Source organism: Hirundo rustica, chromosome 8, assembly GCF_015227805.2.
Source record: "Hirundo rustica isolate bHirRus1 chromosome 8, bHirRus1.pri.v3, whole genome shotgun sequence".
Lineage (NCBI taxonomy): Eukaryota > Metazoa > Chordata > Aves > Passeriformes > Hirundinidae > Hirundo > Hirundo rustica.
The window spans coordinates 7879091-7951179 of NC_053457.1; the positions used below are offsets into that span (position 1 = coordinate 7879091).

The following is a 72089-nucleotide window of genomic DNA, read 5'->3' on the forward strand; positions in this document are numbered from 1 at the left end:
AAAAAAAAAAAAGCACGCTCCAGATGTGTGTTTGTCAATTAATCAGCAAATATCTCAAAAGCCAGGAATTCATTGTTTATGTGCAAATACAGAAATGCTGAGAAAAAAAATCAAGAGATTGTTTAGCAACACCTCACAACAGGTTCAGCTCCAGTCAGTGGATTTCGTGTTCTTGTGTGTAGGAGAAGGGAATACAGGTGACCTCTTCCCAGAGAAGTAACAGCTGTGTTAATTACCCAATTCAGCCTCGTCCCTGGTGAGTCACAGCTGTATCCAATAAAGAGAAGTGTGATAAAAGGGAGTGGGTTAGCTGGCAAGGGGGCATTATGAAAGAGGAGTCCTGCAGAAGAGGGAATGAGAGGATCATAAAGAAAAAGAAGAAAGATCCTGAGGAGAGAGAATCACTGTTGTGAGGTCAGTCTGGGTGTGCAATCAGAACCTGTTGTTGGAACCTGCAGTCACAATCTGCAAACTGATACCAGAGCTTAGCAATACCCAGCAGTCAGAGGCTGCCAGGGAAACCTACAGTAGGAGCTTGTTGTGGTTGTCAGTGAATGGTTGGAGTCAGGATGGCTGAGTTGTAAAGTTGAGCTGTAAAGAGGAATAAACCAGGCCCCTTTTCATGCTGTGATAAATAAGAAGTCTGTGTCTTGGCTCATTTCTATTCTCTGACAAGAGGGCTGTTGCAATGCTTATGATCTGTTTTGTTGTCAACATGTGAATCTGATGCTGAATTTTTTGGCTATTATTCCACAGAAATCTGCTGTGTGAGCAGTGTGAAGGGGGCCATATGGGTGTGCAGGCTGCTGAGTGTGTGCAGCAGTTTTATTATTAAGGAGAGATTTGTGTGGCTGCAGTGACACAATTCTAACCAGCTCCTGGCTGATTCCACAGTCCTGTTCCCATGGTGCCTGAAGGATACAGTGGGATTCTGGAGTCTCACAGAACAATTGTGGTCATTTCTTTCCTTTCCCCTCATTCATGCTGCAACTTTTATCAAGCACCAGAGAGATCTCTGATGAGCAGAGGAACTCCAGAGGTCCTTACAGAGATAATTCAGATCCATATCCTGTGCCTGAGTTCATTCTGGATCTGGTTTTCCGGTCTGAATGCTGCATGGATGAGTGAAAAGTATCTTTCTAGAACCCAGTTTACGCAAGCGAAATCTGAGATAATGCTGTTCTCCTCCAGGAGGCAACTTGAGAAAAAGAAAACAACCAACCAAATTGCAGTCTTATAATAAGATGATTTTTTTTCTTAATATCTTGATTTGCCGTTCCTTCTTTTTCCATCTTTTTGTTGAACTCTTTATAAAACACACATATATTCATTTAAAGTTATCAATCTGTCTGCTAATGTCTTTGCAAGAATGAGAATTATCATTATAGATGCTGCTCAGTGGCATAATATCTCAAACTCAGTAGTTTTGTCTTTTTGACTGAACATATCTTCTGACTCAAGGCTATGTGTAGCAGCAGTTGAAAAAGCAAACAGGAAATGAGATTGAGCTGATTTTTTTTAATGTAACTGCTAGAAATCAAGGGAAAAGCTTTAATTTTCTTCAGAGATACAGAAATCAGATACAAAGAATGAAAAGGTACTTTTCAGCTTTAAATGTGTTTTTTCTGTTCTGATGTGTCACTTGACATATGTCAAAATAATGTAACTGCAGTGAAATCTAAAATCAAGGAGCCACTGAGTGGTTTGGTATAGCAGTAATTGTTTCCTTTTCAAGTTCTCGTGGATAATTATCATGAGTGACAGCAATAACTTTTAGCTGAGCTACAAGTTGCCAGAAGGACTATATCATGACCCTCATTAGTGATGATGTTGGGCTGGTGACGTTCCGTTCAAAATAATACAGTGTAATTTCTGTTTATCCCAATGGCTGTGCAGGAGAACAAATCTGGTATAAAATGCTGATGAGAAAAAGGGTTTTTTTGAGCTCATGTTCTGTTTAAAAGAAAGATTGCTTAGAACAAGAATCCACAGGCTCCTGGATCAAGCTCAGTGCTGAGTAGAATAACATCTCAATTGAAAACTAGGATTTCAGTTTTCAACCATATGCCAATCATTGCATTTTAGAACCAATTCCACCCCAAAAATTCCTTAGATTGAGCTTTTCCTCTGAGAGAATTACAGTGAATTGAGACAGATTACTCTGTTGCTGAGGAGATCTGTGATTAGGGCCTAAGGCAATACATTGGGATTATTACTGTGTTTTTAAGAAATATGCCTTCTGCCACACTTCATGCCTGGCTCCATGCACAAATATTAAGCTTGCACTGGGGAGAGTGCAGCACTACCACAGCAGGTGCAATCAGTTCTCTTGACTATGTGAGTTATTAGGAACCTGCTGGTTCTTTTGGGTGAAAGCTCAGGGTGGAGGGGAAACAGCTGCAACTCGTCAAGTAATTGGTAGATGATGACTGGGGCAGGAGATAAAAAGCCAGCAGAGCTCCATCCTGAGGATAGGCATTGGCAGCTGACTGGGAAAGCCTGGGCACTTTTTTGGGAGACTTCTTGGAGTTTTTTTCTATGGGTTTTTTGTTTGTTTGCTTTTTCAGTAATGCCTAACCTATAGGCTGGAGATATTTACCAAGTGTAAAGTATCGCTGTGAGGGGGTTGAGAGCCTAGGGCTTATTTTTCTTTCCTCTGTGGAGAACGCTTTCTCCTCCCATAATTTGAGGAGATAAATGCTGCTGGGTTGGCTTGCTGGGATCCGTAGGAAGGGAGTCAGCCTGCTTTCAGGAAGGCCTGGGAGCCTTTGTTTTGCCTTTTTACAGTGAGAAGTTGCAAATTAGTTTTCTGTCTGCAGCTTCTTTGTGCTGAGAAGTTGTGGTCCTCCCTCCTCTTCCATGGTATCTATTCTTTTCCCACGGGAGTTATCCCAATCAGCAGTGACTGTGCCAGGTCTCTCAGCCCTAAGCCACTGCCATTTCCGGGGCTCTGGGATGAGAGAAAAGAGAATCAGTGCCTGCTGTGATCCTGTGAGCCATTCTTTGCTGCATTTCTTAGTACACTTCAGGCTTCTGCTTGTGTTTGAGAACATATTTTGGCAGACTTCTGTGGGGAGCAGGGGTTGCCTCAGTAGATGGAAAACATTGCCCATTTGGTGCTCTGCATCACTGCCTTCCCAAGCATCCTGGACTGCTAACACACTGACAGGATTCCATATGAGTGTAGCTTTTCTGCATGGAGATTTAGGAAGCATAGCATGGGAGATAATTAGAAGAGGTTAAGAAGCAAGATACAAGGAAATTGGTGTTTTTATCTAATAGAAATACAATTGTTCAGATTAAACTGAAGAACTGAATGGGTTGTCACTAATTTATTACTCTGAGAGGAAAATAAGCTCCCAAATTGCATATAGCGCAGTATTTGGCTTGCTGAGCACTTTCGAATAATGACTCATTTGTAATATTCTCCAAGTGCAAGGAGGGGAGAGGGGGGACAATGTTCCTAACTAGACATGGTCTATCATTTCCTGTATTGGCAATTGTACTGTAACTCATAAACCGCAGATGAAGGACTTGAAGTACTCTACAGCTTTGTGATAAAAGGGGGAAATGCAATGCTTTTATGAAAATAACCTTGGAGGTAAAAGGAAACCTACATCCATCCAGGTGTAGGTCCATTAAATGTTCCCTTGGTACACATCACAATAGGAACATTTAAGCAGGCAGTGTGGCAAAAATTGAAAGAAATATTAAATGTCTGAAGTCACTGTATCAACTCACTTTTTGCAGGACTATTTTTGTGTCAAGTAGGTGGATTTTCATGGTTTTAGTTGCTCTCTTGACAGTGAAGCAGTAGTCCTGTCTTGTCCTGTGGTCAGGTGGAAAAAATACATCTTCTGCGATACGGGGCTTTTTCTATGTAGGAATATTTAATTTCAACTTTATAAATATGTGTGCCATTGCTTAACTATGAGCACTTCAAGCGTTTCCCTGTACTGCATCAATTGCTTTACCTATTGTTATTTTGGAAAGGCAGATCTGACCTTCTGGGCTTTTTCTTTTTAGGTGATTTATTTGCAACCAGAGGAGATTTTAAGAAAGTATAAGGGAGGCAGGCAATGGGAGAAGAAGGAACAAGAAGCCAATAATGTGGAACTCGGAGGTGTTTTGGGTGTGGGCCCTTTCTATGACTCTTAGTGGTGAGAGGTGTGTGTGTGTATATATATATATACACATATCTGTATGTTTGCCTTATGCCTTAACATTCCTTAGGCAGCTATGATGTGAAGTAGTCTAACTCAGGTAGGTAATAACTGCATTTAATCGTGCTAGAATGGGAAACTTGGAGCCTGAAGGTAGATATGGAGAAGTCAGTTCAAGTTTCTACCTCAGTCCTGAGAAGGTGTCCTGTCCCTGATGTAGAGGACAGGGGACTTGCACAGTAATTCAACAAGGCCTTCAAGGACAGAGGTAGGGGGAAGACGAAGCTGCATTCCTGCTCTCTGAACACTGAGGGGAATCACTGCCAGGTCAACATTGATTGTGGCTTTGTGGAGAGAGAAGGGTTGATGACTTAGCAGCTTGGTGTACCATCCTGGTCCTGTATTAGCTCCTTCTCTCAGGTGACACAGATGTGAACTAAAGAAGGAAAGGGCATAGGAAAGGGTCACTCCAAAAGGAGGTGCAATCTTTTACCTTTCATCCTACAGTAGTCTCTCTAGAAAGGACACTTTTTGTGTTTGTATGTGTGTTATCCCTACTAAGTTAAACTTTCCAAAGCCTATGGACAGATGCTTAGACACGAGCATTTAATAGAATCATAGAGTGCTTTGTGTTGGAAGGGACCTTAAAAATCACCTGGTTACAACCCTGCTGCCATGGGGGAAAGATGAAAACCTTCTAAAAAACAGCCTGACACAGTGTGCTCTTGGCATTGGGAATACCTTTGCTGACTGCTGTTTCTCTCCTCATTAAGAAGAAAACCCCACAAATCTCCAAAACTTGATTAAAAATTGCTACTGCCCAACAGAAGCTGAAGGCAGATCTGCCTGTCCAAAAGAACACTAGGTATTGCAATTGAAGCAGTACAGGGAAACGTTTTAAATGCTGGTATTTAAGTAATGGCACACATAGCTATAAAGTTGAAAATAAGTAAAAGTTACGACTGGCACAAAAAGATATCACTTTAAGGTTGAATAATAATGAAGTGACTGACTTTTGCGTGAGTGGTGGTAACAATACAATATTACTCATGATTCCATGGCAGAGTCAAGAGACATTTCCATATATTTTTACTAGGAATATCAAGGCATCTTCTATGAAAATAAAATGAATAGAGGAAATTACAAGACAAAACTGATAACATATGCATTAGAAGATTTGATGTGCTATTAAGTCAATGTCTCCTCCCACAAACTAGTACTGCACAGAAATAATATATATGAAAATAATGAACTTTCCCTTTCTTTTCCTTCTTCTGCTAAGCTCTTGGGGAATGAAAAGTGAAAAGAGTTTTCATTGATACGTTTGGAGATTTTGAAGCACCTGTAAGGGCTTAAGATGGGTTGTTCAGAGTTTAAATGTTGCTGAGTGCCCATATATTCCTGTAAAAGGACATAGCCTTAACACTGGAAGATGTGGTCCCAGTAACAGAGATGAATGTTAGCAGTAAAAGTTAATTTTGTCAGCATTCAATTTTTATGTCTCATTGATAATATTTTACTGATAGTAAATTCCCTAATAGGAAAAATGATGAGATTTAGTACCTACCAGCAGCCAATGCTCTGTGGCCATCATTGAAATGGCCATGTTAGTAATAATACTAGGAAATTTTTAGAAGAAAGAAATGCAGTGGAGGATGAGATTTTGGTGTAGATTTACTCTGGTAATCATTCAAACGTTTTTGGCTCTTCTCCGTTCCTTGGTATCAGGACATTTGGACTAAAGTTGTGGGAAATGGATTGGTAGGGAATTCTCAAAGCCTGACAGAAGGCTCACATAATCTAGTATACCTGTATGCAGACTTTGAGATAAAAAATGCTGACTTAGAAATGCCATGGGATAGGACAGGCATTGTTGAGATAGAAATGGAACTAGAAACAAGTCTCAAAGGATTGCCTTGCAAATAGAGTAGATACACTGGAGAAATAGAACTATGAAAGAGGTATAGTAGTAGGACCCATGAGGGGTAATTTTAGATGGTTGGCTTTAAGGCATTTACAGCATTGTGTGGCAAAAGCTGATGGGCCAAGAAATGCTTATAATGGATTGTTGGAATAGGAAATTGTTGGCTTCTGATTGTGATGGCGTGAATTGTAACATCTGTATTGTCACACCCTTCACATGAGACTGAAAATGGAATAAAAGTTTTAAAAATTGCCCCATCTCTGGGTCATAAAAAGGCATAATCCAACAAAAACTGATTTCTAGGGGCTTCTGATAATGTCTGGTCATCATGCTGTCAGGATCTCTGTTACTGCCTTGGCAGATTCTCACAGAACCGGGCACACTTCTGATTTCACTTGTGTGGGGTGGGGAAATGCACTCAGGCAGAGTGAGACATTAAACTACATTCCTGGGTAAAAGCTTGAGATGCTGATGCCTAGTTGTAGTACTTGGGGTGTAATTTTCATGAAGTTCTTATTTTAAAATAAATCAGACACTCATTTTTCTTAGAGAGACATAGCACTTATTGCCTTTTCTCTGTGTTTCCTTTCCTCAAGTGCTTGTTAAATTCTGTAGAATTTTAATGGAAGCACTTATACTACTTTCTTTCCAGTACTATACTCAAAAGTAAGATGAAGTTCTGTGACTTAAGCTCAGGATTAAATGGTGGTTCTTAACAAGAATAAAATATGAGCTTGGGTGCAACCCAGGCCAAGTATTTGCTTCCCAAAAAGTCCACCATGTAAAAATGTAAGGATACATAACAGCAGCAGATAGCAAAAATCTGCATTTAAATAGATTAATGATGGGGCAGATTAAATCTGCTTTCATCTGTGTGAAGTTTGATGTTAGTTTTGTTTTTTCATAGCTTAACTCTGAAGTTTTGTGATGGAGGGTTAGTGGATAGCTGCAGGAATTGGGATGATTTTTTTGGTTAAGTTGTGCATGTTGTATCGCTGAGGGAGAGCGACAGGACCAAGAAAGGGTACTGTCCTAAAGCCCTGGAATGAAATCAAAAATAGTTCCCAAGTTCTTTTTGTTGAGAACATCCTAAGCAAAGGGGATTGACAGTTTTCATCAGACCACATGTGTATAGAGCTCTGAATTAGATGGTGTTTTGAGGTACTTTTTTTAGTGCTGTCTGTATATATTTGGTTTATGTAATTAGGATTGAAGTGGGTGTACTTGCTGACAGCACACTCTCCAAACAGCAGCACTGTTTTGGGACCCTGATAGAAATGAATCAAGAGTAAGGAATTTTCCTAAACTCTGCTTAAAATCAGGAGAGAGAAGGGAAACAGAAGGAAAGTCGGTGCTTTGTGGGGTCTAAAAGCAGACAAAATAAAACCACATTTTTTTTAAACTGGTCTTGCTTGGGAGCAGAACCTGCTGCTTGGGTCAGCTCATGTCTGTGGCCAGGGCCACCTCCTGACTTGTCTGTCCCTGTGTGGCTGTGGGGGCAGAAGTGCCACCATCTTGTGCCACAGCAGCTCCTGCCAGTGTCACCTCTCTGAGGGGTGCTGGGAACCTGCATGCAAGTGGAGCTGGGCAGGAAGGGGAAGAAGGGAGTGTGTGTGTGGTTTGGGTTTTTTTGCAGTGCAGAGGGTGCCAGGGCTCCCTGTGGGCTCTGGGAGCAGCTGGCTTTGTGGGTTTGTGGAACCGTGTGCCAGGGCTCTGTGGGGGCACTTAGAGCAGGGCATGGGGGGATGGAGCCCTGAGATAGAGCTGTCCCTGCCTGTGGGATCCAAGAGTGCTGCATTGGGAGTCCTGGGGATGGCTCTGGGGTGTTATTCCACTGTTTTCTTCACAGAAAGGGTGGTCAAGCACGGGGACAGGTTGCACAGAGAAGCAGTAAAATCATCATCCCTGGAAGTGTTCAAAGAAGTGTGGTTGTGGTGCTTAGGGAAATGGTTCAGTGGGGGACCCGGCAGTCTTAGTTTAATGATGGAACTTGGTCTTAGAGGGGTTTTCCAAACTGAATGATCCAGTGAGGTGAGTGTGTGCTGTGGGGCAGCAGGGCCAGGGCAGGTGGCCTTTGAGTCCTGCTGCAGAGTGCAGCTGCTTTCGAACCTGAACTGGTTCAAGCAGTTCCTTTCATTATCCCCTCAGCTGACATTTACTTACAGGCCTCCTCAGATGCTGCAGAGGAAGTCAGTCACGATGAACTGCTACAAGGCACAGGAATGGTACAAAATATCAGGAAATAAGTTCCTGTGACAGGATTGGAACATGAAGCTCTGAAAATATAAAAGGGTGGCATGAAGTGTCAGAAATAATACTGCTTTGAACTTTACAGCCCTAGAAATTCCTCTTCCATAATTCAGGCTCCTTAGGATCATAAACAGTTATTCTCAGTACTGAGAAACCACTGTGACACTCGCATCATCATTTTGATGTTTGATGTCTGTCATGCATCAGAAGGCAAGCACAATTACATATCAGGAATATCTCAGAGCTGTTTAAGAAGTCAAGGTTAGTCACAGGATGCTTTTGATGCTCCTCTTCTCCCTCATGACTGTAGAGTTTTAAGTGTAGTGAGGATGTTCTAGTTAAGGTTTGAGAGATGGTTGTTGGAGAAACAGGGCAGACACTTCAACTTACATTTCTAACAAATGACACTCAGTGATCTCTTGTCAAACTGTGGGGAGATGATCAGTAGTACTGTGGGCTCTGGGAATCTAAGGTGGAAAGGTAACATTTCATTCTGGAAGAAGTGGAGTTTTTTTAAATGTGCCTTGCATTGTTTAGGTCATGTTTCTCAGCAACCATTCATCAAAACACCCTGGTTTGGATTCCGGACCAGTAATGCAGCCAAGTGCAAGAGCTGCTTTGCCTCAGTAATTCTGTGGTTTGAAAGAAGACGGTGTTAAAGCTTCTCCCATGCATGCTCACCTACCTGTGCTGATGTAAGACAGAGCCAAAACTGCCCTTTCATCTCGGCTAAGAGTGTGTGTGCAACACGTGCACCATGTTGTACTCAGTCTATTTTAAAATACGGTGGCAGAAAAGGCAAGGACAGTATTAAGTCTGTTTTTATTATCAAGCCACAGTTGTTTCTAAGGGCCTTTTGAGAGCCTGAATGCATTGAAAATCCTTGAAAAGTCTACAGGAAATCCTTGTCAGATTTCTGTGTGCCTCTCTTCCCCACACCCTTCAAAACAAGGTCCTGCATCTTGGTGTTGAGATCGTCAGCGCTGCTGCTGCTGTTGTTGCTGCTGTGTTATTCTCTGGGTTTGTTTCATCCGTGTGTAAAGTCAGGCCACTATCTTCCAAATGTTTTCTGCTCCTTCTTTTTGTGCACAAGAGTCCCTTCAAAGACAATAGAATGGCTTGGCAAGTGCAGTGCAGCACATGTGTAAGCACTTACAGAATGAGCACTTCAGTCTCATTAATATGCAAGATGGAAAAGCAGATTTTGACAGTGAAAGCTCAGTGTGGCCAGAGCAATGCAAGAAGAAATATATTTATATGAAGAAATATTTTGTACATAGGAAGATATGTTGCAGAGAAACAGGCGATGCTCTAGCAGTGGGGCTTCAGAAGTGAAACTGGCAGATATTTGGAGAAACAACTAATCCATAGCAGCTCTACAAAAAAAAGAAAATTTCATTAGCAATGTTGTGTTTTCAAATTGTGCAGTGGATCATTTAAGGTTTGGCAAACTCCTTTTATTTGTGAGCAAGCTGGAGTTGTAAGGATTGGTCTGGATCTTTGCTGTTCTCTTGGGCTTAGAGCTGTGCACAGAGGAGAGAAAGAATAACGAACCAGGTGCTAAAAAATCTAACGCTGAGGGTGAGTTTTGGGAGGAGTTTGAAGCAGGAAGTCAGAAGATTTATTCAGGTAAAAGTGAAGTATCAAATAACGTGAGAAAGCTGCGTGCAGTCCTCCAGAGGAACTTCCAGAAGAGGAAAAGGAGGAGGATTGTGGTTGGAATACTAGGTTATGACCATTGGATATAATCAGATCTTCCTGATTTGCCTTTGATAGGCTACTTCTCGCACCTGTAGTTATCGCCTTCCTTCATGTTACCACTTTTATTTTTACTTTCTCTTTGATGTGGAAGACTTTTTTTTTTTTTAATTGGCAGTGGTCCAAGGAATGAACCACGTCTTTGTCAGGGAAGTGTGGAATTCACTTTGGTCTTTAGTACTTTCCTCTAAAAAGGTTGTAACAACTCCAGTATTTTGAGATTAGATTCAATAACAAAGAATCAGTGTATCATGATGCATTCCTGAGAAGGAAGTAATAATAATGGTTTCTGTTGGAAACCTGGGAATGCCACTTTATGCCAGTGTGCTGACATGGTACCTACACTTGCTGTGTGGCTGTAACATTACTCATGTATGTAGCAATAAATGAAGCTTTTTTCCCTGCTGTGAAGTCCGTGTTCACAAGCACAATACAATAATGCAGGTGACTGATAGTTAGGGCACAGCTTCTGTTGGCTGTTACTAAAAACAAACAAGCAAACAAAAAAAAAAAAAAAAAAAAAAAAACCAACAAAAAAACCCACAAAAACACAAAACTGAGAGCTCAGTTGGATTCAGATTCTTTCTCTCATGGCTGGTACAGGCTATGAACTCTTTATGCCACCAGTTAGCAAGTTTTCTGGCCAACCACAGAAAGGGAGAAATCAGCTCCAGCCAGATTCCCTCATGACTGACAAAAATCAGAGGTTTTTCACCCAGCAGCAGGTTATAAGATGGGCAGATGCAAGTTTGGCTGTTCCACCAAACACAGGTGTTGGGGAATGGGGTGAGGAAGCTTCCTTCTTTTCGCCATTAGATCCCCCAGTTGTTAGTGACTGCCTAGAAATAAAGGCTGATTACAACCCAAATCCTGTTAAACTTGGAAATTTCACCTCACCAATGTTGGGCTTTTGTTGAAAAAGGAAAAAATAATGCATACAGAAAAATATTGTGTGTTGAGGCAGTATTTTTATCTGGAATGATACATGAAATATAGGAGGTAAAGATGTAAAATATTAATCAGTGTGCTGTGGACACCGCTGATAAAGCAGCTCTGCTATCAGCAGAGCTAAAGTCAGATTTCCATATTGAATATATATTGTGGTTTGAGTTTTCTAGTAGCAAGTAAAATATTTTTGTTTGGAGTTTGACTAATGGCCCCCATTTGCATGGACTCAAAGATCTGCCTGTCATGAACTGAGCTCACATTACTGCCTTTCAGGAAGTAATTATTAGGAATTACCTCCTTTGTTGGCTGTAGTTCCATTAAATGCTTAAGTATTTAACCTTGTCAGACCTTGTTGTCAGATTTAACTGAAATTAGTCATTGGATTCAGGGGATATCCTGTCCCTTGGTCTTGCTATGGAGTGGCTGAAAACCCCTGATAGATCTTTTGTTTGTTTGTTTCTATGGCTAGCTAAATGGCTTATTCACAGCAATATCCTGCAACAGGTGACTTGGTGCCAAAAAAGTCAGACTCCATTTTAACCAAAATTTTCAGTAACCCCTACTAAGCCCTGCTTATGGAGGGAAGTATATAGTAAGGTGTAGCTTATTGTTCCCAGCAGAATCCTTACATGCTATTTTATTCTGGTACAATTTAACAGTTTTTGGTTTTGTCTGCTGGGAGAGCTTACTGAGATACTTTTGGTTTTTGTGATGATCTCAGGATATGGCAGCTGTATGCTGTCACTTGTCATACTTAGGCATAATGAAATGCTGTCTGGAGTGCTGCAGTGGCGAGGGCAGAGCAGCCTGCTGCATTGTCTGTTCCTGTCTGGAAGGGCCATTCCGGTCTGTGTCCTGCTTCTCCTTCCATAGAAGTGGAAGCTACAGTTGTAAAAGCAGCCAGGTTCTTCCAGAGTGCAGCCTGCTTCTCCTAGGGTGGGGTGCACATCTTCTGTCCTGCAGAGATAGCTGCTGCTGGCATGTCCTGGGTGGTCGGGGGGAAAAGAAAAGTGGATTTCCTTTGTTTTTGTTTTCAAAATACTTAGAATGAAACAAACCCAAACAAAACCCCCAAATCAAACTGCAGAGACCAAACCCTCTCCACCCAACAACCAGCCCCTTCAGCTGTTTCCCGGACCATTTGTTTTCTGGCAGTTCCACACAGCATTGTGAGAAGTGAGCATATACATTGGGCGACATTAACGAGCTGGAGGAAATCCAGATGTGCTGCCCAGCTGAATAGGGACACAAACCTGTTTTACACTGCAGAGGCCTGTGGTGTCGAGCCGTGGCAATTTGTCCAGTCCCGAGTCTGAAAAGCTGCAGGCACTCCTGCCTTTTGTGTGCTGTGTCCCATGGGATTGTCTGCTTTGTGCCACCAGATGGTGAATTTCTGTTGTGAATGAGTGTGGGGAAAGGAAGATTCAGTTCCACACAAGCACCCCTTCACAGCTATCTCGCTGCCAAATGTGTGCCAAGGAAGGGTGAGGGACTGGAAGGTAAAGTCTACAGAGGGAGGGAGATGGGGGATTGCAGTACAACCTGAGAGAGGGGCCTCTCTTTGGCAAACAAAAGTTTCCTTAATGCTGATTTCCTCTTGGGACTTCTCTGCTAGTTGAAGATATGCTGAAGGGGTTTGATGGACCATGGAGCTGATAAAGCTGTGATGTACTCAAAGTGAAACTTGGTGTTGGTGTTCCTCCTTCCCTGTGATGGGACTCAACTGTTGTCAGTGTGGCTTTAGAAAAAAGGGAAGAAAAGCCCTAAATATTTTTGATAGTAGAGTAAGGCTCTTTTTGTTTATGAAACATTTAGTGCTAGGTCTAGCATTTCATAACCATCTTCAAGCCACCCCCAGGGCCTCATGAAGCAGCTCAATGGTGTGTTTAGGCAACAAAGAGAATGGCAACTCAGTTGTCCTGATTATAGACATGGTGGGTGAGAATCTAGGCTTGAATCTATGGTGGCTACTTGCTTTTAAAAGGGAAGCTGAGTCTTCATAACCTAGATATTTCCTGTTAACCCCATTAAGTATACAGGAACCAAACCCACTTGTTATAACAATTTATGTGTTATTTAAATCTAGTGTACAAAAAAAAAAAAATTGCTTTTATTGTTTCAGATAAATCACACAGATTTAAGTAGAAGTGTCAGAAATTAATTAGCCTAATTAACAGGGAGATATGCATAGACTGTTTTAAAGAACTTCGGTTTTGGCCTCCAGCAAAATCTTTCAGTCTTTTAATCTGAGAAATGTTCTCCCTTTGGGTCTGAAGGACTCTGAGTGACAAGAAAATTCGTCAGCTTTTCACCTTAAGTCACTGGTTCAAGTATGGCTCAGGTTAGTGGTAAGTGAAAGTCATATTTCCTAATGCATGCTCAGTGTTTTGAAACAGGGTTCTGAGGACCAGAGGCAGCTGAGGTGTCCACAAACAGGGCTTGCTGGTCTAGGCTTTAAGCACTTGGCTCTCAGAGGAGAGATGAGGTCTCTGTGACTCCTAGGACAGGATCTGGGGAGAGCTGAGTCGTTAACACATGTCTCTGTGGCCCATTTGGAGAGGTGGGTGTGCACAGACTTGCTAAGAAATGAGAACCCACCATCAACGGTAGAATATGTTGGTGAGGATGATGTTACTGGAATTTTGTCCTGTTTGACGGGTCTGCTGCTTGACTTCACTGTCAGCTATTTGTTGATAATAACTAAAATGAGGCACTTCCTTCTATTGGTGAGTGCTCTGAGTAGTTTTTTACATGTCTTGGGTCTCCTGTCACTCAGGTTACCCAATTCTTTCCTGGGATGGTTTCAACAGGAAGCAAATCTGCTCAGTTGCTCCAGTTTAGCTCATCTGCCAGACACTTGTTCTGGGATTAACAGAAGCCTGCTGCGAGATGGGTTTGCAGTCCCTCAGGCAGGGTGGAGGACTGAACCAGGGTCTGCTTTCTCCAAATGGAGCTCTCCAGCAGCTACGAACGCTGCTATAGATAGAGGGGATATAGTTCATGCTTGCTCTCTTGCCCTCTGCCTGGGCAGTTAATACAAAATGTTAATGCTGCATTTAGATTTTTAGAGTTAGTCAGGAATTTCTATAGCAGAGCTGAGCTGTTAAGGAGCCATCACAGCACTATTTGAATTTCCTGCTTGTGAGAAGCAGCTCGGACATGAGAACATTCTTTGGATCTTAGTTTCCCATTTGTTTTCATTCAGATTTTGTACAAAAGAGACTTCAGCCTGCACATTTGTGTCAAGTGAGTTCATGTTCACCAATCACATTGGTAGCAACCGTATGCCAAAATACATTCAGTCAAAAATGTATGTTTCATCCCCCTTTTAAGGGTTGGTAATGAGCTCTTTGTGTGTGGAAACCAAAGAAATTTGCTTTGTTGCATTTAGTCCATCTGTGTGGTCCTGGGTGTTTGCTTTGGCATTGCTAGAGACACCTTTTGGGCCTTTAGGGTCAGTTGTGATTGGTGAGGGAACTGGTCTCTGTTCAGCTGTTTCAGTTGACTTGTGGAGTCATTTATCAAAGAGCCTGTGGTGCTCACTGCTTTCCTTCAAATCTCCCAATAGCTCTGAAAGTCCCCTTCTCAATTAAAGTTCCAGCCTGTAGAAGAAGTAGTGACTGCTGCCTCCGTGGCTGTAGTAATTTCATGATTGCTTGAGGAAATAGGTGGCCAGCTGGGATGAGGATAAATCAACCATTTGTTCTCCTGTCTTTCAAGTAAATGGTCCATTGATCACCTCCTAATAGTCTTGTTGGACTAAGTCAAGGATCTGAACTGTAGTGCTCTACTAAAATGGCAATTCATCCTGTGGCTATTCAGGTGCTATTAATGATACCAAGTAGGAAAGGATATGAGAAAACAGAAATTTAATTTATTATTGTTATTATTAAGGCAGAAAGGGAATGCATCCTTGAGAAAGCAGTTTGGCCACAAGATTTTTCTCCACGGAAAAACCTCGGACACAGAATTACTCGGCCCTGCAAGGAGGTATAAAAATGCATGTCCTACTGTTTCCTAGTCAAAATAGTAAGCTTTTTAATTCAAAGGTGTTACGATTTTCTTTCCCCTTCCCTTTCATTCTAAGTCCTTTTTTTGATTGTGTATTTTTCAAACCATTTCAGCTGTGAAGCAGGAGAAGTTACTCTGGGTTGCTACTTGGACACTTGAGTCTTGAAGGTGCAGGAAGACTTCTTCAAAATTGAGAGCTGTTAAACCTTTCTCCTCCTAGACAACTCCATCTATTCATCTGAACAAGCTCTTCCAAAAAGATGCAGGATGCACTTCAAAGTAGACTCTATTCTCTGGAGGAGAGGGGCTTGCACAAAGTTTGCTTTTATGACTTAAATGTAGGACAAGTTACAGCAATTGCACCTAAGGCCCTCTCAGTGCAGATCCTCATACCTGTTCTTTCACTTTGTGTTTGGAATTTCCATTAAATTAGATCAATACTTGGCCTCTTTCCTAATGTCCTATCACAGTCTGCTGAAGGTATTTTCTGTGATCCATAATGAGCCTTGCTGCTATTCCAATACTATCACTGCTAAATATTAGCCAGGTTACAGAAAACACGAGGAGCTAGGTTGAGCTGAGAGAAATCTGAGCCTGAGGAGTATGTCCCAAGTCCTTATGGCTTCATATCTTATATTCAAGACTATAGATCTGTGTGGTGGGGAAGGAGTTACTGGGGTTTCTTAAAAAAAACCAAACTCACAAAACAACCAAAATATTGTATTCAGTAGCTTCATTTTACTTTCATTTCGTTTTGTTGTAGATGCAAAATCGTATATGCTGAGAAGTTAGTGGGGAGGAGGGAGACATTGTGAAAGAATAGTAAATAACTCTGGCTGAGGTATTTCATCCCGGGTAGGGAAGAGACAGCTTTCCCTTAGGGGGCTTTTTCCTTGTTCCTCTTGATACCATGACATTGTTGGGAAGTTGGTTTATTTTTTTTTTTTTTTCATTCCTTCATGACAAAATTTCTCTCCTTTATTTCTTCATATTTACACTGAAAGCAGGTGCTGCACACTTGCACAACTTTTGTCTTTTTATTTACACCCTTTTCTTATTTGGGAAGGAAATTGTCAGCCAAAGCCAACCATTGTATATATTTCATGTCAGTTCCATTTCCTAAAGCGTAAAGTAGAAGATTTTAAAGCAAACTCATGTTGTTTGTTATTTACAACAATCATTTTATAAGTGGCTTGCTTAGATATGTGTTAAAGAATTTATTAACAATTAAATATTGATGTCTAAAAGCTACTGAGATAAAGGAGACAGATATGGTCGGCAGAGTGTTATCTCAAATGCTGCCGAAATGTTGAGCACACAATTACCATCTTATTAGGGTAACAGTGTTGAAAGAATTGTTCAGACATTTAATTGGTATCAAACATGTGATTGTCTGTTGATTAGATATCAATTGCAACGAGGCACAAGCTGACATTTGATAAACAATGGTGAGTGATAGCTTGCTTTTGTTACGTCAATTAAATGTCTAAATAGAATTACAAATCATTAGGAAATCGCTAACATGTTTGGCAGCTCGTCAAGTGATCCATAAACATGAGGGGTTCTGCTTGTGTGGGGGAACTTGGACATTTTCTCACAGGCTGGGACTATTTAGCACAGACACTTTGGATAATCAAATACCCAATTCCATGAAGTTACAGTGTTCCTCACTAGCAAATTAATTTGTTGAAATGGAGGTATAAATACTTACTGAATTGGGTTAAACACAAGCAAACCAGATAATTCACAAGCTCTTCTTACCCAATTTTGCCAGCAGACATCCTGTCTGAAAGTTGTTCCTTGTCATGGTTTAATCTATGTATATCTATATACATATCTGCCTACACCTTGATTTACATTTCTCCATGTAAATTAAGATTTCTTCCTTTGTTAAGTTGACTAGAGCTTTAAGACTGAGTACAACCGAAAGTCTTGGAGGAGAGAATGTGATTTTCTCTTGCCATGGAAGCAGAATGATATTTTCCCATATTTTCTGTAGAACAAGGATTTTGTTTCAACCTTGAAACAAAGTCCTTTTCTGTACTCAGTGCATGTTATAACAGTGACAAGAGCTTAATATGAAAAGTAAATTAATGAACATGTAGGAAAGGGAACTTCTGAGGGAAGGAGAGAAATCCATGGGCATAACCCCTGATAAGGCTCCTCATTAAGTTGAATAAATGAACATATTCCAGGAGTTAGGCTTCAGCCCAGGGCTTATTTGGTTCAGTCATGCTCTCATGCTGCAGCACTGCAAGGCAGGGGATGTGTGTTCCTGGAAAACTCCTCAGAAGCTACAGTGTTTTGCTCTCTCTGTAGTTATGTTCACAAACACACCCAGCAGACCTTTCCTGTTCTGAAAGAAACTCTGAAAGAAAAAGGGCAGAAAAAGAATATTTCCAGTCAAGTTCCAGTACAGATTTCTTCTGGCTGCCCCATGCTGTTGCACTGAACGCAGACAGTGAACGCTCTCGGTCTTGTGACTGGCACTTGGCAGCTTTTCTTCTGTGTTGAGCTGGATGATGGTGGACAAGAGGGAGGTGCCAGTGATCCAGAGGGACCAGTTTTCCTTTTCCTCTTCTCTGTCCAGAGCTCATTTCTTACTGCCTGGGGTTTCCTGAGACAGCTGATTACTGATTTGGGTGCCTCTCCCCTTTCATATTTGCTGTCCTGCCATGGCTCTGGCTTTTTGGTCTTTGCACCCACACTAAAGAATATACACAGCTTATAATATTTTTTTTCTGAGTTAACTCAGAAGGAATAAAGGAAGCCTTTCTGTCAAATGACAGATGATGGTGGCGTTTGTCTGAATTCAGTTTCCGTGCATGTGCAGCTGTGTAGAACTATATTTCAAAACACCGCCTTATTAAATTCTCAGGCTCTTGAAGGTTGTGTCCTATGGCATATTTGCTCAGACAATCAATGCATCTTGCATAGAGCACTGAGAATAGCTGTGCTGGTAGTGTTTTGGTGGGTTTTTTTTCCTGTATGAAATGAAATTCTATCTATTGCCTATGAAAAAAATGAATTCATCACAATGCAAGAAGGCTTGTAGCTGAAATGTTGTAAATGTCAACAAGTGTTTTTATCATTATGTAATGTCAAAATTAACTTAAAATTGCTCCATTACATGCAAATGAAATATTTCTTTGGGAAATGATCCATTCTGTGTCAACTTCATTACCTAAACTGTCTTTGATTACTTTGATGTATAACATCTTTCTGTAATTCAAATACCTTAAATGAGTGCTCTGTAATCATCACGGTGCTTTCAGCAGAGAGAAGATGGATAATTGAGTGCTGCAACCTGTACAGAAGAGAGGTGTAGCTCTTGTCTATTGTTTGCTCAGCTGGGTTATTGCCATTTGTTTAAAACAATCTCGCTGTCCCATTGGCTGGGAGGATGGGTAGAGGTGTACTTTTGAATAAGTCAGGAGTTTTTTGAAAAGTTGTCACTAAAAGAGTTGCTGATAACTTTGAAATATTCTGAGTGCTATTGAAGCCAGTAACAATCCCGCTTTTTGTTAGAGTATTGAACAGGAAGGTTTTTCCTTTTCTGTTTCAGACGCTAAATATGCAATCTTCAGCTCTTCTGTGCAAAATGTTGCTGCTGGGGAGAGGAATGTACCAGATGGAGCATTACAAAGTAGTTGTGTTTGATGGTGTGTTTTGTTTTGTGTAGTTTGTTGAGTTTCTTGGTGGTGTGGAGTTTTTGTTTCGTTGGGTTTTGTGTGTTTGTTTTTTGGTTAGGTTTTGTGGGTTTTTGTTGCTGATTATTCCCTGTGGTTTAAGGAAAGAAAGAAGTCCAGACAGACAGGAAATCTATGAGTTGTTTTTCTGTTAGAGAAACTTGCATGGAATCTGGGCTCAGTCTGTGCAGACCTGTCTACAGTGAAATGCATTATGTGAAATTGTGGTGATTCACTGGTATATCATTATAGAAGAGAAAAAATAAAACCAATATGATGTTGGAACATTCTATTTCAATGTTTCCCAAATGGTGTTTTATTTTCTTTTGGCTGTGATCTGAATGTTTTGTCTTTTAGATGTATTGGTACAGGCTGGAGAAGTAAAAATCAAAATAAGATTTTACAATTCCCCTACAAAAATGTTTTGACTAGTCAAAAATGAATAGAAATAATCCCTCCTTGCCTTCCCACTTACAATTTGTCTTCAAAATATTTAAACTTTAAGGGGTTTTTTTCTATATTAGATGAAGCAAGAGAGTTGAAACGGAACTTCTGTTGCCTTACTGCTGCTTTCTGCATTGCCTCAGCTGTGCTTCTCTGAAGTCTGCCTTTTCATATTGAGCACTTCATGCTTCACAAATATATTCACAAATATGCATAGAATAAACACATAATTGCTGTCAATTTTACAACTGAATACAGCACGTACTGTGAGAGAGTCACAGAAGTGTGTTGCTTTGTCAGCTGACTGCTCTGCAGTAGGTAAGAAGCTCTTCATTTCTCCCTCTACTCCTCTTGCAGACCACATTTTCAAGGAGTCACCCAAAATGAGGTAAAATTGTCACAGCTTCTCACTGTCTCCTCACTATCCTAGGGGAAAAAATCTTCCCCTCAGAAAACCTTGGAGAAGCACTCTTGCTTGCAGCAAATGCTTAATTTCTTCAGTTAATTAGCTTAATTGTAGCTTTGAGCAATCAATCTCATGCTTGCATTGTTGGGGTAACTTCTGTGCCTACCAGAGAATCTCAAGTTCTGCCTGTGGCTTGGTAGGCAGGGATGGCTGGGGAGGGGAGAAATCCTGTTGTGAGCTGCTGGAGCTAATTAAAATGCTGATGAGGGTGGTAATTCTCCAGCTAGAGAGGGGAGATGGTGTTAAGGGTGAATTCCTGGGCCCATTCAGGTCACATTTGGTGGCAGTGTGATGCTGGAGGGGAGGTGGCAGAGGCAAGTGCCATCTCCCATCGCCTGCTGCCTGCCAGACGAGCCAGCCTCACAGCAGGCACTGCGCTCACACGCTCTCCTCTGATGTGAAGGGGGGAAGAGAACTAACAGGGCTTTAAAGAGCCTTCCACTTCATCATCCACATCAGGAAAGGAGCCCTTTTTCCATTGCACTAGCTGAGATGGACAGAGCTGGATTCTGTTGGCATCTTGGATTTTCTGTTGTTTCCATCTGTTTCCTAAAGTGCTCTCTTTCCATGAGGAACTTGTACAGAAATGCAATTTGCCAGTGAGTGAGTTTGTGCTCTCAGTTAGCTTTTTCCCTTATAGTACGTGATAATTGACAATGAAATAGCAGCGTAGTTCTCAAAATCACTAAAACTGAGCTGTTCTGGGATGGGGAAAGAGCTCTTAAGTAGCTCAACTGATGATCATTTTGCTTTATCAGATCTCACTTGTTGAGAATTTAAGGAGTGTTGCCACCTGGATGTCTGCTCTGCTCTAGCTGCACTGTAATTGGCTGTGTAGGACATAGTGCTTTAAAAGAAGTGCATTTACTGATGTAAAGCATGGAGTGGAGATGGTGTGATGGCATTAGGAGCCCCCAGCTTCTCAGCTTGTACTTTGAGGGACGTGTGAAGCTTGTGTTCCTCCTCTCAGTAGGACAGATGTGACCCTCCTCCCATTACAGATGACTTATCCTCAGCCTAAATGCCCTTTCTTCCTGGCAGGGGTTTCAAACACTTCCTTTTCCCTGGTCAAGGAGAGCTTTCACAAGAAGGAGGCTGCTGGTGCATTGCACAGGGGAAACAAAGAGCCGCCAACAGAGAAAAGCAAACCTGCACCTTTCAGAGTGTGTGTGGGACTGTGGACTCCTATTGACTTCTGTGGCTCTTGGATCACAGGTGAAACGCTGTGTTCATGTTCTTTCAGCTCACTACTAGCAGCAATGACTCAAAAATAACATAGGAAGAAAAGATGTGGTGATGTTATGCCGTGGCACGCTGTTAGAGTGCTCTGTCTTAACAAAGAGTGCTCACTAGAAAACTCAAATTAAATCTAACAAGCTGAGGTGCTGAAAACTACCCACCAGGAAAGATCTTTCTTTTTACCCAAGCTTCTTAAAATCAGAGAGAGGCTGAGAAACTCAGAGGATAGAGGAACAAGTAGGGAGATAGGCCCATTAATCTTCTTTGGATCTTAAAAATAAAGGTGGAAATACCATTTACTTACCTAGGATTTGTTTGAATGGTATGGACTAACACTATAAAACACATTACACAGATCTGCCAGGAGGGAAAATAAAAACACTTCAGTAAGAGATGGATCGGATTCTTTTACCTGAAAGCAACATTTTCAAGTTTGTTGGTTTTTTTCCCCCGCTTCAAAAACTGCTGCCCAAAGAGCAAATTTCATCAAAACTATCCAATAGTTTAGGACACCTGTGTGTCACCTTACAGAGCAAACAAAACTTCACTTCCAGAATTGCCATGCTTCTTGTTGCCATAATTGTACTGAAGTTGAGTAGAATTAGCTAGTTTGCATCTGTTTAGCAGAGCATTATATTCTGATAAGAATGTAAGAAGCATCTCTCCAACACCATCAATTTTGTTGTTTTCCTAGAGCAAAGCAGCTCAGGTGCTTGTCTTGCTTCCTGGGCAGTATATATTCCAGCCCAGGAATAAATGGCTGTACAGAGCCAGAGGAGAGGATCAGAAACCTTGCCATCTGAAAAGTGTATCTGAATAATGAATGATCCTTTTTCTTTTTTTTTAAATCAGTTGTCTCAAACCCAGTCAGCAGCAGTCTGTTTAAAGAAGCTTGCCCTTGAGCTGAGAGTAAGGATGATGAATTGCATAAAGGAGAGCTTTTCAGTTTGAAGCATTTGAAGGTAAACTTGTGAAAAAATTAGTAAAGTGTAAATTCCTGAAAACAAACCAGCAAAAAGTAGACAATCTTCTGTGCCAACAATCAAAGCTCTAGGACAGAAGATGAGCTGACTGTTCTCTGTGCTCTGTTGTAGTTCACTGATTACAGGCAAGTGGATTGAACTTGTTGTCCTGAAGAACTCTGGCCCACAAGCACTTGGATCTACTGTTTGTGTTCCCTCACCTTTTCCTGGGGAGGTGAAGTGCATGTGGCTGCATTATAATTATAGACAAGGATTGCTTGAAGAAACTGAAACATCAGCTTTCAAATAAAACCTGGAAACCACAATCTAGAAGCAGCCACAAAAACTGGATCCCCAGTAGCTTTCAGAGGGTAGTACTATTGGAAAAGATTTATGAAGTCTTGCTTTTTCACATTGACTCATGTGATTTTGTTGCATTTATTTCAGTGCACAATGGGGACCCAGTTGAATACCTCGTGACTTCCATGTGATCCCACTGCTGGATCTTCCTTTGGGCTCCATGGTATTGGGTATTGGTCTGGGTGAGGAAGGGGAAAGCTGGTGCAAAGATCTTTTCTTTACCTGACATATGATGATACCTAAGCAAGAAGCTGTATTAAAAAATTTAGCTACAATCCTTGAGGTAAAGCTGCTTTAAAAGTTCAGCCTGAGCTGGAGTGTGCGGTGTCTGGGGTTTATCTTTGCTGACTGCATATTAATGATTTTAGTTCTGTTCTGAAAACATCTATATCTTTTAGTGTAGTCCTAATAGGCATCATCATTCCACAGAAAAAATCTTTACCTTGTTGAAGCTAATAGCAAAACACCTACTATTTTATTGGGTCATGATAGATTGCCAGCTTATTCTGCATTTTACTGACACCAGGTGGCATTTGTAGCTCTCATACTAGCTGGAAATGGTCCATTGTCTAGGAATTATTTCCTGCAGTAGTCCCAGTTTCCTATGTGGTCCCGTCTCCTGTGCCTCTTTTGCTAATGGAAATTGAATTCCACACATCAGATTGTTTGTTATTTAGTGCTACTTGCTGAAATCCAGATGCATTTTCTCTGCTTTCATTCCTCCTCACGATCCTATATATTGTGAAAATCTTCACTTGCTATGTCCTTTGCATACAGAGAGTTCTCCATTCATTCAGTGGTTGTTAGACAGTTGTAATCCCTCACTGCCATTACAAGTGGGTTTTTTTGAGTCCAAACCTGTTCCCATTGTGGAAGTGGAGTGTTACACGGACAATTCTCACCTCTGTTAACCAAGAGAGTGAGGCTGCCGGGGTAGGTGGGAAATGGAGCTTATGTGTAAATTTATTAGGCTTATATTTACTATTTCTAGGCCTTGGCTTTTCATTTGAGACACTATTCCTTCCTCTGCTGTGCTTTGGAAGGTGTCCTCTGTTCAGCTGATTTGTCTCTTTCCTTGACTGTCTGCCTCCAGTCTGATGTGAGAAGCGCACTTGGTCTGCAAAACTTCTGTTCAAACTTGAGTCTTTTTTACCAGAGAAGGTCCCTAAGGCAGGTGTTTATATTTCTTCAAGATTAGTCATGGTGAAGTGGAAGGCTAGAGAAAGGTGGAGGCTCTCTGCAGATTTGCACCTTCCGATATTCCTCATTACAAAGTGAGGAGTTTGTGAATGCACGTCTCCCTCACAAATGTTTCCAAGTCACAGGTACCTCCTCAGACCCTACAACAGCCTGTGTTCTCACAGCCTCTCTGCCCCAATTCCCAGCTTCCATAGCTACTTGCACTACCTGGTTATTTTAATAATACAAGACAAATAATGACTTGCACTACCTGGTTATTTTAATAATACAAGACAAATAATGTAACAATGTCAAATGAGAAAGCAGGGGGAACACTGATTTTTTTTCTGTTCTAGCTGTACTTTGGTTCATTGAGGTGTTGATAGTCCCAGGATGAAGGTACCTGGGCAGAATACCCAAAGTTTCTGCAGTGCTGAGACCTGTTTATGGAGGGCACCACTTTGCTTTGCAAAGCCTGAGTCAGTTTCTCACAAGGCTTTCTGTGTCTTGCACTGCAGTCTTACCCTCAAAGTGAGTATCTCCTACTCCACTTTGGGTTCTGAGGCCGTGAAGGAGGATGTGTTACTCACTGTGTCATGTAACCTCCTCCTCTTGTCACAGCCTGACATTTGAGCCACCCCCGCAGCCTTGAGTTTAATTCACATTAACACTTCTGAGGTGTGCTGGCTCCATTTAACAGAAGGAAAAAAGGTCCAAGGCCAAAGGTCCAGGCTCCTCTGAGGCCACAGTCAAGTCTGCAGCTCAGCTGAGGGCCCGTGCTGCCTGCTGACCGTGTCTTGTCTCTAGTTCCACTCAGAGTATTTTCCACCTGTGGTGCTGATGGGGTGCTGAGCAGCCTCCTGTTCCCCCATTTACTTGAGTTGCTTTTGTGCATTCAGGTCATGGAAATATCTTCACTAGGGGCTCTGAAGGAATTCAGATGCTCAGACACTAAAGTGTGTCAGGCAGCTGTGTACCAGACTTACTGAATTCCTAAATTTCGTAAGAAGTGAGGGTGCTTCTGTGTCGCTGATGAATGCAAGGAACCAAAGGTTGAATTGCAGCCTAGAACTTCAATCTTCCATCCATGTGCCTAAATATATACAAATTGCTTACATAACTATTTACCAATATAATGAAGTTTGCAGCGACGGTCTCAAGCTGGATTTGATATTTAAAGATAGAAATTTGCTTCTGACACGAGTGGGAGATTACATTGTTTGTGTGACTTGGGAAGAAAAGGATTACCGTAATCTTTTCTTGTTTTACAGCTCTATGTAGGAGGAGAAAGATTACAGCATGCTTCCATAGGAACATGGAAATGATGGGGGAATTATCTGCAACACTTTGAATAGCGACCTGGAGCACATTGTAATATTGCCACACTACGTTTTGCCACGTAACCAAGTCCCTTGTGAGCCACTAGCACAGCTCTTGGAAGGGAGGAGAATTATCTCTTATTTGCTTGTGAGTGTAGACAGCAGCAGTCTGAGTAAAATCAGGCATTTCAGTGGCATGAAGGAAAAGGCCTGGCTATTTAACAGAAATGCAGATTTTGAATGAACTGACAAAGACATCCTATTACTTGAATGTGTACATTCCTTGTTTTTTCTCCCCCTTACAGAGCTCAGTCAGGAAACAGGGACACATTAGCATTATAAATGGAATTGGCAAGGAAGGGAAAGGGCTAGAATGATTTATTTTTGACTTTATATTCAGTGAAAAGCTGTAGATACCTTTTTTCCTCTTCTTTTCTTGATATTTGGTGTTGTTTTACCGGGGGTTTCAAGTGAAAAGTGTGAGGCCTTTGATCAAAGGATTATAAAAGAGTGTTTGGTTGCAGAGAAGGAAATAATATTTTTTTTTATTTTTTTTTAATATATATATATATATATATTTTTTTTTTTTTTTTTTTTCCCTGCATGGAAGGCTCCTTTGTGAGCTCTGATAGCAGCACTTGTCAGGGGATCTCCCAGACTTTGCTGCAATTACATTAACAAAACCAATACAAAGCTGAGAGTCTCCTCCAATCCTTCAGGATTGTTTCCTCGCCAGTGTCTGAGGTTTCTTTGAGCAAAAACTCCCCTCCTTCTTTTGCTCCCACCCAAAGGCAGGGAAGGAAGGAATACCCTTGGGTCACAGGGTGCTGTCTTGCACACCTAAGGCACTTTGAACACGATTGTTTACTAGAGCCAAAACATGAATTTTCTAGAGGGTTTGGGTGTGTTTTCTTTCTTCTTTCCTATTGGTAGATATGCTTTGGAAAGAATGTAAAATTCAGCCAAGTGGCAGGAGTCTGGGGTGGTGGGTGCCCATGGAGGTTTTGGTGGTAGCTTGGTCTGGAGCTGATTCTCCTGACCTGGCGCTGTTTCAGCAGATCTTTGGGCAGGGAGGGGTTTTGTTGGGCTGCAGTTACCTTGAGGCGGGTTCCTCAGGAGATGGGAGGACAACTGTGATCGTAGCATTGGGGTCTGGCTTCCTCAACCATCAAGCAATGTGGGCGTTGCTACCTCTGCCTTTGAAGCTGGATAGAGAATCCCTTATGGAAAAACTCTTAGCTGCACCTCTGGGATTCTTGTATTAACACTGTAAATCATCAGAGACTTTTGCTGGGTGGGTGATACAATTTTTCATGCCTTTTTTTTTTTTTTTTTTCCCTTCCTCTTCTGTTTGGTATTTATAAAAAAATAATATTTGCTACAGGAGAAAAAATGGAAATAGGAGTGTCAGTGAGAAATCCAAGAGACTGACAGCAGGAATGGAAAGCAGACTGTAACAACTGGTGTAACAAAACTGTGAATATTAAAGAATCTTGTTACCTTGGCAATTTAGCAACAGTGGGCAGCAGTGCAGGGATGGGAATAAAAGGAGCTTGTAAATATGAAAGGTCAAATCTGGAGCTAGAGAAACTTGTCCATAAATGTGGTGTACCCCCGGAGAGTGTTAAAACCTCTGCTGGGAGAACAGTTAATAAAACTCCTGGGCAGCACAGCTCCAGGACTGACATGATACATAAGTTTCCTGCCTGTAGCTACAACACCGTGTCTGCTGCAGGAGGGCTCATTACACACAAGAGGTGCCTGGTGCTGCCCAGTTTGCAGCCCGATGTTTGCCCACGGTGGGTTTCCCTTTTATGCCAAGGACCTTTGGACCTTCAGGTGTCACAGGTTTCAGCTCGGCTATTGGGCTCCTTTCATAGATAGCCATAAGGTCTTTGCTATTTCAGGGTACAAAAGGAATTCTTCCTGTTCTTCTGTTCTTTATTTTCCACATTACGTCCTTACTTCTGATCCCTTCTCAGCATCTTGCAGCAGAGGTAAATTAGTATTGTGAATCCTAGTGAAGGTCCAGTTCAGACACTCAGGAATGTGAGAACCTCAATATTCTCTTGGAGCTGAAGTCTTCCACGGAAAAATCATTAATTGCATTCAGGAAATGGGACTGTTTATGCGGATTCTTACCTGGCAAAGACACCACAAGCAGTGAATCCAGTCAGAAGTGTTTTTCTTTCTCTGTTCTGTTTTTGCTGTTGCATTGTGTTCTGCTTCTATCAGCAATAAACTAATCTGTGACTGAGCCATTCTATTATCAGAAGCAATAGTTTCTCACTAGAATTAGGGACATTTTGTGGTAGTTTCACGAAGAAATGTGGAAAAAAAAGTGATTCTTATTTTTTCCTTGATGGATGTTTTTCTGCAGGTTTTTAATAGTGTCTATGACTGCCTCTTTCTTCCAGTTGTTTCAACCTGTTTTAGAAAAAAAACCAGACACCTCTGAACTGCAGAAGGTTCTGGGCTGACAGAATTTTCCTGTCACTGCAATGTCTATCAGGACAGGCAGCACTGAGGAAGCTGCTGCTTCTCTTGTGTCTTACCCTACACACACATATCTCAGAAACTTTCCTTGTGGTGTAGTGGCTTTTTAATTTTTTTTTTCTTAATGTATTTGTTAAGAGGAGGCTATTTTTTTACAAAAGATCCTAAAAAATATTCTCTGAAATATTCCTTCAACTTCACAGAACTTTCCGTGATTGAAATCTGTTTTAATCAAGTCCCTGTGGAGAGATTTTCCTCTACTGAAGAGGACAGGAAGATCAATGTCCCACTTCCATTCTTACAGCCTAAAGACACAGAGTTGATTAAAGCTGCTTTGAACACCCTGCTGAAGCTGAAGAAAAGCGGTGTCTCCTTTTAATTCAGAGTTGCCAGAGACTCTATCATATGGGGTGGACAAAGAATGGTCTGGGAAGCTCTGATTGCAAAATCTGTGATTTACATAATTGCATTCGTGTTTACTTTTGCCCTTCAAAATCCCAAGAACAACAAGAAAAAGGTGCCCCAAAGATACCAGTTAAGAGTTGCAAAACATAATCTATCGTTTAAGTCATTAATGGGCATCTCCATTATGTTGTTGATTTTTATTGATTTTTCCATAGTATAACCATTTTATTCACAACACTTGCTGGATGGATGCAGTAGTCAGCAAATTTTAAAATCCCCTCATATGACCCATTTTTATCAGCTTAAGCCAGTTGTATGACAATGAGATTCTACATTGTCAGAAATGAAAATGAGAGGAGGAGTGGGCAGAAATAATTGGTAGAACGTGTCGTCGTTTTTCCCTCACACTGAAGAAGCATGTGTGAGCCAAGCCCTACCAAAAAGCCTCCATGGTATTTCTATTTCTTTACAATTGCTTAATTTTCTCAACAGCCCGTATCATCTGGCATTCTATCCCACAGAAATGGCCACTACCACATGCATCAGAGGATAATTCAAAATCAGTGATGGAGATAATCAGCTAACATTGAGAAGCAGGATTTTTTTAGTCCTACAGGCTGAATGTGAAATGCAGCCTGGAAAAGGCAAGAGCTGTTTTACCTACAAGTTTGTGGGGTTACCACTGGCTGAATGCCTTGTAGGGTTTGACCCCAAGATTTACCCCATTCTTGCTCCATATCATCAAAAAAAAAAAAAAAACCCCGAAATCTTTGGGAAATATTTGAAGAGCTGGAATTTTCTGCCCTTTAAAAAAATTATTTATTTTTGTTTTGAAAGTGTTAGTACAACAGTTTTTTTCTCCACTGGCCAGGATAGCTTGCAGTGTTTCATGTATGTCTGCATGCACACAAATGTGCAGACTGGTTTTATGGATTGTTGGCTCAAAGCAAGCTTCTGTTCACTTTTGGAAACCTTAGGCTAATGAGAAAATGTGGGTTTGGTATCTAAAATGATACTGGGGAAGCTGTGCAATAGGATTTAATGCTTATGAGAAATAAAACCTGTTAATAAAATTGACAAATTCCCATCACCACAACTCGTGGTGGGGCAATTATCCTCTGTGAAGTTTCAACAGCCCTTGCTTTATTGCTCCCACAAGCCTCCTGACAGAACATGGGGCTTTGTGGAAATAAAACTTGCTCTGCCTTGCCTGTGTCCTTCAACGCTCTTTAATCAAAGGGATGAAGGGACTGGAGGAGTTTGCCAGTCCGGGATTTGTTCTGTTTTCTCTGGTGTGGTGGGGCTGTGGCTGAGCGTGCCCCCTGCCCTCTGAGGAGCCAGCACAGCGAGTGCAGTCCAGGATTGCTGGCTGTGTGACTCCTCATGTAACTGTCCTGCACGCTGACTTTTGATGCATATCCCTCGTAAAATTTTCAGACAGGTCCTCTGGGGATCAAAGTAACCTCAACATAGAAGCAGAGGAGTAAAGTGCTGCCAGGGCAGAGGTCAAAGCCCCTTCCTCTTTCCTTCTTCCATGCGTATAGGGCAAGTGCATGCTTTTTTACGTTCTTTGAAATCTTAAATTCTCTCCTAGGCAGACAGTGCAGCACTATCCTTGTGGGGTTTTACCTCCAGAAGCTGTCACTGAAGACAAATCTGCAGGCTATGAAGGAAGACCGCACAGGATCAGCCATTTGCTGTCCTTGGGGAATGACAAATATTTTTTGCCGCGGAGGAGGTGGAGGACAGAGATTGCCAGAAAGGCCTTTTTTATGGTAACTGAAGTAATGAACTGAAATGAAAGGAATAAAGTAGAGGCTTAGAGTGGAAGTGCCATTTCTGTTTTAACTACAGTGTTGCTACTGCAAAGCTATAAATTAGAGCAGGGTAGTTAGGTAGAATGAAATAAAGGAAGAAAGGCAGGGTCCTTGGTAATGGGAAACTCCGAGGAGCCCAATCTCTGGTAATTGCTGTACATCCCCCACTGGCATGGTCTTCTCCCAGCTGGTAATTAGCAGGGTTGGCAGAAAGATGCAAAGAACAACTCGCACAGGAGGGCGTGTGATTCCCTAGCTGGGCAGGAAACTTGGTTTTGCTGGTGATTAAGTGCCTGGTTTTCCAGTCTTGGACCAGAGATTTGTAGCTGATTACCACAGAGTGTTTTTCTGACAGTGTACTTAGAGATACCTGCAGGCCACTGGGCAGTGTTGTCTCCCATCAATATTCCTCATATTTTTTTACATTCAGCTAATCCAGACCTCTATGCCCAACTTCATCACCCAAAGTTGTTGAGACCCTGAAATTCTGCCATCTTTCTCTGCCCAGGCAGGGAGAAGTCTGTGGAACTCTTTGGCCTAATCAATTTCAATATCACCTCTTTTTCCCCTTCTGCTTTATTTTCTTGTGAGTAGAGACTCCTTTCTAAGAGGTCATGGAAAGCTGGGGCAGGGGGATGTGCTGGATTAGGAGAATGGGGAAAACACAGAAACTCTTCTTAAAGACCAAAAAAGACTCAGAAAATATTAATGTGGGTCAATTGGTAGTTAATAATGCCTTGCAGACAAAGAATAAACAATTTGCAAGTCTCACAGAACACATAGAGGGCCTATTTCTTTTGATGTTGTTGCAGCAGATGGAACTGCAAGAGGTTCAAATGCAACCTGCCAGACTTTTTGCTGCTCTGTAGTTTACCACTGCTTCACTGCTGCCACTGTGGCTGAGAGGGTACCTATAAACCTTAAAAAGGAGATGAGTTAAGGAGCTGCTAAGTCCCAGGGAATAAAGGGTATCGCTAGTTTAGAGCTTGCTGTGCTCTAGCAGGTAAGAAAATGCTTTATTTTCCGTAGAAGCCACCTTTCATTTCCAGGAACCCTCCTGTATTTCAACTGCTTTGGAGGCTCTAGGCCAGGTTTCCAGCTCGCCTGCATTCGCAGGAGCTCTCAAATGAGACTGCCATGCCAATTTACACCTGTGAGAATGTGTGCCTGTGCATGGAGTACCAGCTGGATGTTGTCCTACAACTGTCTTGTGTCTGGTACACAATGAAGGGAAGAATGGTAGTGGAGCAAACAGTGATAACCAGTCATATCTGCATAATTATATAATTATAAATAATGTCTGAATATCTGAATAATTTTACCTGTGGGTAAAATTCAATGAGCTGAACTTGGCCAGTTTCTGGATGCTTTGTCAGGTAGCTGAAAGCCTCATGCATATGTGGATGAATGTCTGCCAGAGCTGCTTCCTTCCTGTGGCAAAACAGAAATGCTTCTGTAATTCCATTGTCACAAACGTGTGTGCTGCTCAAGGTGAAGTTGTTCTTGTCACACAACGCTGCTGGGTGTCTTGTGAGGGGTGTTCCTGGAGAATCGACTTCAGGTAACTTCCTACAACCTCTTTATTGTGAAAAGCGCTGAGTCACTTAGCAGACAGAGGTCTAAACTTTTTGAAAGAGTGATGAGATGACGTCAGTGAGTCTCTGGCTAAAAATGTCATCTGCTGCTGCGTGATTCAAGCAGGATGTCTCCGAATGACTTGTAGTCACCTCATAATACAACTCTTACTTTCCTTGCAGGGGAATGGTTACAGCACTGCTCTGAGTTAGGTGACTAAGCATTAGTTCTCAGCACAGCTTGATCTCTACCTCTTTTCCAAGTTGCAAAATGGAGTGTGCCCAAAAAAATTTGTAATTTAAATTAGACTTTTTTCCCTGTTCCTCACCCCAACATGCTGTAGTGCCCATGCCTAGTAATTCTGCGTAATTATGACCTGAGATTTATTCACCTGAGTCATAGTAGCTATTCAGCCATATCCTGCAACACAGTAAGCAGGAAACTTTATTGAAATGAATGTTTTTCTTAGGCAGAACTTCTCTTCTGGAATTTGAGTAGGACAGAGGTTTATATCCTGAAATTCATGGAGACTATAGGTGTCAACAACTTCCACCTCTTTGTAAATCTACTCCATCTTGCACTTATTTGCTCAGCACATCTCCATCTGCCGTGTCATCCCCGTGCAGTGAAGAGAGATGGTTTAAAGCCCCACAGGCAGCCGGCTGTAGGGCCTCTATCCTGCCTTTCTGAGATCTAATGCGATCACAGCCTGGGGTCACAAGGCTGCGGTAAATCAATAGTCACAGATCTGCGCTCATAAATCTCTGTGTGCAGAGGAGCTCTGTGCACAGGGGCCTCTGTGCAGGGCCTTACAGATAGATCTCATTCATCCAAGACTTTGCCTTGTTACTGTGGTACAGGTTCCTGTTTTGACAGAATAACAGTGCTGTGGTGAGCAGCCTTTACCAAGCTGTGCTGGAGATGAAGTGCACCTGCCTGTCACCGCCACAACCAGCTCTCTTCAATTTTGTCTTTATGTCAGTTCTCAGACAGTAAAACTGAAGGGAGTGGGAGGGAACACCCCATCAATCATCACAGTGGAAGCAATTTCTAGGAAAAGTGAGATAATAGGGGGTTTTTTGGCTGGTCTCCTTGAAAAATTTTGATAGTCATGTGGGAATTATTTCAAGGGACAAATATCTCACCTGTGGATGCTTCCTTGTGGAGCCTCATCTTTTATGTCAGGGGAGTAATTTTACAGGGGCAAGTCACACATGGATTAGATTCATTCTTAGAAGTAAGCAAATATCTTGGGTTCAGATGTTAGGTGTGTCTTCGCATCTCATCCAGTCCTCTTAACTCTTGTGGGGAGATATTCATAAAATTCAGAGACTACTTTCAAAGTTTTGGGTAAGGTTCAAGCCTGATGTATTCTCTGCTGCTGGAAAGCAAGCAGCCAATGTTCCTGCCAGGCTTGGTGTATCTCATGTCAAAGCTTTCCTCGTTGTACTGCGCTGCCAGCTTTATTTCCCTGGGGGTTTGGCTGGTCCAGTTCTCTGCCCTGCAGACAGCCAGGAATAGCAGGAGCACTTATTGTCCCCTCTGTGTCAGAGGATACTCCTGTAGCCCAGGAGAACTCTTCATGGAGATGTAGCTCATTGCTGAGAGCAGGCATAACAACCCTGGGGTGACCAAGCACAGGTCAGGGTTGCTCGGGGCCCTGCTGTAACAGCTTGCAGGAGCACACTGCAGTAGATCATCCTTTCCTGTCTGCTCCATTTTTCTTGAGGAAATAAATCACCTGGTTGTAGGTGAGGAGCCATGTGGCTTTGACATATATTCACTTTTCTGCTTAAAGGGAAAAGGACCGTGCTTATGAAGAGATGGGACAATGCTGTGCCCTTGATTTGCTATTGAATGTGGAAGTGCTTTAAAATAGGATAAAAAATACACTGGGAAATGTGCAAACTGCAAAGCATAAATTGATGTACTTTAAAACTGGAATTATACACAGGGCATGGTTTGATTTTGAGCCCTGGAACTGGGTCCCTTTGCAATGCATTTACCAGAGAACATGCATGAAAAGTAAATATTTTTTTACCTGTAACTTTTTGTTCAAGAGACAAAAATCTATTAAGACACAGAAAATCAAACTTCAATTCGGTTTCTGATTTGTGTTTTAATTTTTGTATGAGCGCAACTTTTGGACTAGCAGAAGTCTACCTCTTGCTGATTTTAATATTTAGCTCCTGGCCTGGATTTCTCCAAGGACTCGAGCTGAGACCATTTAGGAACCTCAGGTCCAGTACCTGGTGAGCACTAGATGACTAGAGGCCAGAGCCTCTAAAAGAGTTGGCACTGTAGTCAAAGCTGTACTGATAAACCAACAACAGATAAAGGAGAGTGAAAGAGAAAATATATGATTATCACTGATGTTCCTGATAAATGCAGGGGGTTTTATAATCTGCAATGCAATCTTTATACTCCCAAATTGGGGGTGTTTTTTTATTTCCCCTCTATTGAAAGGACTTTTACAACATGGTGAGAGTACCTGTTTACTGCTAATTGTCTGAGTCTGAGCAGCCTCTCTTGCCCAGCCTTTCACTACTTGAGATTTTCTTGTGTTTCCAGCATATACAATATGGGATTGCATTGCCTTGAGCTGGGTTTCGTTTTTGAATTGAGCATTGCACGCACAGGTTCTGTAATATACCACAACCATCAGGTTTCTATGATTAATTTTTTTATTATTTTGTTTTTGGTTTTTTTCCCCCCCCAGACTCTTACAGGAGTTGTGCTTTCATGCCACAGTAGCTCAAGTGACCCTCATCTGATCAGAGTTTCATTGCCTGAAAACTGCTTACAGATAGTTTTGTTTCTTGAGTTAGCATTTCTTCTCGTCAATGTTTTTGTTTTGACAGTTTAAATCATGTCATTTACAAGTACAGAAATCCCTTCTTGTGCTCTTTTCTTTGGCATAAAATACTGTTTGGAACAGAACTCTGTATTTTACCTCTCGAGATAATAACTTTTTCCCACGTGTGCCTTTAGGCGCATGAAGAGTTTGCCTGCAGCGGCTCTAGAGCAGCAGGAGTTCTTGTCCTATGGAACTTATTACTCTTCCTTGATTAAGCATGAGCTCATGGCAAATAACTAAAACAGCAAGGGGGAGTTAAGGGTGAGAATTGGAGAGGTTTGGCACTGCAGGGGCTGGTGCTGAGTGATCCCATCGAAACCAGGAACCTTGATCTCAGCCGGCGTTCCCTGAGGGTGAATTGGAGCATATCCCTGGAGTCAGGAGCAGAGCCATGTTTTAGAAGGAAGGGCAATGGCCTGGGTATAAATAGTGCTTTGTTTCTGACAAATATCTAAAGATGAGTCCATGTGATTTGGCTTTTTCTGTTTTTAGACGGAACATTCTCTGGAAAGCTGTGTGACCTCTGTTTTAACTGCAAAACCTGACAGACCTGGATAACAATTCTCATTTCAAATTTGCTTTCCTATTTAACTGTGTCTTATTTGTGAGATTTCACTACGCCTGTGCTTAGGCTTTGGAGTTAAATTACTTTGCCTCTGTTTTTATCACCGTGACAGTGTGTCAATGAGTTGGAGTGTGCACCAGCTTATGAGATCCCTGTTTCTGACTCCATTCACCATTTCAGTTGTGTTTGTAACAGGTGAACAAAAAAACAGGAGGTGTGAAATTGTTAAAACTGTTAAAACTTCAGAAGCTACAGTAGGGATGGGGAGAGAAAGGATGCTTGTACTTGAGGCAGTGCAAATTTTACGTTGGTGTCTTTGCATATATGCAATGCTTGGAACTGCTTTGTGTTTATCTTACATCCTTCTTAGGTTATTTATAACTCTTGTATGTCTATTACTGTCTTTGCACTTAGGAATAATTTAGGTTAAATAAATTTTACTCTTCCTCGTTACTTTAGAATGCTAAAGAGACTTAGGTGTATTTTAAAGGACCAAAGAGCCAAGATGTTTCACTAGGCAGACAAATATTTTTTATTATTATTAGAGAGATAGGAGTCAATAAGTAGATGAATGCTTTTGCAAAAATTCATTTATTAATGGACAGAGCTATGAAATCAATCAGCTAAAGTGCTAGTGACAGACATTCTGTCTTAAAATTCACTCTGTGTTGGCTGACTTATGCTTGGAAATGTTGCAGCTTTGCTTGAGATAGTATAATTTAGTCAAGAATATCAAATGGTTAAGTAGATTTCTTTTTTTTTTTTTACCGTGTTTTAATTTGTCTTGGGAAATTTCACTGTGATTTGTCTTGGGAAATAGTTGTTTTATGATGTTCTGGTACTGGGAGTCCCTTAATACAGCCAAAATCTGATCCTCCTTTTGAGTTATCCTGTAGCTGTCATAAATGTGTCCAGCTTCTTTTAATCCTGCAAATTGCTGTGGGGGTTTTTATCATTTTCACTGTTTTCCTCTGAACTCATAATTGTGGCTATCTTTGTAGTCATGCTCCTGGGCATTAACTCACTAATAAACATGTGGCTTCACTGCTCGAGCCTGGAAATTTACCTGAGCTCAGACACAAACTGGCACGTGTGGCACAAACTCAGGGATGAAGTTTAGCCTGTATTACAAATCTGATTGCACAACATCACTTTCCTTTGACACTGAAGGCAAACAAAATATTAAATAAAGTTTTGGAAAATTTCAGAATGCTTTCTTGAAAATGGTCATGTTTTTCTATCAGGAAGCAGCAGTTTACTGATAGTCCCATGAGGTTCCTTGTATTCAGAGAATTTCTGCCTGTGTCTGGTCCGTACATGCATATACACATTATGTCTCTCTATGTAGGCATAGATTCATATATAAATACATACTGTTTAATTACATTATCAAGTTCCAGCTTTCCTTGCTACAGAAGATGTGTAGACCAGCTCTTTGGATCATTTTGTTCCAGATGTTTTAGTTTATGACTTTGCAAATTGCATTTTGATGGTAATTTCTGCTCATGTTTCTAATCCCTCTAATCTGGAGTTTTCATTACTGTGCTGTTTACTCTCTTCCTGACCATTGCTGGAAGTACTAAATAGGACCAGGAATGATGCCTCCAAACCTGAATCATTTGTCATTTAATATTATCTTTTGTTTGCACAACTTAAGCTCTCTTGTGTTTTGTAGGGTAGATCTCACCTCCAAGATGAAAAGAACTAATTGAGAGGAAATTTATACAAAGCAGTTTTGAATCTCTAAAAGCCACATCTTTTAAATCTGCTAATGACCTCCATCTACTAATCTTGTTTTGTCAATAAAAATAGTAATGCAGTCAGCTCAGCTCAAGGAATCTGCCTGTTGTAAACTCATCTAGTTTCTTCTAGGATCTGAGAGTTGAGGCTGCTGCTGGTTCAAAGATGGCTGAATCTTTTTGCTCAAATTAAAAAAGTGAAGCTGTGTCTCTCTTCTGCACGAACGGAATTCTGGTGTCAGAAAAATGTATTACATGTTCTAAAGCTACTCTGCAATTATTAGCTGTGCCAGAGTATAAAATAGTGTGTTGGCAGGTCTCTGGACTTGTCAGGGGAGTTACACAAAGAGGATGGAAATCTCCACAAGGAATGCAGCAATTTGAAAGTCTTCACTTCTGGTGAAAAAAATGAAGCTTGTTTTCATAGTATTCTTTCCAAAGCAGCAAATTAATTTCAGCAGGAGTTGCAGGTGGCTAAGAACAATGTGAGATGCTTGAATACTTTTACAAAAAGGTCATAGTGAAAATCATACTCCTGTTTTTGAGGACTGACACCCCTTCTCCCAGCTGTGTTTGCCAAAAACTGTCTCTATTACTGGTTTGTGAAGATCCGACTTACAGAAGGCTGGTTTTTGGTTTTGGGTCTCCTTGCTGATGGTCCAAGCAATTATTTATTCTCAGTTCATGCAGTGGATGTCTTGTGTCCTTTGGCTCCTCCAGTAGGAGCTGAATTTCAGAACTGGTCTGTGTGACCACACTGGTTGGCGATTCAGTTTTTCCTGCCTGCTTGCCGAAGACATTGCTGTGATAGAGCTGTCTGCTCCCTAGAAAAATGCTGCAGAGAAATATGGTTTCTTTTTTTTTTCCCACTGTAATGGTTAGGTTTTTGAATTCTGGATAAACTGAAAAATCAATTCTGCCTTTCACTGAAAAGCATCAGCATTGCTGTAAGACCACATTTCTCAGGGCAAGGATTTCATCAATAGCACCCACCATAGGGCAGAGGATGATGGTCTTCTCTGTTCTCCATTTTCTAGCCAGGTTATAGTGAGTTAATGGAGGGTTTTGTCTCCTTTTCCAAAAGGGAATGTCTCCAGTAATGCTGGATCAGCCAGACACCTAGAAGCAGCCAGTCAGGACAAGCACAGTTATCTTCTTCGTTAGGGTCACTCTATTTTGGCTACTCGCTTCTCAGGCCCATTCATCTCCTCCCAATCACAGCACCTACTACTGAGCTGGAGGGGAAATGTGGATATTCTTTAGTAGCAATGTTCCCCATTGAACAGCCATGGCAGGAGCAAGACGTCTGTAATTAGTCCCTAAAACCAAGGAGAGCATTACGCAGTGTGGGATGACAGAGAGACAGTGCTGAAGGCAATCTTGCCCCTGACACATTGCAGCTGTGTTAGTTACCAAGGAGTGGGAACAGCCTTGCCCTCCCAGCTGTGGGTGTGATAGAGTGAGTTCTCTGGACGGGGTTCAGATGGAGCCTGCTGGCCGAGCTGGGAGGAGGGAGAGACAGAAAGGGTGAAATGTCATACGAGGGACAGACAGGGTTGGGTGGCTGTGCTGGGGACAGAAGGGAGCGAGCTGGAACTGAAGAAGGAAGAGAGGAAATTCCAGAGACAGAGCCAGAGCTGTGTGGAACTGCCCGTGGGAGGTACATGGAAAAGGTATGAGAGACTCTCAGATAACAAGGTGCTGATGCTTGAAGACTTCTTCGGTGTGAATCGTACCTCCTCTGTCAATGCAGATGTAACCTTCCAAAGGATTTGACCAAAATAGATATAAAATAGTCTCCCAGAACTTTCCAAATTGCAGTTTTAGGCCTTTCCTTTCAGATTATCTGGTACTTAGGAAAGGCTAGAGAAGAAATAGGGAAAGGAAGGAAAGAACTGATCTAGTCTATTGCTTCTCTCTGCAAACTACAGCTTAAATCTCATCAGGAGCACAATCTGTCATCAGTGTTTCTGTTCCTCTTCCTTTGTTTTTCTCTGACTGTCTGTGTTTAGACATTTCACCTTATTTAGAGACTCTGGGTCCAGGTGTTTTCTTGTGTAAGTTTGGAGAAGAGGTGAGCTTTTGGAATAATCAGTGTGTTGCCCCATTGCAAAGTTAAGATGAGGTGCATTTTGTTCATCTCTGTAGATTGGTCCAGTTGGTGCTACTTAGAGAAAATCTAGTTTCATTAAAGTTAGTTGTGACAATAACAAGCAGTTAGTTACTGACCTTTTGGGACAGCAGCTATTTCAGATGAGAACAGATTAATTTTTAAAGAGCTTCTGATACCCTCCAGTACAAAAAATTTATTTTGGGCTATACATCTGCCTGGTTTTGCTCCTGGTTTTGTCATCACAATTAAAATGCTGTGCTCAAATAAAGAGTTCTGCTTCTCTAGCTGGTGTTGTAGCATATCCCTAAATCCTTCTGGACAGGAAAGGAATAGCAATGTATGCTCACACTGTTTTAGAAGTACTTTGTGCAAGGCTTTTTAAACTTTCCCTTTCCTGAGACTGTTCGCCGGCAAAATTTTCCCGGGTTTCTTTCACTCTTGCTTTATTTGCAACTTTTAAAATATAGATATTGGTGTTCTCAACAATTCAAAAATTATGGGGGAAGAAAAAAATTAGTGTGTTTCCTAATGTTAGCTAAGCATATTTCTGGCAGTCCTTGGGGGAGATGCTTTTAAAGAATTGAGGAGGTTTTTTGATAGGTGAAAAGAAAGCAGTCAACCAGAGACAGACTTCACCTCAAAAAACATATTGCTTTGTGACTTACATGAGTTAGAGTCATAGAAGAAGACAGTTTTTTACGATAAAACACTTTGTTACTGTTTTTGACATTCTGCTGGGTTTTGAGTGTTTGGAAATGTTTGTATTTTTTCCTTGCCTTTTCACTGTGCCTTGCGAATTCAGTGAGACTCCTGTTTATTGTTAAATCTTTACATTAGGAAGATGCCTGACTAAAAGGTAAATGTTCCACTAATGAACACAAGAAGGCAGGTTGCAGATATTTATAAAAGCACAGGATGTAAATTTTTCCTGCAGATATCGAGGTTCTACAGTGTGTGGGATAATAGATAAAATACTATTTTGTCATGGTGCAGTGGAAACATCGAAATGCCCCAGAATCTCCTCAGTTCAAAGGAACTTGAGTCACAAACATATTGTCTCACACCAAGAACTTTATCAGTGCTACATTAATTTCACTTTGTTCATACTTGGAAGCATGACTGTATAAATGTTTGTATAGTACCAGGATAATTTGTTACAATTGCAGGGTTTTGAGTCCTGCTTTAACTTGCTGAATTGAAAGCACCACTAGAAGGATGCAGAATGCCATGGGGGTGGCAGCAGGAGCCAGAATGCTGGTGACTTGCTAAAGCCGTAAGGTAGCCTTTGAAATATGTGTACCCTCTCCCTGGCTTTGTCTGTATTCATCCCCAGGACTTTCCCGGGCTCGGTAGGTTTCAAGCATGGTTTAGGTTTTGAGGTCCAAAATTCAGCCTCTTCAAACTTTAAATTCATCTTCAATTCTAGTGAACCTGATAATATGACAAAATATTTCTGCACCTTTTGTCATTTTGGTTTTTTTCACTTGATTTTGGGTAGTACAGGCTTGAAGAAGATCTTAATTTACACTGACCTTGTCTGCAGGTAGATAAAGAAAAGACTGCAACTCAGAGTGGGTGTGGAGGGAGGCTTAATTTAATTCACTCTGTGGTGGTTAGAACAAGTACAGTGCTGCTGGGAGTTGAAAAAGAAAATACAAAAATCATGGTAGATATTCCTTTTATACTCTATTCCAAAACTGAGATGCAAATCTGCAGGCACAGTCCAGAGTAATAATCAGTGGATGTATTTCCTTATTCCATTATTCATCTCTTTCAGAAGATTCTTTTGTTTCTGAATACCAAAGGCTCCCTATGTCTTCCCTACAAAATAGGATATTAAGATGAAACTTTATATGTCTCAAAAAATTATGGAAAGCTATGTCTCTGTTATTTTGACCTTTTTTGTTTGTTTTGTTTTTCAGTTTAATGAAAAATGGCCTTTGCAAAACACTGTTATGTCCCTGTTTTAATTTTACCCTTGTTTTCTTTTGACTTGATATATGCTCCTTTCTTATAGGTGTAACTTATGTTCTATGATGTTGATTAGAATGAGCACGTACAGCAGGCAGGATAATTTACTGTGTATGTACAGTTAGAAATCAGATTTTGGGGCAAATGACTGCATTTTTGGCATGGAAAGTATAGGGACATATGGCCATGTGACTGAATGTAAAAGAGCTAATTTAGTTTGAAACTCTTCTGACCAAGTTTCAGAATGAAGGTGAGAAATAAGTCACAGATTTGTATAAATTAAGGCTGTAAATGACTGCTGTGATTATTTTGTGAGCGCTGACCTCGCCTGCATGCTGGTTTTCAATCCAGCACCTTTGCTTGAATTAGACCAGGTGCTGTGTTTAAACCTATTCAATTGTGATTTCAAGGTGTGCAGAGAAGGAGAATTCTGGGTAAGCTATTAATGAACCTTACCATAACAAATGTATCTCTTATTTCTTGCCTGAATATGCCTGTCTTCAGGTTCAGTTCTTGCAGCCTTGTCCTCTCTTTAATTACGACACTGAAGAGCTATCCCTGCCATCAAATTCTGCTCTCCCTGCAGACCCTTATTAGACCACAAAGAAATCCTCCCCTAGCCACACCTCTAGCATAAACAACTTTTGGAATTTTTAGTTCAAAATCTGAAGTAATTGCTTTTTTGTTGTTGCTTTACAAATATTTCCAATTTTTCCACATTTTTATTAAAAGCTAGGCATCAGAACTGTATGTGGCATTCCTGCAGGTCTTTTTCTGTAGACAAGTACAAGATTGGAACGCTTTTTTACATCTCAGTGTTTCTTTGCTTAAGAGTGTACCTCTTTCAAGCTGTTGCAGTTTGTGCTCAGTTTTCCATTTTTGACTGTCTGATAGATGTAAATTGGCTATGAAAATTCTGCCCTTAGCTGCACCTTCACTGCTGAAGAAAGATAGGCACAAATCATTGCTGTTATCAGAAAGCTTTTCCAAAAGACTTTGGAAACCTCTGTCACCGTCTAAGGTATTTAAAGATTTGCTGGATCTGTGGTTTTGGTCACAGGTCTACAACAGAATTTCAAATGATTCAGCCTTGGGTAGAGCCCTTTGAAAGCAGGCAAAGAGGGAACTCAAGGGAGGAAGATGTGACAAAAGCTGGTGGCAAGGATGTGAGTTTCATACAGCGATTAAAGTTTGGTGAAACCACGGGGATTGTGATGCCACCTGTTCTCTCTGTCTCCATTTAATTACATCCTCTTGGGATCAGTGACACCTCGATATTCCAAGGGCCTTGGAGACAGCACTAGACAGTAGATAAGTAGCTTTGATGGTTAATTTTTGACCTTTCAGTCCTGCTCTTTTCCCCTTTAGTGTCAGATTGAGGGTTGCAAGGCCAGGGAAAAGCTCACTTTGTCCATGTTTCGTGCTAAACTTCATCCCTGCCCTCCTTGTGTTTCTGTGCTGAGTTGTGCCCCTGTCCCTTGCGGGTCAGCGGGTGATCGACTGCAGTCTCTGTGAAATTCATTCTTTACTGCTCCACTTTTAATCACCTGTGGCCTTCATGGTAACAACTTTATGGACGGCATTTTATCAACTTATTGACAACATTTTAAAATAGATATTTATTAAGCAATCACTTTGGCATTCGTACTTGAAGCAGTCTCTTAACAATGCTAATTTAACAGTTAAAATTTTATTTTGAGAGCTCTATAATTGGATGGATTTAAATTGATTTATGGCCAGTCACATACTCTTTGATATAATCATGGTTTCTAGCTATATTCAACCACTCTTACACGCTAGAGCAAAGTTAATATTAGGTACAGCAAAGGAAAAGTAGGCTTATGTCAAGGGCTTCTGAAAACCCTTCCTCATAAAGAGAGTGTAAGTGGCTAGAACTGTTTTTTTCATTTAAATGGCAAACACAAGAAACTAATAAATACGGATTATCTAAATAAATCAAAGTCAGGATGCTTCTGTTGAAGTGCAAATCTGCTGTCATAAAAATTTCTATAAAGTTATCTAATTTCCATAAGCAGGCTTTCTATTGGATAATGATTTATTCATCTAATGTTTCTCCAGAGATCTTAGCCAGCTGCCAGAGAAGATAACTTGAGTAAAAAGAAATCCTTATTGTTTTTTAATTTCTGTAGAAAAGGTTGACACTGCCTTCCAAAGATTTCAGAATGTTTTGTTTCTATTATATTTTTGTTTCAGAAAAATGAGATAACTCAGTCTATTCAGCTCTGTGCTCCATGGACTCTTACCTGCCATTTATACAGCTTTTCAATTGTTTCATCTCTCCAAGGAGTGAAAGATGGACCTTTTAGAGGTCCTGTGAAACACCCAGTTAAAACTGAGTTTGAAACTACCAGACTGAATGAGTTTGCTGCTCTTTTGTTTCAATCCTGCAAACTGTATGAAACAAGAGGCCTGTAAATGTTTGGGTTCGCTACTTGAGACTGGTTTTAGTTCTGCAAGTGCACATCATTCTTACTGAGCGACAGTGGGAAGGACAGAGAGAGGTATGCTGAAATAAAATCCCTGGAACAGTTGGAGGAAAAACTGTGGTTGTAGGCTTGCAGGTTGCTATTGTCTGCAATAAAAGAATTTCTTATTTTTGTTTGGTTTTATTTTTTTACTCTATTATTCTACCGGTGTTGGCAGTGTACACTGCAATCCTTAAGTAAAGCTTTTATTGTCCATAAGTGGAGATGAGAATGAGTTCATCTGGCTATTTCATCTCTCGGTAAAGCAGTAGGAGTAGTTGGGAAAGAATAGGAGGAATATTGGTAACATTCAGCTTTTGTGCTTGTGAAAAGAGGGAAGGAATCCTGAAGGCCGGTGAAAGCACTAAATGCCCTGTCAGGTGTCATTGTGCTATTTTATCCAATATGCAGCAAGCGACAGCTTAAAGGCAGAGGGTGGCTGGAATATAAGTCAGTTCTGCTTGCAGGAAAAATTGCTGTCTGATATTTCCAGGTGGCTGGAAACAAAAGCGGCAGCATATCCACAGGCCCACCTTTTCAGGATGAGATAATGCACCTTGTGCATTGCTAACTCTCGTTCTTGGGGCCACAAGCTGCCTTCCCAGAGAGCTGCTCCTGGGAGAGGCACCTCTGTGAGACAAATGATGGTCCCACAGAGCTGCCTTTGTGTTGGAATTCTCACCAAGCCAGGTGTTTTAATTCCACGAGGGTCCAACACACTCCCGGGTGTCCAGCACCTCGCAGAAATGGCTTAAAATAATTTGAGAGAGGTGGCATGATAGAGTATGTCCTGAAAAAGCAAAAAGGTTTTAATTAAAGAAGAAAATAATACAAAAACAGAAGAACAAAGCCACTCACAGTGTAGGGAGAGGTCCTACACACCTGTTACAGCACCCCAAAAATACACCAGGAAGCCTTGTGCTCTCCCTGAAATATTAAACTATTTAGGCGGGGTTTTTGGCAAACAGCCCAATAAAATAACTGTGTTTCTGAAGAACAGCCAAAGAGACCTATCAGTATTTTTATCTTGGCATTGAGGCAATCACTGCCAGCAAAGAAGTTTTTCGTCATTTTTCCCTTAAAAGGTCCTGGGGTAAAAAATGGAATTCTTTTTCTTTTATAGAAAACATCTACCTGGTCATGGAGGGTGCAGGGCAACTCCTTCGCTGTTAGAGCACGAGGAGCATGATGAGAGAGTCTGTGCTCACTGAGCTGTGCAGTGTGACCTGCACTTCAGCTGAGGCACCCTGTCAGTGAGCACTAAAACTGCTTGTAAAAAAAATCCCCCGCTGCTGCAGATAACTTTATGAGCCTGCCTTGAATATGAGAGAAGATCAATAGTCCTTGCTGAAACAGGATTGCAGACAAGGCCAGCCTCAGGCTATATGTACTCATTGCTATGGGTCCTTTTTCAAATCTGACGTTTCAAAAAGTTATTGCAAGTATTTTCTGGAGTGAGCCCCCTTGGCTGGCTGGCGTTTGCCAGTGCAGCACTCCTACAACCCAGCCCCTCAGTTATCACGGGAATGCTTTAGGCTGCTGCACCCTCGCTAGGGGAGTAACCTCTCCTCTGGAGCAGCGTGCCCAGGAAATGTTTCAGGATGGAACAGTTCATTTCCAGGGAACGTCTGGAATATCTTGTCAGTGCAGGGGTCTTGCAGTGAAGTGACTCATTTTCGGAGGCAGCTTTTTATTCCAGGTGAGGGCACAGAAACTTCCTGAGAAGTTGTGCCAGGCATTCGAAACCCTCTGAAATCCAGGCATGGTGAGGAACTTTTGTACACTCTGTCTTCATAAGGACAAAAGTTCAGGGGTTTTAGTTATTTTTTAAATGTTGTGGCTTCAAACTTATAATTACAGATATTTAGACACTTTTGAAAACAGTTATGGGCCATTTAATGTAATTGTTTAATCTTTCAAAGGTAATATCCAGGTCTGTGTGGAAATGTTTATGAACTATTTGCTTTCTAGTTATGTTTTAGCAATGAAGTTTAATGATACACATGCAATTGCTCGAGAACTGACATGTATTAAAAAAAAAAAAAAAGTCAGATTGTTTTCTTCTTAATATTCGATTCAGAGGTACCCAGATCTTCACCATAGGTAGACATTAAGTTGCATAGTAAGCTGCAATGGAGCATAAATGTGTTATCTTTTGATTTTTTTCTAAAACAAACAACAAAAAAAGGTGCTTTGTAGAAATCATTTGAAAGAAATGGAGTGTGATCAGTCTTTGTGGCTTGAAGACTATGAAAAACAATTCCAAGTGATATTTACAGGGTCACACTCAGGATGTGAGGCTTTTGTGTGTATTTGCTGCTCAATGGGGACAGTGGGAAGTGTTTGACATTATGTGGACAACATTGAAGGGAAGGAAAAAGTTGTTTCTGCACTATATCTTTCTGTGAATTGAACAGCCTCCCTGTTGTGATGTGGCATTATATAAATGGCGAATATTTAAATGGTGTGCTTACTATTGTAAGAATAAAACAATGCTACCTACATGATGCGGCCTCTAATCATTTTTAGAGATAGTTGCTGCAATTTCTCAGTATCTTTCATGGTTTCGCTAAAGAAATTATGTGAAACGTCTGTTTTTCTGGGGTTTTGTGGGGGATTTTTTTACACCCTGTATACTTATATTTATTGTATCTGGCTTGGTAATATTGTTTGTCTTTTCCAATTTACATCACCTTCCTGGCCCATCAGTGCATTAGCTGACTCCAGGGCTGGTGATTTTGCTGTGCCTAATGGAAGGCACATGCTTTTATTTCATTTTTAGCAAAATGGTGTTGGCTGAGTTGTGAGCTAAGCAATTCATACGAGAGGAGATGTGTGGATTTGCACTGAGGGTGAGGCCTAATAGCATTCTCCAGGGATGAACTTGAAGAAGATGCAAGCATTGTGAACACTTGAAAACTTCTTGAAATTGTATTTATCCCGAACTGGGTCAGTTTTCTGTGGCAGAATAGCGTTCTGTTGTCTGTAGTCACCGCGCTTGTGCCAAAGATTCAGGCTCTTTCTATGGAGAGGTTTTTCAATGATCCAAATTTGCCAGAAAGTTTTCCCTGGGCACAGGAACAAAGCCCTTAGTATGGTGGTTTTCTCTGTTCAGCCATATCCCAATGTTCTTTTCACTTGTTTTGAGAAGAAAAGAAGCTGGAATGGATGCTGATTTCCAAAAGGCTAAAAATACCAAAAAATGGTTGGATTACCTGTGTTAAGTTGGTGTCAGAAGGAGGAGTTTTGGTTCTAGCTCTTGCTGGAAAAAGTAAATAAGACTACTTAGCTTGCTATTTTTTTAAAATTATTAAAGTCATTAAATTGTAGATGTAATAGTATTTAGCAGAATTACCCTCTGTAGAGTAAGATATCCAAGATAAAATGAAATATAAATCTATTATCTTCACACCAAATGGGCCAATCAAATGCGGAAGTAATCCTCTGTGTACAATAGTAACTAGAATGAGCAGTATATATTAGCTACTGAGGAGGAAAAAAGCATGTGGAAAAGGAAATGTTGGCATTAGATTTTAATCCTGTGGTGTATTTTATGTTTCTCAAAAATATTGGGCATCTCCATTTCTGGATCTATTGCATTTTAAAGAGAGGGGCCACTCAAGTAATGGGTTTTAACTATTTGCCATCAACTTTCAGGCCTAAGATTGTTTCTATTAAAAAAAAAAAATCCTTTATATTGTTTAAAAAAATGTAGAACTTTGTTTAATTGACTGTAGTGCTTAAAGAGTTGACAGCTTCTCCTTAGTTGATTTTACTGTTCTAATTAAACCTAGTTTTGACACCCACTGTATTAGTACTGGCCACTTAAAAATGACACTCTCAGATAACACCTCTTTCCCATCATGTACCTCTCATTTTTTGGTAGATGAAGGCTCAGCACAAGGTGTGACTGCATGGCTGAGAGCCAGGTAGTGTGACAGGGGGTCAGTCACCTCTCTGCTTGGCTTTGCCTGCCTTCCAGGGCAGTGGGGAAGGAACCCCCGTGATCTCCCTGCTGGCTTGAGGAGAATTGCTGTGTTCCCCTTACTGTGGTCACACGGGAGCTGCCACAACACATGGGCTCCTCGGTGAACCTCTTTCCTGTCAAATTGTTCCCAGAACTGCCAGCCTGTAACAGAGAAGGGACAGTCCAAGAGGAATGCCGTGGGTTTGGTGCCAAATCATCATCTCATTGTGTGCCTTTGAAAACTAAAGAGTGAGCGTTATGGGAGGTGCTATTTAGCATCACACATTGAACACAATCAGGATCCTTAGCAAGCAAGAGAGCGTCTGGAACCAGATAATTCTCAGAAAGGTGGAAAACCATCTGTGCTAGGCAACAATAAATGAATCAAGCCCAAGAAAAAAACCTCCTCAGTTCCCAATGGGAAGTATTGAAGTTCAGCTGCTTTCCCTTCCTGTGACCACTGCTTGCTGTTCAGTGCTTCAGCACCTGTGGCTCAGATCAGTCAGACCCAGCACTACTGCAAGCCTTGCTGTGCTCTAATTGCCAGCAGAAGTTTGCAGAAGTAAGTTACTCAAAGTTTGCAGCGGTGAGTTGCTTACCTGTGAATGGTATGCGAGCAGTGTAGAAAGCAGAGCAACAGGAGGGGAGAGGTGTTTGCTCCTGCTTCCCTGGCGGTATTGATGAGGACTGTGTTTATGTTGGTGCATGAGCAGCATTGGCCAGGAGGGGAAAATATTAGTTATGCCTTCTAAAACCTTTTTGGAACAGATGAGATAGCAGGTAAATGCATTATTAAATACCATTTTCAATAAGCAGGTTTTGGGGCTAGTTTTACTGCTACAAAGTTGGCTTGTGTATTGTAAACAGTCCTTCACTATAACCTGGAATTAATCATCTGTTCCTTGGAGCTATTGCTCCAAGTTCAAAAATAAGTACACCAGAACAGATAAATGAACGTTGGCACTCATAAGTAATGTATTGTGCAGTTCTCATGTGGCACCTGTGGCAAAGTTCCAACAACAAAAGCTTTGGTGCCTCTGAGCTGCCTGTTGTCTCTGAGGGAAGCAATTATGGTTATTTAGTGCAGGAGAGTTAGATTTAGCGAGTGCAATAGCCACGAGGACCGTGTGAAGTGTGTGGGAGTAGGAAGCATGTATCTACTGACTTGTATAGATTATTACTCACGGCATGCACACAAGGAGATCTTTAGATTATCGGGCTCATGTTTGCTATTAAATATTTTGATTGTTCACTGGGTGTGTGTGTCAGTAGAAAAGTGATTCACACCCTCTAATTCGTGCTTCCCATCCGAAGTGCAGATTGATGGTGTTCTACAGGGGCCTGCATCTTCATCTCCCTGCAGAAATACCATCACACTCCAAGTGTCCCTTAAATCCTCAGGTCTGTGATGTTTGGAGCTGTGGTTCTCTCTGCCTGTTGTTTCAAGACAGTGCAATGGCATTCTGCGCTGCCAAATTGCCCCACAGAAGTTTGGAAAGGTGCCCTTCTCTTTCCTTCCTGGCTCCATCCTTCTCAAAAAAGAAAAAAAACAAATAAATGGTGACTCCAGCACTGAGAGGTTTGTCAGCCCCTTATGTTTGAACGAGGCAGCTAAGCAGGGGTTGTGGGGTCTGGAGAGGCAAGCTGGTCTCTTCTCTGTGTGTCTGTGCAGAACAAAGTACTGCCTGGGTCCTAGATGTGCCACAAAAACTTGAAGTGAAAATGACTGCATTTCTCTTTTATTTTAGAATGGGTCTCTCTCTGATAGCAGCAAGATGAGTTTGCTTAATGGATTTCTGCCCTGAGTTAGAGGAGTCTTGTCAGTGCTGGAGGACCCAGCTGGATTGATGAGATGTTGGGGTGGTTTTTTATTATTTTTGTGAGGTAGGTCGTTTTTCCCTCTGACTGGGCTGACTCAGCTTTATTGGAAGAGCTGAAAAAAATTCTGCCAAAAGCAAACAGGAGAGAGAACAAGAGCTGAATTTTTTTGTTGTGGTGGTTTTTTGGTTTTTTTTCATTTCTTGCCTTCTTGTTTCTGGTAATGGACTAAAACTGGGCCAACTCTGATGGCTCCTTAGACCCTATTTTTTGTTCTGTCTTTCTAAGAGCCTGGGAGGGCCCCTGCTCTTCAGAGATGTGGTGAGGTAAGGCCACGCGTGTGCTGCGGTCACAGACATTTCACTGGACTCCCTTTGCCCTGCCTCCATGCTCACATTGACTGGAGCCCTCTGGAGTTTCCCTGTCCAAGTCTTCCAATGGAAACCAGATATTCTGGGCAGCAGGTAACCACCTTATGACAGGAAATTAGGACCCCAAAGTTGGGGGGTGTTCCTGGGTTCTTTGCGCTTCGCAATAATGGTCCGCATCTTTTTCTTCAAAAACCACTCTTGCCTAAACAGAACTTAAAATAACAGAATTTAAACTTAGCAACACTTAAACCACACTTAAACTGAACCACACTTAAATTTGACAGAAATTGAGCTTAATAGCACTTAGCATCAACAGAATATTAAAGTAATAAAACATAACTGAACGTTACTCTGACTTAAACATAGTAAAACATAACTGTGCTTAACTCTGTCAGCACTTAATTTGTATCAAATGAAAAAAATAACCTATTCTGGTTCTATTATTAAAAATAGGTAACTTAAAATTTGATATATAGCAGCTAAACATAATGTAGCAGCAACATGGATTTACATGGACAGCAGCAATATAGATTATTAATTTTGGAGACCAGAAGAAATAAAAAACTACTTAGTAAGCATGGGATTAGAGATCAAAACAAATTACTTGGGCTGTTTGCCAGAATGGGGAGTTAAATAGATTACAGATAAAGCAATACTTATTAATTAGTATCAAATCTGCTTTGGTGTCATATGGATCATAGCACTTTTTTCCTCTGCCTCTTCTTCTTGTCATTATCTTTCAATTTCCTTTCCTCTTTCTGATGTGTGCAAGTGATTGTGTTACTCTGAAAAGATTAAAAAATGGCTTAATCATATTGAAGGAAAATGCTATGAATCCTCTTGACTTTAATAGCGGTGATATCTAAATACAGAAAAGTGCTCTAATTGGCAGGTAAAAATTGTTTGGGTCAAATAATCTTTGTCTGATGGAGGAAAGATTAGTAAAGTGGTCCCAATTAATTCTGTGGTTCATTTCATCAGATCAAAGTGTGCTCTAGTTGTACTGTAATTAGCATTTTATGTTTTACAGAAACCTGTAAAAGCGTGCTTGAATACCTCATTTTTAATTTTATTTTTTTTTAACAGTGTCCTACAGAAAAAAAAACATGTTAATTGTAGTACAGGAGTTCAGAGGAAGGCAAAACTGGACTTGCTAAAACAATAGAACTTGTATTTTTGGCTTTGGAGAAACTGGCTTAATTCATCTCTGTCCCTATTTTTTAACCTGTTTAATTATGGGCCATGGTGGCACTTCAGCTCAATGCTTGAAAATTCTGTCTATTTAAAAACAAAATGAGAAAGCTTTTTTCCTTCTAGATTAAAGGAGCAAAAATTTTGATGGAGTTGTCAAAACATTGATTTTGAAGAATATGCAGGGAGAGAAGCATCTGTTACTCATACTGCCATATGAGTTTTCCTTTTGGAGCTTGACAACCTCTGTGAGTTTCACTGTTTGATGGATAATCCTCTCACTGCTGCTCTTCCATGGAAGGCTAGAGATTAAGTTCTCCTCTTTACCTTTCCCACCATCAGTCTTAACCTCCATAACAGACAGGAGGTTTTCAAGTCTAGGGAAAAAAAATAATACAGAACCATATAAATTGACCAAAAGTCAAGTTATCACAGAGCTGGTAGACTCGCAGCTGCTCTTGTTGCAAAATATCTTTTTATCATTTCTGTAAAACAGACATACAGATGTAATTCCACAGAATAGAAGGGAAGATGGAAAAATCACATGCAGATACGGAATTTTTGTATGTACACAGATGCCTATATTCACATTATATTAAAATATTAGGCACTGAAATGTATGCCACCAATAACTTTGTGCACAATCTATGCACTGGCGATGAAGAGTAGCAGATGTGATTTTTATAAACGTTTCCCTCAAGAAGTGAAAGATCAGAAATTAAAATCATGTGACCAAAAGTATGTGCTGAAATAAAAAAAAAAACAAAAAACAAAACAAACAAAACCACAAAACAAACAAACAAAAAAAACCCTCACAAAATAAACCCCACCTCTTTTCCCAAATCTTGTAGTGCTCAGGGAAGCAGCTTCTGTGATGTGAGATGTAGGATAAGTGGCAAGGTTGTTAAAGAGCTGGAGAGGACAGGGAATATTTTTGAAGGAGTGAGAGCACTGCATGGAAATAGATATCCGTGATATAGAGTTATGACATTTGGCAATACTGTGCAGCACAAATTGGGGTTTGTAATGATTCCAGAGAGCCTTTCCACACCTTTATAGAACCTGAATTAATCATGTGCCAGAGAAGCACACCAGAGCTACAGGAAACCAGGGGATGGGATGGCTCTGTTCACCTCGTATATTGTTTTACGTTCTGCTGTGGTATTTGAGGGCTGGGATTCAGAAACTGGATTTATGCCAGGAGGGTTATGTATTTGTAAGCTTTGTATGTGAATATGGCATAAATTTTTTATCAAGAACAATAGGTTGCTGATGGCAAGTGCAGCTTGGAGTGCTCAGGTGGGGTTTTGGAATTTGTCATAGTGGTAAAAAAAAATATATATATAACATAAACAGCATTCAGGCAGCAGATGAAAAGGACTTATAAACCCCCTTCTCTTGTGTCATTTTTGAGCATGGTTGAGATAAATCTATCCCCATACGAAAAGTATCATCATAATTGACACTGAAATGTTATCTTTTTTGTATTAATTTAGTAGACTTTAAAACTGGATTTGTGGTCATAAATAGACCAGCACATCGATACTGTTAGGAGGACTTGTTGATCTGGAAAGATCAGACAGTCTGGAGACTGAACATTATCTATGCTTCAACAATCTTGTTCTGCCTGTCGCTTCATTCATTGGAAATTCAGAAAATTATCAGCTTGAATAAATATCCAAATCCCTATTCCACCTTGGAAATTTTTTTCTTTCCTTCCTCTCACAAATTTTCAGAGAACATGTTAGAACAACATGAAGGTTTCTCGCACTTTGTCCGGTTTAGCTTAATCAAAGGCTTTTGGCACTGATATGTGTACTGGCACTTGGTTCCACATCAGAGCCAGACCGCGTGAACGCCTGCATCATTCCCCATGCTTCCAGGGCTTGCCCAAAAAGTACACAAGAAATGTGGATTATGTAATGCCTGTCTTCTGTCTCAAGCTAAATAAGTGTTAATTAAAAGCAGGAAAGGACATCTTAAGTTAAAAGAAAAAGAAGCTTTTATAGCTTCTGTGTTTTGGTTTAATTAAACAATCAAAAACCCAACAACAAAAAAACCACCCAAAACTAGATCATACCCCACCCCCAAAAAATCACAAACAAAACTGAATGGGAAACATTGTAATTTCGTGTCCAGTGTAAAGGTAAGGAAAATAATTATATCGTGTTTCTGCTCCAATACGCTTCAGTCCATCAGAAACGCATTTAGTGCAAGTGAATGTGTGTAATTACTGCTCAGCTGCTCTGATTGCTCATTACATGACAGACTCTTACACGGAGAGGAGATCATTTGGCTGTCAAGATTTAGTCACAATCATTAGCACTCACCTTTATCTTGACAGAGAAGAAAATGTTTTACTCTAAGCTGCTAGTGATACGTTCTATGCGCTGCTGCATTTCCCAAACAGGGAACCAATTAAAACTGCTATTGCCCTGTGCCTTTTCCTGCTGTATGTGGGCACTAATTTTGTTTTGCTGACCAATATTTTTGCTATTGTTCACCTTTTCTGTCACACTTAGATATGCACAAGCACAACATGATGGTCACAAGTGCTATGTCAGAGTAAGGATTGAGACATGAGATAAAGCACAGGTGTTCATTTCTGAGGCATTTTGGTGATGTATTTTTTTTTTTTTTTTCCATTGGTACCAGCTGGAGTTATTGACAGTGCTCAAACACCCTTGGATCTGTCATTTCAGGAAGGGGTTTTGTTCTGAAAATCTAAACTAATACAGCTCTACTGGTTCAAAGTTTTGATTGAGTCTGAAGCCTTCAACTACTCAACGTCTGTATTTTTACCCATTGGGAAATTCAATTCTCAAGTACCCTTAAAAATTTAAGAGGAATGAAGTCCACTGTGTTAATTTTAGATCAGCCCAGTGAGCAGGGTGCGTGATCTCTTCCAGTTTTAATTTCAGTGAATTAAAATTATTGCATCACGAAATACCTTCCTTCCTCCTCGTACATGTTCTTTTATTCCTGTTTCTGTTGCCATTGGTACAAGAAGAGCAAGCGGTAGTGCTTTATTTAGTCAGGATTGTTTGGGGTAGTTTTTTTTTTTAAATATAGCCTTGACCCATAGAGACAATCAGTCATGAAAGAACCAGCTTAATGGGAGAAAGAGCTTAGTCTGAGAGAAGGAGGCATGTGTTTGTACTGGTTTGTGCTTACGAAAAACAGGATAGAGAAATGTAAATATATTTGGAAATCACAATTTAGTGCTGTGCTACACTGAACTAGAACCTGCTGTTGAATCCTTGTCCCCAGAAAGTACTATTCACTTTATCCACTGAGCTGGCCTCTCAGGGCTGTTCAGCAGACTGTGCTGCATTACATTAGGGCTGATTTTCTTGTTTGCTTTCTTTTCTGATCACTGGAATGAAGAGAAGAATGAGACTCTCTAACAGTATTTGACACAAATAAAATCCCGCCCCCCTTATTACCGAGGCTGTAGCAGTGAGCAAAACCTGCCTGGGAAGAGGTTATAGAGAACACCTGATGGTGAGACAGGAGTAAACCCTCTCCCACATTCTGCACAGCACTGGCTGGCTGTGTGGACTAGTGATGGAAGGAAAAGGGCACTGGGAGGGCAGGGAGTGTTGTGTTCCCGTGCTCAGGGCTTTGGAGGGATGCAGGTCCTTGTTTTACAGACATGTGTGGGTCTTCTCACAGTTCTGGGAGTATTTTAACACTTCCATGGAGTGTACTTTATGACTGATGTGACTTTTGTCTAGGCACCTACCTGTTTAATACTCCTCATAGGTACGTCTGAGGTAGAGTTAAGGCTTCTCTTTCAATTATTTTGGTGTTGGGAGTGAGCTGAGGGAAGGCAGCCTACACAGCATACAGCCCTGGGTGCCCTCTTCAGTGAAACCTTGTCAGGCATTCATTGGCATAAAACCAGCAACTTCAATGCAGTTCTGTTGATGTTTTCTTCCGCTGAGTAGCCAGGAACAGAAATACATAATTTCCAAGTGTGGAAGAACGCTCGTAGCAAAATGAAAGTCTTTAAAACTATGAGAGTGACTGCTCATGAGATTGCCTGGGGAAGGAATGGGGCGTCTGCAGCTTGTTGGTTGTGCTCTGTTCCTGTTAGAGAGCTGCAGCCAGCCAGTTAGGAAGCAGAAGCAGTGACAGCTCAGGTGATCAGTCTGAAAAATGAATTACAAATAGCACAGGTAGGCGTTGTTTGACATATTGGTCGCAGTGGGTTGTTTCTCCAAATCTTTGTCTGCATTGGTTGCTAGTGGAATAACTCTCACTATCAAATTTATTAGCAATGCTTTGCGCTCGTGATGAACTTGTGGACAGAAAAATGAGCTCAGTTGGTTATGTAAATGGTGAACACTTCTGGCAGAGGCATTTTGTCGAACTGTCTCACCACATTCCAAGTATTAATCAAAGCAGGATCTGACCTGACCAGCGTCTGCAAGACTCCCTATGGCAGTGGGGGAACAGAGGATGCCTCATCCTGTCGGCTGACAAGGCACCTTGTTCAACAGAAAGGTTGTGTCCTTAGTCAACCTAACATTTTTACAGTTGCTTGGTTAATCTTTATCATGATCTTCCAGGTTCATGTTCAGTTTCACCTTAAAATAATACTCAGTTTAGGTTGAGGTTAAAGAGGGGTTGTTTAGCACTTAAAATTTGTACTAAATGCATTTCTGATCAGTCACTTTGCAACCATTCCAGAAATTCACAGCATGTCTACTGCAGGAAGGGTGAGCATCCTTTAGTGCTCAAACTGGAACATCTCGTTTGTCTTTTTTATCCACTTGCAGCCTGGGAGGCCTGGGGTGGGGCGGTGTCTAGAAACATTGCCCAGGTGAAAACCCCAAGGAGCTGCCCTCTTTGGCTGCTCACTTCATTCATTTATGTGCTTTGTGTTTCCCTTGCTGCTGCCATTAGCACTGCAGCATATCCACTTCTGGTTTTGCCACTGGAATTGTCACATGAAGCAGAGCTTTAAACAGAGCAGGAACTACATCTGTGCACAAGCAGAAATTAGGACTCTGAACAGTGTAGCAAAATAACCAATGAGGCTGGGGAAGAAACCCAAAAGTTGCTATTTCCCCCGTAAGAGGTGAGCATTAAGAGTGTGGATGTTTTTTTATGAATTTTCCTTTCCATTTCTCGACCACATCTAAAGCTGTCAGCGCAGAACAGAACAATTCTTTCCAGCTATTCAGACTGCCTAAGTGGACAAATCTTGTTATGCACATTTAACTTCTTGTGGTTTGTGATTAAGCCAGAAAGCACGTTTTTCCTCTCTAAAACACTCGTTATCAAATGAGATTTTAAAATGTAATCCATGTAAAGCAATTCGTGCAGCCCAGGAGATTATCTTGGGAAACTTCATCTGGTGCTGGAACCCTTTGGGCTTCACAACAGCAGCAGTACCAACAATTTCATAATAATAGCCATATCTACACAAAGCAACACAGAACCAGTGTTCTGAACAGAAAAAAAACCCATTAGATCCAAGTAGCTATGCTATAATGCATTATTAATCCAGGAGTGTTGCATATTTCTCGTGGTAAAATGGCATTCTTAATTTCTTCTAGGGAAAGTTTTTTTCAGAGCCACGTTTAAGGCAAAGTAACACTTTCAAACAGATACAGATGGTAGCATAATTTGCTTGTGTATTTGTTACAGTTCCCATTTCTTCTTAAAAGTTCTGGTTTTGTGCCCCAAAATACAAATGCTAATGGTTTAAAAATAGATTTTTGGATTGGAACACAAGTACTATTAGGAAAATGGATTTGTTTTGCCCTCTGAATTCTACAGCAGATATTAGTGGTGTAGTTCTCCACAGAGTGAGTCTCAAAGAAATGGGCCTTGATTTTGAGTTGTGCTGTCAGAATTTCATACTCTGATACTAGCCAAAAATAACTGGCCCATTGTAAGCGTATCCTCTGGGTTTCAGTTTTATTTCCACATCTGAGGTGGTATAAACAAGGGTCACAGTTCCTCAGTAGTGTATTTTTGGGCCTGTTGGAAAAGTTAACACCGCAAGAGGAAAGAAGATCTGAGGGCTAAAAATTATGTCCTAGTGAACTGTCCCAGTGTCCTGACAGGTAAAAGAATTGTAAAAGAAAAAATCAGACCTGCTCTATTAAATGAATAGCTAGCCTGTCATCTCTCCTAAGTGTAGTTAAACAATTTACAAGTTCCCGTGCAAAAACAGTCTTAGTATGAAAACTTGGTAGCACAACCACCTATTCCTAGGTTAAAAACAAATGCACCTGCAATAACAAGGGATTTGTCACATGAGAATCACTAAAAAAAAAGTAACAAGAATAGAGGGATTTGATAGGCAAGTAAAATGCCTTTTACTAACCAATAGAGTAATTGGCAAAAAAGTTATTAACCAATTAAAATTACACACAAGGTCTGTAAAAACTCCAAAATGAGTTCTGATAATAAAGACTTGGCTTTTCCTGCGTAAAGATAATAGAGCCCCAACTTGTTACAATATGCCTTCTCTCCTTATTTTACTTACAGCACAACAGTCCTGGAATTCCATTCTTCTCAAGAAATATTTAAAGAACTTTAGGATCTTGTCCTTTATGGTAGAGCTGCAAAGTCTGAATCTCTCTGGATCCAGCAGGACTTGCTGCAGCAATCCTTGTAGAGCGTTCTGTGAGGCAGATAAAAGGCGGAGCAGGGTGTGCTCAGCTGAGAGAACATCCACTCCGTGTCAGCATACGGGCACAGAGGCGTCACACAAACAGCAGGTGTGCAGCAATGTGTAACTACGAGTGCTGGAGTGCATAGTGTCCACTCAGAGGGGAGGGAAAAAGAAAGGATCACAATCAGTTTCAACCGAGCAAGCAGAAAGAGACTTCCTAAATATTGTATGAAAGAAGAAAGTGAAGGGATGTGTGCAGTCTTCTTTAATAGAGGGAAGGAGTAAACTGATCTCAGGGAATGCAGGACAGTTAGAGTGCTAACAGATCTTGGTCCTTCTTTCAGAGAACAGTGGGAATATAATTTGGACAGCATGGTTTTAGGCACCAAGACTCCCCACAGGACCAAACCCCAGATAGTGCCAGTTGCTCTCTTCCCATAGGCGCATCAGCTGAGGCTTCATTTTTCAACACACTGGTTCCCAGTCCTGACAAAGCAGGAGCTGTGTCAGAGCAGCAGTGCTAATCTGTCTGACAGCTCTCATGCAGGACAGTTGGCATCTCTGAATTTTGCATCAGCATGACCTGGAAAGAAATACCAAAAATGGGCACATGTCTGACAGAATGGAATTAATTGAGACTGAGTTTGCAATCTGTTTTCCTTGGAAAAAAAAAAGAGTCTTTATCAGTGCAAATACTAAATAATGACTTTTTTTAAAAAAAATACATGACTAATGAACTTGCATATGGTAACACTGTAAAAATTTTTCCAGTACAGGGACTAGTGTTATTACCAAAGCAGGTCACTTAGCCTCATGGAAACTGAGGAGAAGCTTTTAGTGCCTCCATGCAATTTCAGAAACAGGTTTACCATTTTTTTCTCTTTAAAATGAGAGTTCTCAGGTCTCCTCACAATAAGATTTGCAGGCAACACTTTGTAAGGATGAAATATTGTGAAAAAGTCATGAAGCATCAGAAAAAATAATGCAGAGAAGGGTTCAGAGTTTCTTTCCTTGTCTCACTCATGTTTCTACACTCCTATTTTGAATGTGAAGTAATACATTTTCCATATTTCATGCTGACATTATAGTTTTTGTACTGTTTAAAGTACACTGGTTTTACTGTAGGAAACAACAACAAAACCAACCAAACCAAAAAAGGAATAAGAATTATAAAAACTTATATGAGTGAAGAGTCAGAACTAGAAGAGGGAGTCAGGAAATGTGTGTGGTCCTAAACATGGAAGCTGGATTGGAATTGTGTGCCAATGAAAAGAAGAATGCATAACTAAAAGTACTCAGAACAAAAATCTGAGGGAGACAGCCAGAAAGGCCAAGACTAAAGAGAATTAAACACCAACCAAACAAATGTAAACAACCCTACTGAGATTTAAGTAATGTATGCAAAATAAGACGGAAGGTAAAAGGAAATACGATCCTAATTATGTACTAAAAAAGCATGAAACATTCTTCCTCTTTTCATTTAAATCATTCTTACTTATATTTGGTATGTATTTAATGAAAATGGGATTAATGAGAAGACAGAAGTCAAAGAAGGTCAAGTGTATGTAATGGTAAAGAATGGTGTAAATCCACAGGGACAGGACCAAGAAACTCACCCTAAGGCATTTAAAAACGGGCCAATTGCTAATGAATTCCTAAAGGAATTATAGTGTCCACTTATTTAAAGAGACTTGAGTAAATTTGCAGCTGGTCATCTTCACTGTAATCTCCAAAGTGCTATGTACTAAATTATTACCTAGGCAGTTGTTGTGTAGCTTCAGGATAGAGGGGCAGTAAAGTTAAATCCAGCCAAGGTGAATCTATAAGTACCAGATTACATTAGTATATCCTCCACTCTCATTTTTTCCCCCTTTGGTTACTGGTCTTGTAGTCTTAATAAAAAAAAAAAAAAAAAAAAAAAAGCTGTGATAATGGTCATTTTGGCCAAGGAGTGAAGTTACCAGAAGGACCCCACGAAAATATGGTTTGAGAATTATGTAATTCTGTACATTTGTAGCTGAGCAAAAAATGAGGTTGAGGATTAAACCAAAAATATTTACAACTGAAGAAAAAGGTCAGGGTAGTTCAACATAACTCTGCTTAGGAAGAGTTGCAAAGTGATTTTTTCAATGCTGAATGACTAGGTGGTAAAATGGCAGATGAAATCCAGTGCTGATAAATGTAAAATAATGATAGCAGGAAAAATAACTTCTAAGGCATAAGCCATGGTAAATTTCACCTTAGCTACTCCCATCCAGAAGGATCTTCTTTAAGTTCACTGAGTGGAGTTCACTGCAAATATCATCTGTGTGCTCAGTCACACCAAAAAGGCAAATAGACTCGTAAAAATTACTAGGGGAAAAAAGGAGAACAAAATAGAAAACATCTTTATGCCATCTATAAATCTAGGATTTCCCTGCACAGAGGCAGCTCTGGTCACTCCTTGGAAAATGGCAGAGGGAAAGCAAATACCGAGAAAGGCAGCAGAGATGCTGAGAGGTGGAAATGCCTCGTTTGTGCAGATCTGGTTAGGCACACCCTGAGGACTTGTCGAAGGAATACAGCTGGGACATCCAGACACAGGAGGCACACAGGACATTAATCCTCATGGCAGTCAGTGGTGCTGAGCACTGTTGCACTCAGTTACAGCAGCTCCTCTTCCCTTCAGCTGCAATTCAGTATGGGTACGATCTCTGTGAAAGTACGTGCCTTGGTCCGCAAAATTTCACTCATTTAAGTATATTTTGGTAGGGTTGTTAAGAAATATCTATTATGGTATTGTTGAATGTATTTGCAAAAAGTGTTCTCTGCCCTGTGGGAAATTAGATATTATTAATAGTGCTGTGAGTGCTCCTCAGGCTTGACTCACATGAATCTCAATGTTATAGTTCTGCAGTAGGAGCACATCAGCCCTTGAAAGGAACGAGAACAGGAGAAGGAAAGGTTGGCTAGTGAGTTCTGTTCTGTCTAATGTCTTTTTGTCTTCACCATCGAGCTCTGTATTGTCTTGGGGTTTTTTTCCCCTAATGTGATTTTTTTTTTCTTTTTTTTTTTTAGTTACAGTAAAGCAGTAATGTCATCATTTTTGGTGTTAGGGACTGTAGTGATTAAAATAGGATACTTATGTAGTGTAGGTATAGAAGAAATTGTTTCTCTTGGGGGAAAACAATTAGCTGAATTAGTATAGGGGTTCTAATGATCTAAGTATATTTTACAAGGGTTAAGGGTAACTGTTCTGCATTTTTGTGGTTCACAGGTAAGTCTGCTGTAATGATGCTGCAGATAAAGTATTTTATGTGAGGGGCACAGCCTTGCCAGGCCAAACCTTCTGGCTTCCCCACTGATTGCCCAGCTTTCCTCACTGACTGCAGCCTGAGAGCTGCAAATCTCACAGATCTGTGCCTGAGCCTGGAAAGGTGTCAGCCTCCACCATTATTGCAGGAAAGGCACTGAACACTCCAATCTCCTCTGTCTCATGTTCCCCTGAAACAAAGGTTGTGCTAAAATTCGGTGAACTTGATTTAGACAGAACAGCTCCATGCCCCATGCTTCAGTCCTTGAATAAGGATAGGAAATTGTGTGGACTTTTCAGGTTAAAAAGCATGACATGAGGGTAACCTTTACATGTCACTGCTTGGACTAAAGGCTTGGTAGAATCACTTGTCAGAGACTTACTTATTTTTTTATCAGTAAGATCTGCATGCATACACTGAAATCTCAATAATTCTCAGATTGACTGGTGATTTGAGTTTACAGAATGCAGTTATGCAGCAAGTCCCTTGGGACTGAGCCGTCTCTAAGGCAGGCAGCTGCAACACAGAGGTGTTGGAATTAATCCTGAGGGGTTGTCCTTGTGCCTCACAGGTGTCACAGGGACCTCCTGACACTGGAGACCTGGATGACAGACCTTAGAACAGGCATAATCTCCGTTCACAAAAGGCTAGGTGACGGAAAATTTGTCAGAAAAAATTAGGCTTTGTCCCAGGCGCTGCTTTTAGTCAGCTTAATCAGCGGTATGTGATTCTGTGGCAGTTCATTTGTTTTAAACCCAAATTAACCTCTGTTACAGAGCCTCTGCTTAGTTTCCATGAATTAACAACAGGATGTGACTTTTTGGAGCTGAGGTTATGTTAAAAAAAGTACACATGTGCAAAAAATAATAACCAGCTAAATGGGAAGCTTGTTAATGCTTCTCTTGCAGTTATGTTCCTAATTACTTATTTTAAAGACAAAGTGAAGCTGCATATTTTCTGTTACAATAGGTTGTAGCAGCTGCGTATTGCTGCCTAGTTCAATATATTTTTCTTTCTCCTTTCCCTACTGCTTCTTCAGCTCCAAAATGACCCACCCCATGCAAGCAAGCACTGAAGACCTGGTGCAGCAGGATAGCATTGTCCCTTCTCTGCAGTGACTGGGTGAAGTCAAAGCCAGGATCTTGCAGAGCTGGGAATTTCTCTTTAGTACAGTTCCTCCTCGGGGCTAGTGTGCTGTTTGCTCCAAGCCATCTGGCAAAAGAAGTTCTGCAGCTCACAGGGAGCTCCTAAACACGTAGTGTGACCTGCACAGGAGCGGGGTTAGGGCATGGCCCAGCTGAGACACTCTGCAGAATGGTGTTGTGTTCTCTGTCACCTGTCTCTGTGAGACTGTGTGGTGGCTCCCTGCTGTATGAATTATTCCAAGTGCTGCCTTCAATTTTGAGATGATCCTTCTTGTTATGACCAATTCTTGTCATCCTTCTGCATCCTGTCCTTGCTCCTCCCAGCAGTTAGTTCAGCACACAGGCTGCTCCTAGAATTGATCCATGGATGTCAAAAGAAAGGGGCCAGGTATAGAAAGACAAGCACGGGTCTTGTACAGCAGCGTTTGGAGTAAACTGAGGTAGATTCTGGCAATACACTTTAAAGAGTTTTCCCTCTGACCTTGTAAAGTAAGTAGGGGGAAATGCATTTGAAAGTTAGACTAGGACAGAAGAGAACATGAATAGATTTATGGCAGTGTCAGTGAGTGAAGATGGAAGATGGAGTGCTGTTACAATTGCTGTTCTCAAAGTGAAAGCTGCAAGGCAGAGTGAGTCCTGTGCTGGCTATCTCAGCATGGTAAAACTGCCAGGACACAGTTCCTGGCAGCACCACCTTGTAATCTGAAACCCAGAAGCATTGGAAAAGATAATTTCCCATCCTTGTGTGCGCTTCAGAGCTGGTTAACCATGCAGGTGCGTAAATTAATCCATATGCTGATATTAAGACTTAATGAATCCAGCTGTTTCCATTTAATCTGTTACAATGGAGGTTTCTTAATATGCTTGTATTGCAACTGGTTTTCAGCTTTGTCTCATGAATCTGTGGCTCCACAGTGGAACACAAACTAGTTTACAGCACAGCAGTCACTCCTGAGCTGTGCCTTGGAGTCACATTGTGAGCGTGCAGAGCTCCATCAGCTGTAATTCCAAGGAAGGATTGTAGTGATATTACAGACAGGAACATTGCCAGGGAGTAACAATCTCGAATGCAAAAAGCCCCAAACCTTTGGTTTCAATTCATTATGAAATCTTTAAAGACAGAGCTCATTACCTGTTTAAACTGTCTTCTATGACCATTTCAGTAAGTGGAGGAAATCCCGAGTCTGCTGTGGAATGCTGGAATTTACCAGCATACGTATTTTAGGTCAATATTTGAGGAGCAGCTCTTCAGCTTGTGTGAAATGTCAGAGTATTAAGGGCAGCTTCCCTTACCTGCTTGTCTCTCAAGACCCTCCTCAATCTCTGTGAGACGGAAAAAGAAAAAAATGTTGGGAGGAAGGGAGATGTGCTCGGGCTGCCGCTGCTTCCCGCCTTTGTGAGGGTCTTAGATGTGCCACTAGTGATGAGGTGGGAAATGCATTTAAATTTCACTGGGTGTTATGCTCCCTTTGCACTCATATAAATGATGGGGGGCAGAGAGCCAAGAGCATCTATGTTGCTTCTCTTCTTGCAATATTTTTGAACTCTGCTCTTAGCTTGAGCCACAGGACACCCTCATTTCCCATTTGATGAGCCAATGAGATCAAGCAGAAGCTCTGGAAATTCAGGAGAGAGGTGCTCAGGAACATCAGAGAGTACAGGGTACAGAGGAGATCTTTTCACAGGAGGCAAATTTTCACCAGCACACTCAAGGGAAAGGTAGCAAGGAGTGAATGTTTGTCCATTTGGTTGAAGGAAGAATGAGAGGAAGGGTGGAGACAAGGAAGTTTTGCGATTGCACTTTTGACTGAGATTTCTTTAATGATTCAAGTCTCATCTCTGCTGTACTGACAGAATGGGATTAAAAGGAAGGTGGGTGGAGAGAGAGGAGGAAGGTGTACTGTGTAGATTTTAAGCAGGGCAGCTTCAAAATTTGGAACAGCAAGCACCTATAAGTACACATATGAAAGCATTGAGTGTTTAATTTATAATATTGATAGGTTGTGTTTTTTCTGCTGAGTTTTGCTGCTGAAGTATGAAGTTACTCTTGAGTCACTTCATAGCACGTCAGTAACAGCGAATAGTGCAATACGGGTCTTCATGTCCTGTGTATTCTTGAAGGCTTCAGAGCAGTGGGGAAAAATTAAACAAAAAACCACCTCCAGAGCTCGTTCAGCCACACCAAAGCTCCCCTGCAGCAAGCAAGTGGTACAGCTGGTGAAGAGGTGGTGCAAGGCTGAGCCAGTTTGTGCCTTTCTGTGAGCGCTGGGGCTGTGCAGGATATGCAGGAGCTCGATGTGAACCTCCGTTCTGTGGTGCCTGCCCTGAGCCCTGGAGGGAAATGGAATGGTAGCAATCCACTCTGAGCAGAAACTGAGGAAATAAGGCTGCAGTTGGCTCCCTGCCAGCAGCTGCTGAGTGTGATTGAGACCATTTTATGAGATTTTCCTGATGTTGGTACAACTGAACCAGCAGGCACTGAGATTTGTAGGATTTGTTACCCGTTATTCAGTAAAGGAGAATTGCAATCAAAACAAGTCAGGGGTTCCTGAAGTGGGACTCCACTCGGAGAGCTGAAGTAGGATAAAAACCACAAGAACTCAATACTCTTCAGTGGGATGCCAAATCTGAAAGTGTAAGATTAGATCATTAGGTTCAGACAGTGGTTTATGATCTAATAAAAACACTGATGTGCTTTGGTGCAGCAGAAGCAGAAGGCGTGGGACAGACCCTACGTCTCGTGTGAAGCAGCGCATAAAGGATGGGGTGAGTTGTATGCTGTGGCAGATGAGAAGTTCACAGAGGCAGTCAGGAGCTCTGGACCTTGCAAAGTGCAGCTCAAAGGGCCAAGCTGATTTCCCTGCGTGGAAGAGAGGAGATAGTGTGCTTGGCTACTTGGTGACTGAATATTCAGTGTGGTTTTGTTCCTAATCGTTCATTTGTTTCATGTCAATGTCAGCTGCTGTAAAAATATTTTTAGCTGGAGAGCTGGTCACCAGTGAGGTGGAGTCTCTGCTTCTGGTATTATAAACTGCTAGTATTAATAATATTTGGCTGTTTTAACATCCTTTATATCATAACATAGGCGGGGGGGGGGGACATCATTCTGTATCAGAATAATTCCAGTAAAAAGTTTTAAGTACTTTGAAAGTACTAATTTAATTACTTTTTTTGATTGAGATTGAGGGATCATTAAATGAAGATGATGAAATGGTTGTTTCCAAGCCCAAAGTCAGGTCTGATTGGCAGTGAATTAAAATGAATGTGGTTGTGTTGATCTACTTTTCTTCTGTACCTATCCAAGGACTGTCTCTTCCTGGCTGTATATTCCAAGGGAGATATACAGAAGGAACTCAGAGTAGAAGATGTTTCCCCCTCTCTTCATACTGGCTGTAACCACGTGAAGTGCTGAGAGACTGATGAGGTTGAACAGGAGACAAAGGAGTTAAGCATGCTTGGATAGTTAACATGCTTACTGTGTTCATTAATGACAGATAAGCCAGTCAAGAATGAAAAAGCCTTCTCTGTATTCTTTCCCTCTAGGACAGAAAATGGAAATAAAGTGCTAAGTTTATATGGAGAAGTTATAAGTAGAAACTGGGGAAAATGAATTACAAAGGATTTTATTTTACTCTAAACTTTTTCCTAAATGTCTTTTCTATTTAGTCTCTTAAAATTCTATGAATACAAAGTTTTTTTAACCTACAAAATGTTTTGACAATATTTTTCATTCTTACTTGCTGTACGGTTTACAAACATTTTAAAGCTTTCTTTTTTATCATCAGTGTGAAGGCTGATATTTTTTTTTTTTTCCCCTGGAAGGTAAGAAGAGAACATCTTCCATCAAAGGCACAGTCTGTTTGCTATAAGGCAGAGAAATAAAATATCTGCAAGCTATCTCACTTCCTAATAATCATTCAGAAAGACAGGACTGATAATTTAAGGCCAAGGGTGAACAATTGGGGAAACTTTAGTGGAGTAAAACCATAAACACCTGATTGGAATTACTGCATGAGCAATTTAGTAGCAGAATTTTCCATCACATTCTCTGGGCAGAGGCAATGCCTTAAGTTTTTGTAATGTGCCTAGAACATTTGTGTTGTATGTTGGTAAGTGAGCTGGATCTTTAGTCTCCTATGAAAGTTATGGTATTTACCCCTTGGCAGGGAGATTCCTAAAATCTTATTAACTAGGCTATGTAAACTTTTTCTTTTGGTGCAGATCAATCCCATACGAGGGAAGATGACCAAGTCTTCTGTCCAGTGTGCCCTGTGATTGAATAGATGAGATGTGGTTCAGGGAAACAGGACCTTTAACTTGATCTTACTTCTGTGATGTCACAAGCAACTTATCAAGTCTGTTGATTATGGGGTTTGTTACCTCACTAAGAAAGTAGGACTGATGTTCCTGTTGTTATCTGCATCCTAGGGAAATATTTCAATTTGTAGATGGGTATTCATGGCAGATTCGAACCACAGGCACATATTTTTTAGGGCTCATCCCTGAGGTCAGCTTGATATATTTGGGGCAGTTATATGCAAGCAGAATTTCCTTGGAGAACTATTTTATATATAAATTTTCTCTTTGCAGAATAGTAGTTTAATTTATGGTAATTGCCTCTATCCTTGCCCACTTTGCTAGTATTTTTCCAGCAGACGGGTGCTGGAACAGGAAAGCCTGAAACCAGAGCCTAGCTCTAAGAGCTGGTGTTTGGCTCTGCTTACTGTTCAAAACAGCATGTCAAGTCAAAGTCAAAGGGAGAGTCTTGTGGATTAAATCACAGGGGGAAACTCTGCAGTCTGCCAGGGAGAGTGTCTGATGAGTGCAGTGTGATCCTGATGTCTTCCTGATGGCGTGATGCAATCCCTCCTGACGTTATCCTATTGGGTACGTGTTGTGAAGTGGCATCGTGTTGCGCGTGATAATACCATGTTGCATGAAAAGCTAGAACAGTAATGACAAAGCCAAACAGGCTAACATTAACTTCCTTGAAAGCCAAATAAAATGACACTTTTCTAATCTAACTATGGCTCTTCCCATTCAGCTAAAGTTAATATAATTTCATGCGGGCTTAGCTTTTTACCATTACATGTACCTTCACACCCACACATAGTTTATTTCTGGTTTTGCCTATGAATTCTTAATGTTTAAGTTTTAATAGGAAGTGCACTGGCTGAGGCAATTAGTGCTGCAGCTACTACTACGTGTTTTAGCCTAACTGTAGCTGTTATAAAAGAAAATGTCATAACCTTCACACCTGTCTCCTGTATCCAGCATGAGCAAAACAGGATTTCAAGTTCATCTCATTTGCCAACCTCCCTGTGTCTTAGCAAAACACACTTGAGTTTGCTATTGCTTCTTAAAAAAAACCAAAAAAACCAGAATTATTTTGCCATCTAGCCCTTCTCCAGGCTATTGCAGCCATCAGCATGTCCAGACCCTGCCATGGTCCCTCACGATCGGAGAAGTTCTATGAGTTGGACTTGTATGAAATTATCACTGGCATTAGGGGAGGAGGAAGGTTGGCCTGTGCTTTTGGAGTATAGGTGAATATCCCAAGGATTTTCCAGTATGTAATCTGCCACATTCTACCTATGTGCAGCTTGCAGGACAGACGCCTTAGGAACTGATCCTCTATCCATTAATGGCACAAGCAGAGCATTTTTTTTTTACATCTGTGACTTACTGAGTTGTTTCTCGGTTTATCATTTGCAGGTGTCATGTAATTAAAGTTTAGTCTAGCTTAAGGATTTTTAATGGTACTTTTCCCATTCAAACTATCTCAGGGTGCTTCGTTGGATTGGAGAATGATTATATAGGCAATTAACTCGGTCATTATACTCTCAGCAATTGTTCACACACAGCTTTTTACATTATGACCTGAATTTTATAGATGAAACTAATGTTAGTCTAGACATCAGGGTCATTCACTCCTCTTTTAAAGAAGCCCTGTGGGACCTTTAAACTTCTACTTAGAGGTCAGCAGAGGGTCTGGCTTTATGATTGCCATTAACAGAGAACGGCAGCTGGACTCGCCTAGACATTAAATACCGCAGTGTCAACAGCTGGTTATAAAAACATGTCCTGATCCCCTCTAAAGCCCATGACCTGCTCCCCCAAAAGGAAGAAAGTCAATCAGTGAGCAGGAGTGTGACGATTGTCTTTGTTTGTAATCGCTTGGAATTGTGCTGTTGGCTCTCTTGGATAGTGTTGTAGCTCCAGATGTCCTAAAACTCCTTTATTGTTCTTTGATGAAGAGTATTCATCTGTGATACTGTGATTACTTTGGCCAATAAATTTTGCCCATCAGTCACACATGATAGAAAATGAAGCATTCCCATAAAAAAGCCTTCTATGAGAGGCTCTTGGTGAAAGACAGTCTTCAATTATATGTGAGGAGCTCTGTGTGTATGATTGACTTTCTGTTTCATGGCATAACCATGAAAGGTCCTTTTCTGTCCTAGAAAGTAAGGACTTCTGTCCACAGTAAGGACTCCAATGTGCCAGGTCCTGATCGCTCTGAGAGTAGGATGCTGATGTCCTGATTGACAGATCCTGCAGCTTACTGTGAGAACAGAACTGCTCTCTGGCCACGGGGGCTTAAGGCACTTTTTTGGGGTAGGCTAGAGGCTATTGAGGTCTTTACCCTTGGGTGACCCTCTCTGAGTGTAGGGAACACCATCAGTAGGGCGTCAGTCTCGGTCAAAATTAATCAAACTCTTCCAAGTGTTAGGGATGGCGTTTGCTCCTCTCCTCCATGACAGTGAAGGAAACACCAGGAAAAGATCAAAATAAGTATTATGCAAAGAGGAGGACGCAGAAGGAATGTAGGTTCCTGCTCATTGGTGAGGGCAGGAAAAGAAATAAATTGTGAAATGTGTTTCAAGCGCAAAGGGCTCCAGAGCAGAAAAAAAGGTCAAAACCAAAAAGCGCGTAAGTCTGTCCAAGAAGGGGTGGGCTCCAGTTTCCTGGAAGCAAGTAGAGATGGAGAGAGAACAAACTGAGCGTGTTCTCAGCAGCAGTTTCCTTAATTTTTTAGGGAAGGCATGTCATTGTAGCTGTGCAAGTTAGAAGGGAATTTACAGCTGTTGTAAACACCCACTGGGCCTAGCTAAGGTGATTTTCTACTGCATGTCTATAAACAGTTTGAAGACTTGATAGTATTTCTGGCTGTGGCTTTGCAGCTGCAGGGACCACAGGACAAAATGTATCTGCTGTGATTTGTGGCTTGTCAAAAAACATTGATTTTCCGCAGTTCATATACAATTTCATGGCACTCATTAATACTTTGTGCTTTGTGGCATCTCCGCTGTTTTGTTCCTTGTCTCAGATGTACATAGGGAATATTTTTTTTATTTGCATTTCCATGTAAATTAACCAGTTCTTCAAAATGTAGCTCATTGACACAGTCCCTTCCAAACAGAGTCCAAACTGGGTTTGTCAGCTGGGAAGTGATTGCTTTGATGGTCTCCGTGATCTGGCTATAAATTGGAAGTGCCTGATGAAAATCAGTATAGTTTAGAAGAGCTGGCACATAGGAAGTGCTTTCACAAGACAGCATTTTTAGACAGCAACATCAGACAGTGAGATCTCTGAACGTGTGGACCTGGTGCTTGTCTGAGAATTAGCAGTGTGGCAGCTCTTGGTAAAGCTGTGTGCTGCTTGGTAAACCTCAACAAGCCCCCAAAAGGGGAAAAAACAACCCACATCCCTCTGGTTTGCAGTTAATATTCTCACAGGTGAAAGTCGATTTGTTTTCAAATACTGTCTGAAGGCAGGATGCAGCCACCAATGTCCAGCTAGCACAAGCTCTTTTTAGTGTCTGGAATTTTTTAGATCCTTTTTTTTTAGACATTTTCTTATGTTAAAATATTCTGCCAAGGACTTCTCTTGCCTCATGATTTTTGAAGTGGTGTTATACCATTGCTTGTTTTTAATAGCCATTTGGCACCTGACAGCACATGTTTTCATATGTATTATCTTCCATTCTGTATGCACTATGGTTTGTTTATTTTGTTGCTATTTATAGGAGGGTGTCCCACAAGGCTGTGGGCACTGGTAATGGGTTTTAGAGAACAGAAATATCCTTGGAGAAATTTCATAAATGGAAAATAACACAGATGATAAACAGATGCAATGAGAGAGCATAAACTGGCTTTTCATGCCTACATCACTCAGAGGAACCTGTCAGTCCACAGCTGAACTGTTATGGATCTGTCTCAAGGAATATATGCTTTATCCTCCAAATACGATTATTGCCCCTGCCAAAAGAAAATGCCAGTAGACCTACATTTCTCAGGAAATCTAAGTAGTTTTAATATGGAAAATATGGAAATTTCAGTAATTTACATGCAACCATCATTGTTTTAAGTGCTTTCTATAAAGGACCTCATAATCTATAATGCTTTAAAAGATAATAGAGGAGGAATTAATATGTTTGCTGGGAAGGGATGAAGCTAGTCATAAAGACTCCTTTTTAAAATGTTGTAGATATTGTATATGAGGAATAGTTATAACTGTTGATGAAAAATATTACGCCGAAACGCTGTTGTGATTCCAGCACAACAGTAACAGTTTTGTGCATAGCCTGACCTAAAACACTGGCAGTATTTGAATTCAAGGCCAATTGCTCACCTGGCCCCAGATGACGGAAGTCAGCCCTCTTCAGTTGTGCTGGAAGGTTTAGCAAAGCAAATGCCTCTTTCACTTAAGGCTCAGCTTTCAAAACTTTGGTTATGTACTTCTCCATGAAGAGAACAGGTAGGCAGAGAGCTTCAGGGAGCTCTCTCTCCTTCCTAGCTTTCTCCCACGGCTGGTTCACAGGGTCTCCATAGCCAGGAGTGCTGGGGCATGCTTCTGTACTCAGAACAGGGGTGCTTTTTGCGCTGCCTTCTCAGAACACAGGCTCTTATTTAGCTCTTAAATTCTTAATCTGCAGGGGCTGTATTGGTGTGAGCAGACAATGTGTTTGCAGTGCAAATGAAGGAGGGCTGAACAGACATCTGCTTGACTTTTAATAATTGCTTACATTTCCAATATGTTAGTTCTAAAGTATCCAATCTGTAGTCAAATCTCAAACTAGGCATTTAGAAACCTAATTATAGAGAAAATCAAAACATTTGGATGAGGAACAGATGCCTCATGCTAGGCACCTAATTTTGAGTGTGCTTCTTTTCTTGCTCTAAGAGAGCAACTGGGGTGTGTGAGTCACTGTGATCTTCAAGCTCAGGCGTTGGGGCATTATCTCTGGACACAGCCTTCTTTCTTTCCAAGCCAAGCAAAATGCTAATGGAAACAACTGGTAACAACGGGCCAATCTGTGTTTAAGGCAGGTCTTTTCCATCATAAAACCTCTAAGTCTTACAGCTCTTCTATGTTAAGGATAGCTCAAGAACACAGGATGAAATATTTCATCTGGAATAGATGGAACTTTGTCCAAATGAATTCACAAGTGTGATCTATAACAGCTTCCTCAGCTGTTCAGCACTTTTCTGTCCCTTCCTGTCAGTATTCAGATAGAGAGACAAAATTATTTTAGCTGCAGATTACATCTCTGTTCAGCTGTATGCATTAGACAGTTGTCTCTTTGAGTTATCACTGTGAATTTGCACGTGCTATTATGTAAGTGTGAAAATGTGGACTGGTGCTTGTAAACAGTTTCAATCCCTTAGGTACCTTGTGTTTATGCTGGGGTAAAGCATGAGCAATAAGCTGTCTCTTCCGAAAATAAGGAGGTGTGTTTTTTTTTAATTCCAAGCATGGGAGCCAGCATGAAGCAAACCACAACTTTTGTACATTAGATCAAGTTTCGCTGTTTCATTGCTGCTGACTGAGATCAAATGTCACGATATTGGTGGGAACTCTTTTTGGATAAGAGACACACAGTTTTCATTACCAGTATCTGTTAGAGAACTCCTGATCAAAGCTTAGTAGGAATTGTGATTGGGCATGCATCTGTGGATATAGATATAGGTATTGGGCAGACTACCAAATGCAGTTAATAATCACATCCAGCAAGGGGAAAATGATCAGACAGTACCCCACTCCCAAACAGATTTCTTTCTGATTTTTATCATGGGCATTCCAATAACAAGTATTTTTTTTTGCTGTTGTTTTTTCCACCTCAAACACAATTTTAAATTCAGAAGAAACAAGATTTCCCTCACCATGGATCAGTGGTCAATCCAGAAGACTCTTTACGATATTGCTTGCATCCACACATTTACTAAACAAAATAATTACAGCCTAAAAGCTGCAGCTTTTCTAGAACCGGGAGTCGGATTAAATCCTGTTAATTAAAAGAGAAATCTGAGATAACTGACAATTTAGAAGTTATTTGTATGTTTTGTAATGCTATTTGCATGTTCAATATATGCTCTCAATAATAACAGTCACTAGAGAGGATCAAATATGCTGATAAATGTTGGTGAAGCTCTGTTGAAGTCAGTTCAGATCTGTCCATTTGCAAGAGTGTTTCAATTCTTTGGACTCACTAAAGGAGATTTTTCCCTTTTGTATGTATCATCAGAATGTTGAAAAAACCCTAAAGAAGATGAATAACAGTCCTGATTCAAAACAGTAAGGAATGAGGTGTGATTTCTTAAAAAACAAATATTTGCTCTGGCCTGTAAAGCAAGGAGGAGTCCAAATATTCTTGGATTTTCTGCCTCTCCCAATCTCGTTAGAAAGTTCTGGTGCATTTTTATGGCGACAGAGCTCTGATGTTGCCAGAGCTGCAGAGTCTAGTGATGAATGGTCCCTGTCATTTTACCTAGCAGTTTTTTCAGCAATATTCAGCTAAGTCTTGTAGAAATAGCTTTAAAGGATTATTTGGGGTTCAAGGTGACATTCTGCTTTGATGGTGTCTTTTTCTACTTGTGGGTAGTTTAACTGGTTGGCAGCGTTAGGGGCAAGGTGTAAAAGCTAATTCACCC

At 41.0% G+C, this 72089-nt stretch overlaps 1 long non-coding RNA gene across 2 annotated transcripts; it reads left to right on the forward strand.

The window, feature by feature from the left end:
- Positions 1-328: 328 nt before the first annotated feature.
- LOC120755864 (uncharacterized) lies at positions 329-22475 on the forward strand. Of its 2 annotated transcripts, XR_005701888.1 has the most exons (5): positions 329-414; positions 20695-20868; positions 21745-21854; positions 21987-22225; positions 22302-22475. It is a non-coding gene; the product is annotated as an uncharacterized LOC120755864 (long non-coding RNA). The 2 variants fall into 2 exon arrangements; XR_005701887.1 differs by having other exon boundaries at positions 21987-22475.
- Positions 22476-72089: the final 49614 nt, after the last annotated feature.